This window comes from Euphorbia lathyris, chromosome 7, assembly GCF_963576675.1.
Source record: "Euphorbia lathyris chromosome 7, ddEupLath1.1, whole genome shotgun sequence".
Taxonomy (NCBI): domain Eukaryota; kingdom Viridiplantae; phylum Streptophyta; class Magnoliopsida; order Malpighiales; family Euphorbiaceae; genus Euphorbia; species Euphorbia lathyris.
The window spans coordinates 77,002,202-77,074,290 of NC_088916.1; the positions used below are offsets into that span (position 1 = coordinate 77,002,202).

At 38.5% G+C, this 72,089-nt stretch overlaps 3 protein-coding genes across 5 annotated transcripts; 1 reads left to right on the forward strand and 2 right to left on the reverse strand.

Moving 5' to 3' along the window:
* Positions 1–5,931: 5,931 nt before the first annotated feature.
* LOC136201452 (putative F-box protein PP2-B12) lies at positions 5,932–6,923 on the forward strand. The gene is made up of 3 exons (XM_065992111.1): positions 5,932–6,186; positions 6,264–6,382; positions 6,462–6,923. Exons 1-3 carry the CDS (start codon positions 5,932–5,934, stop codon positions 6,919–6,921), a joined length of 834 nt encoding a protein of 277 aa, XP_065848183.1. The 3' UTR covers positions 6,922–6,923.
* A 23,367-nt stretch (positions 6,924–30,290) lies between these two features.
* Positions 30,291–35,073, reverse strand: LOC136235646 (GDSL esterase/lipase ENOD8-like). Its single transcript, XM_066025478.1, has 4 exons — positions 34,121–35,073; positions 31,620–31,887; positions 30,715–30,879; positions 30,291–30,617 (listed from the first exon to the last, which is right to left on the reverse strand). The coding sequence occupies exons 1-3, from the start codon at positions 34,268–34,270 to the stop codon at positions 30,863–30,865; spliced, it is 435 nt and encodes a 144-aa protein (XP_065881550.1). The 5' UTR covers positions 34,271–35,073; the 3' UTR covers positions 30,291–30,617; positions 30,715–30,862.
* Positions 35,074–40,668: 5,595 nt separating this feature from the next.
* Positions 40,669–48,516, reverse strand: LOC136235643 (uncharacterized). Of its 3 annotated transcripts, XM_066025477.1 has the most exons (5): positions 48,228–48,513; positions 45,449–45,658; positions 41,848–42,172; positions 41,559–41,738; positions 40,669–41,476 (listed from the first exon to the last, which is right to left on the reverse strand). In XM_066025477.1, exons 4-5 carry the CDS (start codon positions 41,586–41,588, stop codon positions 40,787–40,789), a joined length of 720 nt encoding a protein of 239 aa, XP_065881549.1. In that variant the 5' UTR covers positions 41,589–41,738; positions 41,848–42,172; positions 45,449–45,658; positions 48,228–48,513; the 3' UTR covers positions 40,669–40,786. The 3 variants fall into 3 exon arrangements, 2 of the variants coding, with proteins under 2 accessions (XP_065881549.1, XP_065881548.1); XR_010691843.1 differs by lacking the exons at positions 45,449–45,658; positions 48,228–48,513 and having other exon boundaries at positions 41,848–45,439; XM_066025476.1 differs by lacking the exons at positions 40,669–41,476; positions 41,559–41,738; positions 41,848–42,172; positions 45,449–45,658 and adding an exon at positions 45,688–47,053 and having other exon boundaries at positions 48,228–48,516.
* Positions 48,517–72,089: the final 23,573 nt, after the last annotated feature.

Sequence of the window (72,089 nt, forward strand, 5' to 3'; positions counted from 1 at the left end):
TTTCCGGAGCGTCACTTCCGGTAAGGCAACACCTATATGAATCCCTAAAGATAGCCCGAATGGCGTCGGAAATCGCGTTCCCCTACACAATAATCAATTACGAGTATCAAAACAAGCAATAAACATTAACACATTTATAGAAACGGAAATTGCAAATCATATATTATAAATATGGAAAGCGTAAATGTGGAATACAACCAAGCCTAGTACATAGGAAGAGTGCAAGCTAATTAGCAAGTAAAGAGGGAAGAATCGGCCCTCAGAACTAGCTAACCGGACTCAAGGCCGTCTCTTAGGTCTTGGAGGTGGAACTCTTGAGCTGGGTGGATGAGGATGGAATGGAGCTTTGACGGAATGACGGATTAAATGAACAAGCTCTCAAGGTGGTAGAGTTTTATTACATAAAAACTGAATCTAAAACTATATATGAAAATCTGTATCTAAAAAGTATATGAGAAGAAGTATCTCTAAATGAGTGCTAGTCACTCTTATTTATACACATCAAGCTAGGGGTAGAATTGTAATTTCACAAGGTGCAAGCATGGAGAAACATCATTTTCTGCAGAATTCCAATGATACGCCTCGCGTATGGTAGGGAACGCCTTGCGTAGTTGCCCATTCCGTCAAAAATCTCCTGCATGTGGCCCTAAATCGGATCTTGTTGTCTCAACCACGCCCCGCGTATAGTGATATACGCCGCGCGTGTTTGAGCTCCTGGCATTTTATTGCTCGAATTACACCATGTACGCCCTGCGTATCCTGGAACACGCCTCGCGTACCGATAGTTGACTTAGGAGACAATGCAGTCTGACTTTCAGGATTGGGCTTATCATTTCTGACACATGTCACACGCCTCGCGTATGGTGGTATACGCCTCGCGTATGGGTGACTAGATTCCACATGGTGCATGTGGATAAGGCAATTATTTCTGACCAGATGTTTCACGCCTCGCGTATATTGGTGGTATTTCACTCCTTGCTTGTACCTGAAACACAATTCTCGAGAGCCGAGTTAGCTTGGCGTTTTTATTTCTAATTAACTCAAAAATAGGGAAAATTAACTGAGTACGGAATTTATTTTTAGTTCGTTATTTTATTTAAAACACTCTATTTTTTGCAATTAAACTTATTTATTTCATTTAAAACTAAACCGTAAATCACGCTAAAAGATAGGGGTAAAATGCCCCTATCATATATCCTTCCTTGTGAAGGAAAGAAAGCTTGGAAAGTGTACTCCTTGGAAATGAAGTAATCTCTAGGATCTGCCTCCGTATTCATTCAGCATATGCCATCAGGTGCACATGTTCTTCATCTTGCTCACATCTGAAGATGATCCGCCAGAATTCCAGATGGGGTGAGATCCGCTAGACTGGATGTCCGCATCACTTTAACAACTCGATGGATAAAGCTGTCTCGATGGAGAAACTTGTTGGTTGGGTGAGGCCACGTGATGGTTGGGTGGAAATAAACATGGATGGCTCTAGGCTTAAGTCCGAAAAAATTGCAGTAGGTGGGGCTATTCGTGATGTGTCTAAAGGCCGGTTGCTAGCTTTATTCATAACATTGGCTTGTGGTCGTCCTTTGATGCTTATGTGGGGGATTTATATTGGTATTGGTTTTGCTGCTAGCCTTGATATATCGAAGCTTTGGCCCTAGTCGAACAATTAAGAAGTTATTAACTGTCTAACTGCTTTTAGTTATTCTCGTGTTGTCTCTAGTTTTTTGATTTTCTGTATTCAAAGATATTCCTCAACTTTTCAACAAATTCAGTTCTACAATATTTTTTTGGGAACAAAACAGAGTGGCACACAAGCTCGCATCGGAAACCCAAAGCCCCCCCCTCGATGTCACCAAACTTGAAATCCCCTTAGAGACCTATTCATCAGTTGATCTTTGAAGATAACATTAGGGTTGCTTTTTCCTAGGTTTACCTCATGGCTCAGTTTCTATCCTTTTTATATTGGATTGTTTTCTTTGTTCATTGTTTTGCTTTCTTTTTGTTACCAAAAAAACATTACGAGCATTGATAAAAATAATCTAAATAATTGGATTATTCAACAAAAGAAAAAATTCATAAACAATAACTATATATATATATATATATATATATATATATATATATATATATATATATATATAAATAAAAATGTCTTATTATTATTATTAGTATGTAACATAGATTTACAAATAAAAGTTTAACATATTTTTTACTTTAAGCAAACTTGAAGTCATTGTTATCAATGTTATGAGAACCGGACAGTACATCAAACTGAATTGATAACTGGGTTACAGGTCATTTGGTCGGATCAGATGGTTCAGATTAGTCGAACCAGATGATGTAATAACTAAATAAATAATATTTATATATATTAAATATATAATTTATTTAAAATTTATTTTTATAAATTATATATATCCAAAATAAGTTATAAACAACTTTTGGTTTGTTATTTTTTTGTCAACTTAAGTCTTAAAGGATAAATGAAGTTTAGAACAACTTGAAATATGTGAATATATTCTATGCCATGAAATCTTTTTAACAACATATTATAAACTCAAAACGAACAAGCGATGAATGAGAAATTGATGCTCAAAGTGAGCCACTTGAAATGGTTTAGAAGAAGAGAAAATGAAATTAAGCATTCTCATCCCACATAAGAAAGAAATGAGAATCTTAGCTAATTTATAAGTAAATAGCTTTTACAAGCCTTTAACTAATTACTAGGAAAAAATGTTCTCTCATGTATAGGGGGTGCAGTTGATTAACCATCAGGTTAGGAGCAAACCCGCATGACGTGGGCGATATGAATGCCACAACGAAATAAGGTCCCTTAGACCGCACACTTTTGCTATTATTTTTAATTATAATGTGTATTTATTTATTTTAAAATTTGTTACATACCGGAGGTCACACGGTTCCCAATCGTACCACTAGGTCCCGGTTCAATCCCGAGTCTCTCTGGTTTGTTGAGCATTCAACAAATCGGAGAAGTTCGGACTGACTACTTGGCCAGTACACAGGTTGAGCGATCGGTCCAATTCAAGTCTGATAACACTATTTATTATACGTACTCGAGTTTGTGGGAAGGTAATAGAATAAGTTAGATTAGTAACATGGTAAAATTATAATTAAATATTTTAGTCAGGGCCGGTTAGTATATAAATAGTTAGTAGTTGTAGGGTTAAGGTAATTTTTGAAATTTCTTCCTGTGAGTCTCTACTAATTGTAGCTTTTTTTACCACTTTCATTTTGTAAAGAAACCAATAAATTAACTACCGGTATCATAATTTTTTTTCAAAATTCAAATGAAACCGTTAGCTAAATGATTTTCAATCGGTGGATATGCTATGGGCTTTTGAAAATTTTAGGAAATTTTTTAAAAAATGGTTCCTCTGTGTTTTTAAAATTTTAATTTAACTTTAACCTTTAACTATTTATTTTTGGACTCATTAATTAAATCTTACATTGCCAAATTAGTTAATAGTTAACTAATTTTTTACAGTTTAAAATTATATTTTTTTACAGTTTAAATTAGGATTTTTACAGATGCTTTATAATTACATCATAGTTTGAATTATAGTTTTTACAGTTTGAAATTATAAATTTAACCATAAAGTTTCCAAGCAAGATCCTTACGTTTCTGAAAATTAAAAAAACTAGGTTGACTGTTATTTAATGTCACATCAAACATTTCAATCAAGTTTGAAGATAAATTGAAATAGTTTTATATGTTTTTGGTTAATTATTTGTAACTATATTATAAACACAATAAAAAAATTAGACATTTTAACAATATTTATTTTTGTGATCAACTTATACGTGACAAATATTAGTATGTTAATCTGTTTTGTTGTAATTGTATTACTAACATATTAATATATTTTAGACATGATTGAAGTTTAGAATGTCAAAAGTGAACGGTTTAATAAAAGTTAAAAAAGTCTTTTCAAATTTTCGGTGACGTTAGGCTAAAATTGATTTTTCTTAAAAACGTTAAGTTTAAATTTATCCTAACTAAATAACCACTTTCTAAAATTAAATAATAAAATTTAAAGATTAATGTTTGAAGTTAAATCAAAATTATTAAAATTATATGCATATTTTGAAATTTTTCTTTAAATTTTTTGAGAAAGGCCATAGATGAGCTGTTATAGACCACGGATAGATTAAATTTTGTTATATAACTGAAACCGGTAGACAAGTTACCGGTTTTAGTTGAATTTTTTTTTTTAAAAAAACAAAATTATGAAACCGGTATATAAATTAAGACAAATTACCGGTTTCACTCGTAGTGGTAATATATGCTAAATTAGAATAAGGATTAAATTTAATTATATAGCTGAAACCGGTAGCTATCGGGTTTAGTTGAAATTTTTAAAAAAAAAAAATTATGAAACCGGTATCTACTAGTTTCTCTATAAAATAAAACCAATAGAAAAACTACCGGTTTCACTCGTAGCGGTAATATGTTAATTTTTTTTTGAAAGAAAAAATTATAAAACCGATAAAACTACCGGTTTCACTCGTAGCGGTAATATGTTAAATTAAAACCCTAATAAGGATTAAATTTCATTATATAATTGAAACCGGTAGACTAGCTACCAGTTTTAGTTGAATTTCTTTTTAAAAAAAATTATGAAACCACTATCCTAGTTTCTCAATAAAATAAAAACTGGTAGAAAAACTACTGGTTTCACTCGTAGTGGTAATATGCTAATTTCCTAATAAAGATTAATTTCATTATATAACTGAAACCGGTAGACTAGCTACCGGTTTTAGTTGATTTTTTTTAAAAAAAAAATTATAAAAACTGGTAGATACTAGTTTCTCTATAAAATAAAACTGGTAGAAAAACTACCGATTTCACTCGTAGTGGTAATATACTAAATTAGAACCTTAATAAGGATTAAATTTCCTTATATAACTGAAACCGGTAGACTAGCTACCGGTTTTAGTTGATTTTTTTTTATAAATAAAATTATAAAACCGATATCTACCAGTTTCTCTGTAATAAAACCGGTAGAAAAACTACCGGTTTCACTCGTAGTGGTAATATACTAAATTAGAACCTTAATAAGGATTAAATTTCCTTATATAACTGAAACCGGTAGACTAGCTACCGGTTTTAGTTGATTTTTTTTTTGTATAAATAAAATTATAAAACCGGTATCTACCAGTTTCTCTATAATAAAACCGGTAGAAAAACTACCGGTTTCACTTGTAGTGGTAATATGCTAAATTCCTAATAAAGATTGAATTTCATTATATAACTAAAACCGGTAAACTAGCTATCAGTTTTAGTTGAATTTTTAAAAAAAAAAATAAATTATTAAACTATTATCTGCTAGTTTCTCTATAAAATAAAACCAGTAGAAAAACTACCGGTTTCACTCGTAATGGTAATATATTAGATTAGAACCCTAATAAGGATTAAATTTCCTTATATAACTGAAACCAATACACTAGTTATTGGTTTTAGTTGAATTTTTTTAGAAAAAAATTTATGAAACCGATATTTATTGATTTCTCTATAAAATAAAACCGGTAGAAAAAATACCGGTTTCACTTGTAATGATAATATGCTAAATTTCTAATAAAGATTAAATTTTATTATATAATTGAAACCAGTAAACTAGCTACCGATTTTGTTGAATTTTTTTTAAAAAAAATTATAAAACCGGTATCTACCAACTTCTCTATAAAATAAAACCGATAGCTACCGGTTTTAGTTGAATTTTTTTTTTTCAATTATGAAACCGGTATATACTAGTTTCTCTATAAAATAAAACCGGTAGAATCGGGTTTCACTCATTGTGGTAATATGTTAAATTAAAACCCTAATAAGGATTAAATTCTTATAAGGCCCAATAGAGGCAAAATCCTCTGCATTTTCTGTTTGTTCTTCAGATTCATTCCTCTTCTTCAATCAACATGTCTGGGTTGCCTGAAGGTTGCTTAGCAAACATATTATCGTTTACAAATCCTAAAACCGCTTGTGTTCTATCAGCAGTTTCTTCCGCGTTCAAGAATGCCGCCGAATCTGACACCGTTTGGGAGAAATTCTTGCCATCTGATTATCAGATGATTCTCTCCGGTTCCAATTCTCCGGTGCTGTCGTTGTTGCCGAAGAAACAGCTATTTCTCAGTCTCTGTAACAATCCAATTCTCATCGACAATGGAAGAAAGGTATCAATCTCGTAAACTCCTTAATTCACAGATACTGAAATTGAAATTGAAACTGAAATTGAATTTTGAAAAATCAGAGTTTCTCACTGGCGAAATGGAGTGGAAAGAAATGCTTCATGCTTTCTGCAAGAGATCTTCAGATTGTTTGGGGAGATTATTCGCCACACTGGAAATGGACTTCCGATCCTAACTCCAGGTTGGATTTCAATCTGACTGATCCCAATTTTTCTTGTTTGTGATAACTAAAATAATGGCAGTTCCTTCAAATTAACCAGATTTGAAGAGGTGGCGGGGCTTGTAAACGTATCCCGGCTCGAAATCAACGGAAAAATCGATACGAATCGGTTATCGACCTCGACAATGTACACAGCATTTCTCGTGTTCAAGCTCCACGAAAGGGCTTATGGATTAAATTCGCCAGTTGCAGCGATGCTAGGGATTGATGGAGAAGAATTAAGCTGTCGGAATGTTTATTTGGACGGGAGAACAGGATTCAGGCGGCAGCTAAGGCGGACTATGTATGGAGACACGGAGTCGCTGGTATTTGTGGCGCGCAGAGATATTTGCCGCCGGCGATTGCCGAACGAGAGAGAAGACGGGTGGCTGGAGGTTGAATTGGGTCAGTTCTTTAACGCAGAAGGAACAAATGGCGAACTGGGAATTCATGTTAAAAGTGTTGAAAGTCAATGGAAAGGTGGGCTTCTTGTTGAAGGAATAGAGATTAGGCCTTCTTGACGAATAATTTGGGGACATTTTTATTTTCTACAAATAATTTGGGGATCTTTAATAATTAGTTTTGGGAGAACTATGTTGTAATTTTGATTGGTTGTTAAAATCAGACTTATTAAATTTAAGCTATTGATTTAAATCTCCGGTTTAGATCTAAAATGGTAAAGCACCAAAAAAAAAGCTTTAAAGTTTTTGAGCAAGGGTCAATTTAGTCTCAACTTATATCATTTTAGATTTAATGTTTGTGAAATGTAAATGATACCTGATACAGTAATAATTAATTGGGCCTGAACATTCAGGCATCGACTTAAGGCCCGAATCTAGCATTTGAGTCTAGGCTCCTCAAGCCCATGGATGTTCGGATATACGGATACTTTATAATGAAGAAAGTCCCATTGGATGCTGCCTAAGTGAATACGTGGATCAATAATCGTCCTAGATCTCAAAGGCATGCTTCTCAACTCTCATTTAGTATGGAACGAGAAGATAGGGTCTGAAGCCCAATTAGAAGTCGTCACGTGTAAAAATACACAAACTCTGTGTAAGTAACAAAATTGCCTATAAATATTTTGGGAATCACAGTTTCAAGTACGTAATTCCTAACATTTTCTCTCCTATTCAACTGCTTTTAAATTTTCTTCATACTTCCTCAAGTACCATTCTAACTTAGTTATTGGAGAGGGCTTGTCGGAACTCCGACCCCTTTTCTAATAGTTTATTGTCATCTTGGGTCATCGGAAACGGTTAGAAAGTGGATTTCAGTAAGGAAGACATCAATACCAATTTAGCTTCTATTACCCCAGGTTAAATTGTTACCATTTCACATTAAGACTAAAATAACACTATTTTATATTTTAAGATTAAATTGATACTTACTTCTCTTTAAAAAAAATTGAAATTATTTTGGTATTTATGTATTACCCATAATAATAATAATAATATATAATAAAAAAATTAAAATTAAATATTAATTTAGTATATGGAATTGTTTTAAAGGAAAATATAAATCACACCAACAAATGAAAGGGGAGACTAAAATGAAATTGAAAAGTACAAGAGTCAAATTGGAATTATATATATATATATATATATGGGTGAGATCCAGCGTGACAAGGGCTTAAGTTGTGACAATGAACTTATTGTGTGACATAACAAAACTACGTAATTTTGATGATAATTAAAAAGGGAAGGTGGCAAATTGGTAAATAAAATGAAAGAGATGATAGGGAAAATTGTTTTATTTCTTTTCTTTAAAATACATTTTTCCGACATCTCTAACATCGTTTTTCGAAAATTTTTATATTATTAGACTCGTCTAAATTAGACGGTCATTTTAAGATCCCTGAAGTTCAAGTAAAAAAATCTCCGGTGAACGGAATCCGGGTGGGCGTTTTCCGGCAAGAAACAAAGTGTTCAGAAAATTCTCAAAAAATTACAGAAAATGTAAAATATTATTCTAAGAAACTTTAATTCTTTGGTCGAAGCAGGATTTCTTACGGTTTAGTCCCAATAAAATATTTTCCTTAATTTTATCCATTTTACATGCTTCAACAATTTGTTGGGACTATACCGTAAGAAATCCCATTTCGACCCAAGAATTAAAGTTTCTTAGAATAATGTTTTACATTTTCTAAAAGTTTTTAAGAATTTTTTGGGCAATTTTTTTCTCGCCAGAAAACGCCTATCCGGATTCCGTTCACCGGAAATTTTTTTATTTGAGCTTCAGGGATCTTAAAATGACCGTATAATTTAGACGAGTCTAATAGTATAAAATTTTTTGAAAAACAAGGTTAGAAACGTTGGGAAAATGTATTTTAAAGAAAAGAAATAAAACATTTTTCTGTTTGAACAATATAAGTATTATGTTGGGACAAATTGTACACTAATTTGAAACAAATGGTACACTGATTTGGAACAATGTAAGTAGAACAAAAAATATACTAAAAAAATTATCAAAAAATTTCAAAACATGTAAAACATCATTTTAAGAAACTTTAATTCTTGGCTCAAAGCGAGATTCCTTACAGTTTTGACTCAATAAATTGTTGAAACATGTAAAATGGATAAAATTAAGGAAAACGTTTTATTGGGACTAAACCGTAAGAAATCCCGCTTCGACCCAAGAATTAAAGTTTCTTAGAATAATGTTTTACATATTTTGAAATTTTTTGAGAATTTTCTGGGCACTTTTTTTCTCGCCAGAAAACGCCCACCCGGATTCCGTTCATCGGAATTTTTTTTACTTGAGCTTCAGGGATCTTAAAATGGCTACCTAATTTAAACGAGTCTAATAGTATAAAAAATTTCGAAAAACAGGGTAGAAATGTCGGGAAAATATATTTTAAAGAAAAGAAATAAAACAATTTTCTGTTGTAACAATATAAGTATTATGTTGGAACAAATGGTAGACTGATTTGGAACAATGTAAGTAGGATAAAAAACGTACCCATAAAATTATCAAAAAATTCCAAAATATGTAAAACATTATTTTAAGAAACTTTAATTCTTGGCTCAAAGCGAGATTCCTTACAGTTTTGACCCAACAAATTGTTTAAGCATGTAAAATGGATAAAATTAAGGAAAACATTTTATTGGGACTAAACCGTAAGAAATCTCATTTCGACCCAAGAATTAAAGTTTCTTAGAATAGTGTTTTACATTTTCTGGAATTTTTTAAGAATTTTCTGGGCACTTTTTTCTCGCCAGAAAACGCCCACCCGGATTCCGTTCACCGGATTTTTTTTCACTTGAGCTTCGTGGATCTTAAAATGACCGTCTAATTAAGATGAGTCCAATGGTATAAAAATTTTTTGAAAACGAAGTTGGAAAAGTTGGGAAAATGCATTTTAAAGAAAAAAATAAAAAAAATTATCTTTCCTTTTATTTATAAATTTGCCACCTCTTTTTGGTTAATTACAAAATTGGTTCTTGCCACACAATAAGGCTTGTCACACCATAAGAAATGTGTCACATATGATCTCATCCCTATATATATATATATATGTGTGTGAATCGAATCAGTGAAGAGTAACTACTTCTCTTCTTCTTTCATTTTCCATTTTCCATTTTCCAGCAATTTAAATCTACTCCCACATTTAACACGGCTTTCCGTTCTCCCTCGTTCGGACCAAATCGAAGCTCTTGAAACCATCTACAAGTACATGGTGTAACTTTAAGTTTTTGGAAAGAGAAATTTCACCATTTGGGCTGTATATTTCTATTTTCTATTTTCTGTTCACTTTTTCGCAAATCTAACACTCAAAATGGACTCAGGAGGTCGAAAAACCCTTGGGTAGGTTATTAATCGGAGCATACAATGGTTTTCTTTCGGTGAACGGAGCCTCGCCCGAAAATTGTTAATCATTTCAAAATATGGATTTATCCGATCTAAATTGGGAGTCTGGATGTATTTCTAGACCTTGAGATTGTAAGTAGCAAGGTGGTATAATTACTATCTTTATAGGGTCAATCTCAAATTTTCCGGGTGAAAGGATTTCGGTGACCGACCTAATTTTCCGATGAGGTAACAAAACAGTAGTATACAGAAATTTCTCTTACTAATTTTATAGTATTATAAATATTATTTGGGCAAACCTTAATTCTAGAACCTTATAACCTTTTTTTATTTTTTTGGATTCAATGTTAAAATTTCAGAATTTAGAAAGTTAGAAAAATTGGTCAAGAAGAAATAAAAATGATCTAAATTAATTAATTAAACTCATAAGATTGAGGTAATTATTTTGATCTCGATATAAGTTCGAATGCGAATGATACTTATATATTTTCACATATAGTTATTGGAGATGATTAAATTTGGATGAAAGGAATTAAATTACTAATATGGAATTGATTTAAGGATTGTTGTGAGTTGAGTTATTAAATTGTAGTTTGTGGAGTCCCGACTTGGACTGTCGATTTTATTTAGTATAGAAGTGTATTTTTATGCAGGATAGACTTTAGTTATTACTAGGAGGATGTTCGTTTTACAGAGGAGACTCTGCCGAATTTTCGGTAGAAATTCTGTAAAACGTGACGAAATAAATTTCGATATTTCTCTAAACTTATATAAATTCTAAAAATACTCAACCGGTAGGAGGAGGAACAGTACCTGAAAAATAGGACTGCCAGCTAGGAGCAATTTGTGAGTTAATTATATGTTATGTATTTTAATTTAGCATTTGCATTCACAAGAAGCATTTCATAAGCATTCAAGAATTTAACGATGTGTCATTTTATTTAAAGTATGTTTTATATTTTTAATTTCAGTTTATATGTATATATATTAATATGTTCTAAATACATGTTATGGACATGCTACCTGATGGGCGGCATCAGTACCTTATGCGCACGGGTAATATCGGGATATTAATATTGTGAATGTTGTGATATATGTGATGAAGGCATCCTTCCTCTAAGCCCGAGCCTAGAGCGACGAGGCGGAACATGGGAGAATCCACCAAAGGAAGGCGAGAGCCAAGACAACCAACAGAGCACGCAGGGCGTGCCTAGCAAGACGCGGAGCGTGGTGAGCCCCGTCTCCGAAGGAGTGTCAAGGAACTCAGGGACGCGGGGCATCCCGACTAGTACGCGGGGCGCAGGTAGCAGCTTCGAGCGAGAATCATCTCAGGACATCAAGTACGCGGGGCGTACGCCTGGGGTGCCACGCGTGGAGTCCAACCCATAGAGCCACAGAGTTCAGGAGCTCAACTACGCGGGGCGTAGTCCCGTAGACGCTACGCGTAAGGAGCATCATCGAGCGTCCCCAAGTTCAGAGACTCAAGCACGCGGGGCGTAATTCTTGGGCGCGGGGCGTACTCTGCTGGGAGAATACTTCTCTTTCAAGTTCTTGCCAAGAGGGGACCATTACTGTTGGTGTTTATTTACTGTTTTGCCACCAACCCCTTATTACTAAAATACCATGGACTCTTTCCTTGCCTATCCTACCCTTATACACATGCTTTTCCCAAAACCCTATTCATGGGCTTTTGGTCTTTTCACTTGTTATTTTGGAGAGTATTTAAACCCTCTTCTTTGTAATGTTTACCAACTTTTGATGAATTAAAACTAAAAGCCTCCATTGGAGCTTGGATTATCAATCCTTGGGTTTACTCAACCTTCTAGTTTAGCTAGAGAAGTTTGTATTCTTTGTTGGTTTACGATTAAAACCTTCAGTCAATTTCAATCTATATCAGTTGGTATCAGAGCCGAGTCGTTTTCCTTCCCGGAGACTTCTTCTCGGAAATGGTTCAACCACGTATCACAAACGAAGCCACCGGATCCATGGAGCAACGAGTAGATGCACTAGATGTCAAGGTGGAGCATCTAACGGAATCTCTAAGGGCATTGGATGAGAGGTATGCCACGAGTACCTAAGATATCCTTCTCGCCATTGAAGGGCTAAAGCTTGAGGGTCGAAATAATCAAGCTCTCCTCACTGGAGGCCCTCACCGGCGACATGAGGAACAAGTCCGTCCCCAACTTGAACGACACCCAACACCACCTCCTAGGAGGAATCATGCACCATAACCAATAGACCTTCGGGTTCAAGAGGTTAGGCGAACTAATCCCGTGAACATTAGAAATGTTGATAGTGATAGTGATGGTGATTACTTTGACGATTTTGAGATGCCTAGGATTGCTAGGAATATGGGGATTAGAATGGATGATGATGTTTTGAATGATAGGCATAGGGATAATATGCATATAAATGATGTTGTTGGTCCCGCGCATGTGCATGCCGGGAATATAGATATTGTGCATGATAATGTTGTAGGTGGTTATAAGAGGGAGAATGTCAGTTTGAATGACCCGTATGGGGGTCGAGGTAATGATAGATGCAGATATAGAGGCGAGCCGAATGTGAGAAGGGTTTTTGGGGAAAACTATGAGAGGGATGATTCCTTCAAACTAAAAGTGGATTTACCAACGTTTGGGGGAGAACTTGACATTGAATGGTTTCTTGATTGGTTGCTAGAGGTGGAACAGTTCTTTGATTATGCTGGAATACCGGAAGGTCCGATTAGTGGAATATCGGTTGAAAGGATGAGCCTCAGTTTGGTGGGATAACATGAAAGAAGGAAGAGGAGAGGGGGAAGGGGAAGGGAGCCGATTAGATCTTGGCTTAGAATGAAGTCGATGTTAAGGGAGATATTTCTACCACCCGACTACAAGCAATACATTTACAGTCCTTATCAGAATTGCTCACAAGGTGCAAGGAGTGTGCACGAATACACCTCGGAGTTCTTGCGACTTTCGACAAGGGCTAACTTGTCGGAAACCGAAAGCCAAAAGACTTCAAGGTATCTTGAAGGATTGAGGTACAACATCCAAGATCGGATTGGAACGCAAATGGTGATTCGAGTGCAAGACGCCCGTAATTTAGCATTAAAGGCCGAGGCACAGTTGAGTTTGAGGGGACATGAAGGCTATAGAAGAGCCGGGACTGAAGGTACTTATGGAGGGAGAGGAGCTCCCAAGGGGATTGACAAGGGTAAGGGTATTGCAAGTTTAAGCGACCCTAAGGCGCCAAGTGTGGGAAAGGCACCTAGTGGAGATGTGAGGCCTTTTAAGGCGACACAACCCCCTAGAGGCAACAATCCCTATGCTAGACCGGCTCCATTCAAATGTTTCCGATGCAATGAGCCGGGTCACCGTTCTAATGAGTGTCCCAGAGGAGAAGTGCCAACATGGTTGAGCGGTATTGATAGGGGTCAAAAACCCCTATCTTTGGGTACGGTTTTAGGACGGGTTTTAGAGTTATTTGGTTAATAAGCGAGTAATTCTCGCATTTAAATGCTTTTGTGTGAGTTAATTAGGAATTGGAAACGTTCTATTTACTTTTCATCGTTTAGGCTCGTTTTGTGATCAATTTAGGCAAATACGGCCGAAATAGCATGTATGTTAGGATTCCGTTATCTTTTGAAGCTGATTGGTCCGTCAAAAGTCGCACCAAGCGAAGCGTTTGCTCAAAATAAGCGATTGACGGATCGATTTGGCTTTTGGACTAATGTTTTCCGGAGTTTTTGTACGTGTGCAGGTGTAAGTTCGGGCGAAAAATGGACTTAGAGGACACTCGGTGAGATTCGAGCACGCCCCGGGCAAAAACGCTCGGCGAGCAGGGCCCCGTGGGCCATTTCTGCTCGCCGAGCAGGCCTCCGGAGGCCTGCTCGCCGAGCAGGCCCCTGGTGGCCTGCTCACCGAGCAGGCCGGCAGGCGCTTGCTCGGCGAGCAGGGGGCTGCTCGTCGCGAGCAGCCCTGCTCGCCGAGCAGCCCTGCGGGAATTGGTCAAAAAGACCAATTCCGCCCCCACGAAGCCACGTTCGGCCCCACGTCTTCCTACACTAACAAGGACACGAAAATAGGTCAAAACGAGGCCCGAGACGCGACTATAAATAGGATTTCTTCATTGTAATTTAGATATCTTTCGTTTTTGTAAATTATTTTAGCTTTCCCCTTGTAATTCCTCTTCATCTTCTCCATCTTCCTCAACCTCCATTGAAGCTCCTTCAAAGCTTTCTACCGAGGAATTACCAAGGTCCGTCCTTAAGATCAAGTCGCCGGCTGCAGAGTAAACAGGTTCCTTAAAAGGGATTTTTGTATCTCCTTTTATCTTTCCATGTTTGTACTCTTTGATACAGTTGCCGAACTTGACTTATTGTATCTTGTGACAATTATCTTCGCCTTTAATAATAATTTAGCTCTTGTTTTGTTCTATGATTATTTGTCTAATCTCTGTCTTACGCTTTATTCAATTGGTTTAACTCATTCAAAAGCCCCAAAATCTAGTAGGCACATATTGCGAGCTGAATCTGACCTAGTCAGAGCCTAGGAGATTGACAACCTCTTAGTTGATTAAGCGCCAATTTACTGAGCCTTAGACCTAGTTTCGGCCTTAGGGAATCACGCGCTAGGAACCTCGGGAGGGTAAGTAGGGTTAATCGCCTTGAATATAAGTGACTCAGATTAGGTTTTTATTCATTAGACTTGATAATCTATCTTTATTATTATCGTTCATACCATGTTCCTTCGAATAGTTTCATTAATGAAAGATCAATTAGGGGTAGAGTAACTCAGTTAGCTTAGAATAACTTAGCTAGAATTAGATAATTTAGTTAGAATTAGATAACTTAGCTAGGATTAGCATAATTCAACCTAGGAGTAGATTAATTAAACAAACCAAACTCAAAACCCCCTAAGCCTAGGTAACATCCGAGACCGAGTAGCTTGATACTTGCAGAAATAAATCCTGTGGATGATAACCTGGACTTAAACCAGAAATTTATTACTTGATAACGACGGGGTACACTTATCCCTTAGTGAGGTTTCGCAGAAACCGCATCAGGTATGAAGATGATGATGAGTATGATGATGAAGGGGATGTTTGTTGTGACCCAATTGATGATGACTATGAGCAAGAGTATGATGGTGGACAAGCCATACATGTGGTGAGAAGACTCTTGATCTCGAGTAGAGTGGAAACGGACCAACGACATTAGTTGTTCCGAACCCGATCTCTAGTTCAAGGGGTGAAGTGCAATGTGATTTTCGGGTGGAATTAACTCTAGTTTTTATGGTACTGTGTTACCATTGTATGCCCCTTCCACTGCTACAAGACCAGAACGAGAGATCTGCATAGCTCATTTGGGTATTCACTGTCGCCACTATATTCGTTTAAATTTATCTCCTAATTTTCCAGTCCCCTATATACTGGAATGGTGGAAACAACACCATGAACATAGCGTTGAAGGGTGGGATCGCATTTATGCAGCTAGGACAACACAATGGACAAGATTGGTTAAACTTAGATCCAGTTAGCTTTATATATGTTACATGTTGATTCTGATTGAATTCTGATTGATTCTGGATAACAAACATTTACACTTTTGACTTAGTTTTGTTCAGTGGAGTTACAGGTTGTGTCTGTATTGATTCTGTAATGTTCTGGATTGATCCAGTTAGCTTTATATATGTTACAGGTTGATTCTGATTGAATTCTGATTGATTCTAGATAACAATCATTTACACTTTTGACTCAGTTTTGTTCAGTGGAGTTACAGGTTGTGTCTATATTGAGTCTGTATTGATTCTGTAATGTTCTGGATTGATCCAGTTAGCTTTATATATGTTACAGGTTGATTCTGATTGATTCTGGAAAACAAAAAGTTACTATTTTGACTCAGTTTTGTTCAATCGAGTTACAGGTTGTGTCTGTATTGATTCTGTATTGATTCTGTAAAGTTATAGACTGATCCAATTAGCTTTATATATGTTACAGGTTGATTCTGATTGAATTCTGGATAACAAACAGTTACTGTTTTGACTCACTTTTGTTCAGTCCAGTTACAGGTTGTGTCTGTATTGATTCTGTAATGTTCTAGACTGATCCAGTTAGCTTTATATATGATCTCAGTCGATCTCCACTCTTCTCCAACGGTATAGATGGCCACCTGCAAGCCCTCAGAAGCGCCGGATCCAATGTGACTCCCTCCCGTTGAGGCATGAAGCACGGGAAGTACTCATAAATCCATGCCTAAAGCAGTGTCAGACAACCTGTGATTTGCCCACAGTCTCCTCTACTATAAATACCTAGATGACGGTATAGATATGCTAGTGCAGCTGAGCCCCAAGAGAGTCCAATGGCTCCAGCTACCGAGTCCTGTACCTCCAATAGACAGGAAGGTCGAATGCGGTCCCCACTCTTATCCACGAACAATGTGCAACCGAGCATAAGAAACGTCCAAGCCATAGTCTGTGCATCAGGAATCCGATCTCCTTGACAATACTCCAGGACGGAAGCTGCTCGTATACCGCCATTAAAGTAGTGACCCTTCTGCAACTCCTCCCGAGTCATACCAAACAACTCTATCACACAAGACTGAAGCTCCTCAACACTCGCATCAGCAGTCACCATAGCCCCGTCGATGGGGATACGCAAAATCTGCCACACATCATGCAACATAATGCTCATCTCACCAAACGGCATGTGGAATGATGACGTGTCTGGCTGCCACCGCTCCACAAAAGCTGCAATCAAGGGCGCATCGATGTGGCCATACATGATATTGGGTAAATGGTGTTGGTCCCTAGTGATTAGTTCCAAGGGGGGGGTTAGGAACTAATGTAACTTTTTCGTTTTGATTACGCTGACTTAATTCAATTCTTTGAGTTTCGCAACTCAGCTTTTGGTCAGCGCGGCCGAGTGAGGTGTAAGACGGCTTTAGTTAGATACTGATTAGAACTGTTTTACTTGTGAGTTGGGAAATGACACTCTTTATGGTCAGCTTCCAACTCAGCACTCTGATTTACTCAGTGTCAGCTTAAACAATTTATATACTGAGTAAATATAGCAAACAACATATACAGATATATATATATGGAAAGAGAGTTAGAGATTACTCAGCACGACTTATCCTGGTTCGGTCTCTCCGCCTACGTCCAGTCCCCAGAATCCCTCCGGGCTTTTTAAATCCAATACTGAGCTCTTTAAAGGTAGAGCACAAACCGTTTACAAGGCAGTTGAATATGCAAGAGTACCATCCTCTATTCGTCTACTCAACTCCTACTAAGTGCTATAACCCAACACTTAGATTTCTCTACCGCTGAGTACTTAAAACCGAGTACTCAGCACCACTCTCTCAACTATTACAATTGATACAAAATTGTTCCTTTCGAATGAAGAACACTTTAGATGATTACAAAATCAATCTAGCTTTTACACAAGAATAGAAATTTGGTGTAAGATCTCTTTCTTGTTTTTGTGTGCTTTTGTATGTATATTCTTTTCTCCTTTTGTTTTGATGATCGGCAAAGGATCCAAGAATGAGCTTGTCCTTTTATAGTTGAAGTCTGAGGTCTAATGATTTGAATCTAGAACTATCCGTTGGATTCAAACGGCTTCTTTCGATGACAAGTTCTGATCAGCTTTAGATTTGCAGGCCAATCCTGTCGTCTGAATTTCGCAGGTGTCAGACTTGTCTTTTTCTCGTAGGTTTCGTCTTTTTGTGCCAGTTTGTCTTTTAGAAGAAGAACAGTTGACCCATGCATCTCGAAATTGGCTTTTGCGTAATCTCAAGGTTTCTATTAGTGGTGCAGACAGTTGTCGGATCTTGTCTTCTAGCAAACGGATCATCCGCATTGTCCTGAGGATTACTCAGCTTGACTTCGATAGTCGTTGTCCTTGATTGTTGCCAATTCCGATACTGAGTTCTCTTTCATTTAGCTTCCATGGTCAGCTTCGTTCTGTAACATATGATTCTTAGGAAGACTTCTCTACTTTTGATACTGAGTTCCGTTCCACTCAGCTTTGTTGATTAGCTTGATCTTTAAGCTTCTGTTCTGAAGATGACTTATCTTCTGTCACGCTGAGTTATACTTCACTCAGCTTGTGCTGTGTTCTCATGCTGACTTCGTCCTGTCTTACTTTTTATTTCCATTTACATTTATATTTATACTCAACATTGAACAAACATATTAGTACAATTAAATCAAAGCACTTAAATTTAATTGTCCCTTAATCATGGGTTAACTTAAAATAATTTTGTCAAATTAAAATCATGTGGAAAGGTGTTTCAACAAATGGGACAATCCAGATGACTCTATACGCGTCTGGATCTTCTTAGAAGCACCACCGTACCATACACATAACTTCCCACAATATATTGAGCGTGTCTGACACCTGAGGAGGCCCCTATCCTGCCCGCTCCAGATAGCATGGGCAATATGTCCCAAGAAGCTCGGGATCACAAGACCATCAGATGGACCCCCAAGAACCGGGGTCTTCACGATCCAGTCATCCTCTCCATCACTCCTCGAGCGCTTGATGCTACCTGAAATTACAGTAAACTCCTTTTAGAATATTCGTATATTTTCTAATAATCACGAATAAATCACATAATAATAATTAAATTTAAATTTCTCACCCGAAGACGGCCCTGCTGTAGAAGCAAAACGTCCGTCATGACCCCTCGGTATGGTCTTAGTAGGTACTCGCACAGAGGATGTACTCTGAGGAGGCATAGAGTCATCTCCATCCATCTCCACAGCATCCGCCATCTCCTCAGGCTGTTGTTAAGCCCAAAATATACCTAAAATATCATTAATATTTACATCAGTTTTGCTTCAAATTCATACTATTTATACCTGTTTAGAATACTTTTACTTTCGAATATGTTTCTTTCTTGCAAGGTACCTAAATATTTGGTAAAATCCAAATAGGAATGAAAAGAGGTTAAAAACAAAAGAAAAACCCTACAAAAGGAGTCAAAGACGACGAAGATCAAACATGCCAAAATGAGGACGAGGACGAAGTTAAAGAAACGGAAAATACTCTGTGTCGCGACCGAGAATCCTCCATTCTCGGTCGCGACACGCGTCGCCAGCTTCTTCCCTTGACATTTTCGAAGACCAAATATTTGCTCCCCCATTCTCGGCCGAGAATTTGCATTCTCGGCAAGTTCAGAAATTCCTAGAGAGCCATTCATACACATTCGTTTTCGACGAAACGCGTTTATTCGGGTGGATAGAAACGTCCCTTCGCAGAAGATACGACCCTTCACAACGGACACGACACTTCAATCATGACTCCTCAACATCTATAAATAAAGAGTTGATGGAGAGTTAGTGATATATAGAAAAAAGAGAAGATTAGTATAGAATTTATGCAGAAATTCCGAGTCAAGCGATTCAGAGTTAGAAGTTCGATTCTGTAAAAAGCAATATGATGGACACACATTGTTTATTAAATAATTACAAACACAGTAGCATTTAGATTTGTTCATATTAGTTTACATTTTGGTAGTAGCCGACCGCATCTCTATTACGAAGTTACAGCGAGAAGATTTAGTAGAGGATCCGCCCCTGAGCCTGACAAACTCTAACGAAATCCAAGGAAAGGATTGACAACCCGTTCACTTGCAAGTCGTCGAAAGTTTCCATGCTTCTTATTCTCTGTAAACTTGTAGCAAGTTCATATTTCATCTAATAAAGTTCATTCTATTCGATAGATTTTTATGTAGCACTTTGGTAAATGATCCGAAGTGAGTTCTGGTGTTTTCATTAAAACGTAGTTGAATTCAAAATCTTTACAAGGAAACTTTGTTAACACTTAGGCAAATTGATATCATCAGTAGAGTATCAATTTGGTTAAGGTAGCGATCTAACCCGACCATAGGAGGATTGACTGCAGTTCAAAGCCTTAAAATTAGAGGAATCAATGTTTATTTCATTGTTATAATTTATACAAAGTTTAAAGTTGTTTTCTTTGCTTAATGCAAACGAATACATTTGTTTACTTTTCTAAAGAACTAAACGTTTCTGTTTTGTAAATTTATCCTTAAATCAGAAGTGATTTCTAACATTTGTTATAATCTAATCTAATTCTTATTCTAGCAATTTCAAAACCAAATCCGATTAAACGATTTTCCATATTATAAACCTTAAAAGTAAATTTAACCAATTCAAAATAAGTTTTTGTTAAAAAACGTTCCCTGTGGGATCGATATCTTTTATTACTACAAGCGTATACCGTGCACTTGCGGAATTCGCTCAACAGCTGTGCCCTCTGGGCATCCCCCATCAATATCTGCTCCATCTGTTGCCTCCGGGCAGAGGCAGTCACAACACGTGACCTTGTATGTCTCTGTCCAGAACGGGCCTCAGCAATATCAGCCTGTAAAATGATTTTTTTTACATATATAAGCAAATAACGCATGTTTTTTTAAATATACTCAATTTCTCGTTTTTTCGGTTTTTTAATAATTTGGGCTTGCCAACGGCCAGGCCGAATGAATTTATATATAAAAAAAATTCGGGACCCATTTTGCCTACCCAGGTCATAGTGTCAGTCAATATGCCATAGGCTTGATGAAACATTTTGAGCAAAGCCGAATCATAGAACTGACGTTGAGCATTCGTGTGGCGCACATGCTTGAAGGTGGCTTGAGAGTATTGCAACAGTTCATTCGTCTTGAATTGGTCAGTTTCCATTTCTTCCTTACTCAAGTTGAGTAGGCGGACTGCCTCACTTATTTGCTCAATGGAACACTGGGATGTAGAGGAGATTAACTCACGAGTTCTAGTCTGCTCAGTGTTTAGCTAGGTGAAAAGTTGATGAACCTCAGTGGAGGTTGCATACATTGAGTTCACAGCTGACAAGTTGTTGAGTTGACCCTGGAGAGAGTTCATATGGTTTACCATTGTCAGATGGAGTTCAGCCAGCTTTACGATAGATTCCTGCTTGGGCTGTTGAGATTGGAGAGATGTCATGACACTCAGAAGATCCTTAAGACCTTTAATTTCAGTCAAAAGCTGAGTGACAGAGGAAAGTTGAGTTGGCTCAACATGATCAGACCCAACGGCATCGGCAGTAGAGTAATGAAGATCCTGAAGTAAGGCTTGAGCTGAGTCAATGATTCTTCGACCAGACTCAGTGGTGTGCAAATAAGTGTAGGATCCATCATTGTTTGGCCCAGATGCCGGAATATGAGTAGCACCTTGTGTTTGGTGCGGTCCAGAAGCAGATGTGCCAGCGTGGTCAGCGGCTGGACTTTTATTCAGATTAGGAGCTGACTGGTTTGCGTTCTGCGTTAACGGAGCTGGAAGAGGTTGATCTGCATAATTATTTACTTGCTCAGTGTCAGCTGGAATTGGAGTTGGAGATTGAGGAATTTCAAAGCTGACTCGAGCAGATTTTTCCGGTGCTGACCCAGTTGTTTGAGTAGCAGGAACTTCAAGCACTTGCTTGGCAGAGATTGGATTTTCTGGAGTTTGAGGATCGGCTTGTTCCTCAGCTTGAGAAATAGAGGCTTGATTTTTCTGCATTTTCTGTGAAGGAGACTCAATGGGATTGGAGAAGAATTTGAATTGCATGTCAGAGAGATCAGTGATGGGATCTCGTAGAGGGGAATCATCCAGAAGATCAATCACTGGAGATTTATGAGCCTTTTTCCCGAGCCGTTTGAATCTCTTAGCCTTTGGAGGAGAGGGGTCAGCAGGAATAGAGTCAAGAGATTCAGAAGGTGAGTTTACCCCTAGGTCAGTGTGATCCTTCGCTGTTGGCTCAGTTTGTTCTTCAACCTGCTCAGTGTTAACTGTCTCATGTTGCTCAACTTCTATTGTCTCCTCAGCATTAAATTGACCTTCGAGATTATCCAACTCTTCTTCATCTTGGTCAGTGAGTGGTTTTTCGAGATCAATACCTTGACTCCTCTTAAAGTGTGAGTCTTCAGAGATCATTGTGGCAAGAGAAGGTGCTTCGATGGGGTTCAACCCAGAGGAAATTTTCTTCTTCTTTCGCAGAGGCTGCTCGGGTGTGTCTCTTTCTCTTCTTCCTCAGGCTCAACTTGCCTTTTGAGGTTTTCTGCTGACTTGGGTCCAACCTGACCTTGCTCAGCTTCAGTTTTCTTGCCTTTGGACATAATCCTGAGCTTTTTCGGCGCTGAGTTAATGTCCTTAGTGTCCAGGTCAGCTTTTCTCTTTTTATCCTGTCGAGTACGGTCAGCGGGTTTCTTTCCCTTTTTAACTAGCCCATCCTGACCTTCTTCAACTGCAGCCCCCTTTCCTTTCTTGGGCACTATCGGTTGGTCATAGGCTAGACCGAACAGTATACCAACTGAAATCTCCGTTCCCCAGACGTTGATTTCCTCTACCAGACTCACTTGGTAGACTTTAAGAATTTTCGTGATTAGTGAGCCTAACCTAAGAGTGCCAGTGCTCCGTTGGAAAGCCCCAATTAGAAAGACCGGCATGTTGAGTGGTTTGTAGGTCAGCATATGCCAGATAAAGCATTGCTCAAAATTTGACGCTGAGGATGTGGAGTTGACCTTTGGGAAGAGGAAGTTAGTCAGGATGTAATGGGTCATCTTCTGATTCTGACCTATGGAGGTGCTAGCAATTTCCCCAACATGTCCGGTGGGTTTGCAAAACTCAGTGGGATATTCGATTTTGGTGTGGTCATTGGTGGTTCTGAGTTTGGCTCCTTTGTTGGTCAGCTTGAGCAGGGTAGCAAGATAGGGAGGATTGACAAAGATTTCTTTCCCTTTTACCTTGGTGACCATGTAATCCCTGTCATCGTCAGCGGCTCTCAAGTTTGCGTAGAATTCCTTTACTAGTTCTGGGTAGGTGGCTTCTCGAATGGAAAAGAGTTCGGCCCAGCCGTTTTTAGAGATCCATTCGCAGAATGGTTTCTCAGCATCCACAAATCCCTTCGAAAACCAGCGTGAATGGTCAACCTTGTATCCCCCGACGCTGTTGTAGACTAGAGAGTAGGTACGCTCCATCGGTTTCTTCCCCTTATCCTTTTTCTGTTTCTTTTTCGAGGAAGTTGCTAGGTCAGCGTGAGGTTTCTAGATCGGAGTTTGGTCATGCTGACCATGCTCTTGAGACTTGGTGGGAGTCTCGCTATATTCCTGCTGAGCAGGAGATTTAGGGTTTTCATCAGAGCGGTTATCGTCGTAACCAGTACCGGAGATATTCTGAGAATCCGACATGATCTTCAGAGATTTTTGAGAGGTTTGGGATGATTTAGAGAGATAGAGTTTGATTGTCAGAAATTCTATGTGTAAAGAGGTAGAAGTGGGAATTCATCCACTATTTATAGGGGTGTCGAATTGATCTGAGTCGTTGAGATGGCGGTTTTGACCTCGAGATAATCAACCAATAATGATTCTGGCATTTATGACATAATCGGTGCGTGTGTTTTCTAATTATTGCGCTTACGTCATCCTAGGTGGCTATTAATACGCGTGCCAGCATTTATTATACAACAGATATTTACTCACAATTAATAATGTTAAACGTTTGGTATTCTGAGTAGTCAGTTTTACGTAGAAGATTTATTCATGTGCTTAGTAACTCAGCTTAACATAATCACTCAGTGTATAAGTCTAGTCAGCATAAAGTGATTTTATGATATTCATTTTAGCTTAGTTTGAGTAAGTTACTTAGCATGCAATATCTACTCGGCATATAGTATAATCAGTCAATATTGATCAAGAATTTATTGAACGGGATTACACATACCAATAGCTTCCCTGAGTATGCTGAATTGCTCACGAGCCAGAGGCTTAGTAAAGATATCTGCAAGTTGTTCATCTGTTGGAACATAGGTCAGCTTGATCTCACCCTTGAGTACGTGATCTCTGATGAAGTGATGCCTTATGCTGACATGCTTCATCCTGCTGTGTTGGATTGGATTTTTGGATAGGTCAATGGCACTCTTGTTGTCACACTTGACCTCTATTGTTTCTATTTTTACACCATAATCCTCAAGCTGTTGCTTAATCCATAGGACTTGGGCCACACAGCTTCCAGCAGCAATGTACTCAGCTTCAGTTGTGGACAGGGCAACTGATGACTACTTCTTACTGAACCAAGACACTAGACAGCTTCCAAGGAAGTGACATCCTACAGAAGTGCTCTTACGCTCTAGCTTGTCCCGTCCATAGTCAGCATCAGTGTATCCAATGAGTGTGAAGTCATTTGTGTTTGGATACCATAAACCTGCATTAACTGAGCTCTGCAAATATCTGAAAATTCTTTTACAGCTATAAGATGAGATTCTCTAGGGTCAGCTTGATATCTAGCGCAATAGCATACTGAGTACTGAATGTCATGCCTACTAGCAGTAAGATAGAGTAGAGAGCCAATCATACCTCGATATAACTTGCTATCTACCGACTTACCTTTCTCGTCAGCACAAAGGATAGTGTCAGTACCCATTGGGGTTGATATGGGCTTGCATTCTTCCATATCAAATTTCTTCAACATTTCTTTGGCGTACTTGGACTGACTGATGAAGATGCCATTTTTTCCTTGCTTGATTTGTAAACCAAGGAAGAAGTTGAGTTCGCCCATCATAGACATTTCGAACTCAGTTTGCATCTGTTTGCTAAATTCTTTGCACATAGATTCGTCAGTAGCACCAAAGATTATATCATCTACGTAAATTTGTGCTAGCAAGGTATTTTTACCCTTTTTCTTAATGAACAAGGTTGTGTCAGCTTTGCCTCTGACATAATTCCTGGTCAGCAGGAAGTTGGTCAACCTCTCATACCAAGCTCTTGGAGCTTGCTTCAGGCCATATAAGGCCTTCTTGAGTTTATAAACATGGTTTGGAAGTTTTGGATCTTTAAACCCTGGAGGCTGACTAACATATACCTCTTCGTTTATAAAGCCATTAAGAAAAGCACTTTTGACATCCATTTGATATAGTGTAAAGTTCATATAGCTTGCATATGCACACAATATTCGTATAGCCTCTAACCTAGCAACAGGAGCGAAGGTCTCACCGTAGTCAATGCCCTCTTGCTGACTATAGCCTTGGGCTACAAGTCGGGCCTTGTTTCTGACTACATTGCCATGCTCATTTAGTTTGTTTCTAAAGACCCACTTAGTTCCTATGGTATTTTGATTCCTAGGTTTAGGTACTAAATCCCATACCTCATTTCTTTTGAATTGATCAAGCTCCTCTTGCATAGCATTGATCCAATGTTCGTCGTGCTCAGCTTCTGAGAAGTTCTTTGGCTCCTGTACTGAGACGAATGCAACATTTCCAAGATACTTTCTAAGCTGATCTCTTGTCATCAGCTTGTTGTCAGCGGCATCAAGAATGGACTTCTCCGAATGTCCTATTGGAATTTTTATTTCTTTGGGTAATGTCGAGTTGTCTAGAATAGGTGTTTCTACAATGTCTACAGGAGTAGATTGATCATCAAAGGTAATTTTGGTTTCCTTTTTACCTTTGGTCAGCCCTTGTACTGATGACTCAGCGACTCTTGTTTGGTTAGCGGAAGCTGAGCTTGGTTCATCTTCGATGGACTGAGTTGTCTTTCCTGTAGGGTCAGTTTCATCGAACTCTATATAGACAGACTCTTCTACAACCTGAGTTCGTTTATTATACACCCTATATGTTTTACTGTTAGTTGAGTACCCTAAAAAGATCGCTTCGTCAGCTTTAGCATCAAATTTTGCAAGATTATCTTTTGTATTGAGTATAAAACATTTACACCCAAAAGCACGAAAGTAGCCAATGTTGGGCTTTCGTCCATTCCACAGTTCATATGGGGTTTTCTTGAGAATAGGTCTAACTAAAGCCCTATTGAGTATATAGCACGCTGTGTGAACAACTTCACCCCAGAAATACTTTGGAAGCCTATTTTCGCTCAGCATTGTCCTAGCAATTTCAACTATTGTTCTGTTCTTCCTTTCAACAACCCCATTTTGTTGAGGTGTCCTAGGAGCAGAAAAGTTATGGTCAATGCCACTGACTTCATTGAATTCGTCAAACTGTTGGTTTTTGAATTCTCCGTCGTTGTCACTTCTAATATGAGCTACTCTTAGGTCTTTGTCATTTTCAAGCTTTTTAATCAATGTAGTGAACATCTCAAATGTTTCATCCTTGCTACTCAGCAAGATGATCCAAGTATACCGAGAGAAATCGTCTACAATGACTAAGGAGAATTTCTTACTGCCCAAGCTGAGTGGCTGGATAGGTCCGAAAAGGTCCAAATGTAGTAATTCCAATGGTCTCTTGGTTGAGACAATATTTTTACTTTGAAAAGACTTTTTTTGTTTGTTTACCCTGCTGACAAGCATTACATAATTGATTTTTTCAGATTTTAATTTGGGCAATCCCTCAACTAATTGCTTTCTAGCTAGTTTGGCAAGAAGGTCCATGCTTACATGACCAAGTCTTCTATGCCATAGCCAGGAGGTATCCTCTTTAGACACTAAGCATATTTTTTTGGAAAACTGTTTTTCTAAACTCAACATATATAGATTGTCAACACGAGGGGCAGTTAAAATCAAATTGTTTATTTTACTCTCGAGTATCCGACACTGGGTAGCATCAAATACAACCTGTCTGCCGCTGTCACACAGCTGAGCTACGCTCAATAGATTGTATTTGAGACCCTTAACTAAGGAGACTGACTCAATAGTGGGATTACCTCCGATAGTACTTGACCCTACTATCTTACCCTTCTTATTGTCTCTAAAGCTTACGTTACCACCCCGTTTAAGCTCAAGTGTGATGAAATGAGTTTCATCACCAGTCATATGCCTTGAGCATGCGCTGTCAATATACCAAAGCTTTGACTTCTCCATGCATTTCAAGCTCACCTGCGTTTTAAATTATTCATCTTTAGGTACCCAATTCTTTTTGGGTCCTCGTGGGTTAGCATAAACAGGTGCAAAGTCATGTTTTAATTTGTGACGGCATACTTTTATGGCGTGGCCTTGTTTACCATAGAAGTCACAATGAGTTACCCTTTTAGGGTGACTTAGTTTTTGTTCAGCACCATTGTGCTGAGCATGCCAACATACTTTAGTGGTATGTCCTTTCTTTTCGCAGAAGTCACATTGGACACTCCGCTTGTTATACCAACACACATCTGTTGTGTGTCCCCTTTTCCCACAACAGTCACATTGAGTGAACTGTCTACGCTGACCAGTACCTGAGTACTTAGCATGGGATTTTTTTGTTGAACCTTTTATTTGGTTCTGTAGGTTTGTCACATCCTTTCTCAAATTCTTTGAATCTGATTGGACTTCTGAGACAAACTTGTGCATGATTTCCATGTTGTCATGCAAAGTTGAGTTATCTTGGAGGAGATATCAAAGGTCACTGAGTTTGACCTCTTCAATCTCGTCACACCGCCTGCTGAGTGCTTTTATTTTCTTGTTACACTTTTTAGTCAATGTATATAGATCACTCAGGGCGTTAACCATTTCATTTCTAAGCAAGAGCAAAGATGTTACCTCATTTGAGTGGTCCTCTTGGTCAGTGTCATCTGAGAGGTCAGCATGCTCAGATTGGCAGCGGTCCGCAGTGTCATCAGCCATGAAGCATATATTTGCTGTTTCACTTGCATCAGCTTCTGATGAGGTTGACTCATCACTGTCACTCCATGTGGCTACCATTCCCTTTTTGCTTCCCTTCTTTTCTTTCTTCAGATTAGGGCAGCTTGACTTAATGTGCCCAGTTTGATGGCATTCAAAGCAAATGACGGACTTGGAGCTGTCCCTTTTGTATTTGTCACTGGACTCAGCTTTGTACCTATCGCCTCTTCTGAATGGCCTCTTGCTGTTCTTTTCATTCTTTCTGAATAGCTTCTTCATCTTTCTTGTGAACATGGCCATTTCCTCATCATTTGATGAGTCAGCTTTCATGACAAGTGATTTTTGTTTCTTGTCCTCTGACTTCTCTTTTTCTTCAAAGTTTTTCATCGAAATCTCATGAGTCAGCAGAGATCCGATCAGCTCGTCATACTTATATGTGGTCAAGTCTTGGGCTTCCTCCACAGCCGTTTTCTTAGCTTGCCAGCTCTTGGGCAGACTTCTCAAGATTTTCTTCACCTGTTCTTCTTCAGTGAAGTTCTTGCCGAGTCTTTTCAGCTCATTTATGATGTTGGTGAATCTAGCGTTCATTCCAGAGATGTCCTCATTGTCGTTCATCTCGAACAGCTCATATAATCTCATATGTTAGTTCACATTTGATTCCTTGACCTTGCTTGTACCTTCATAGGTTACTTCAAGCTTTTTCCAAATCTCCTGTGCTGACTCACACCCTGAAATTTTATTGTACTCTGCATCATCTAGAGCACAGTGAAGCATATTGATAACCGAAGCATTATTTTGTAATTTTCTTAGGTCATCTTCTGACCACTCAGTTTCACTCTTAACAACTTTCTCATTGTTAACAGTTTTATAAGGCACGTATGGGCCTTGAACTATTGCAAGCCATGCACTCATGTTTGTGGCTTGAATAAAGTTCTTCATCCTATTCTTTCAGAATGTATAATTTGAACTAAAGAATAGGGGAGGCCGACTAATTGATAATCCCTCTGGGAGTATCTGTGTTGTTTGGTTCCCAGGAAGGAAACGAGTGCTGTTCTCAGCCATTTATCAGGATCAGCTCAAGATTGTTAAATCTTTGAGTAGTGAGCTATATAGCTCTGATACCACTTGTTGGTCCCTAGTGATTAGTTCCAGGGGGGGGTTAGGAACTAATATAACTTTTTCGTTTTGATTACGCTGACTTAATTCAATTCTTTGAGTTTCGCAACTCAGCTTTTGGTCAGCGCGGCCGAGTGAGGTGTAAGACGGCTTTAGTCAGATACTGACTAGAACTGTTTTACTTGTGAGTTGGGAAATGACACTCTTTATGGTCAGCTTCGAACTCAGCACTCTGATTTACTCAGTGTCAGCTTAAAAAATTTATATACTGAGTAAATATAACAAGAAACACATACAGATATATATGGAAAGAGAGTTAGAGATTACTCAGCACGACTTATCATGGTTCGGCCTCTCCGCCTACGTCCAGTCCCCAGAATCCCTCCGGACTTTTTAAATCTAATACTGAGCTCTTTAAAGGTAGAGCACAAACCGTTTACAAGGCAGTTGAATATGCAAGAGTATCGTCCTCTATTCGTCTACTCAACTCCTACTAAGTGCTATAACCCAACACTTAGATTTCTCTACCGCTGAGTACTTAAAACCGAGTACTCAGCACCACTCTCTCAACTATTACAATTGATACAAAATTGTTCCTTTCGAATGAAGAACACTTTAGATGATTACAAAATCAATATAGCTTTTACACAGGAATAGAAATTTGGTGTGAGATCTCTTTCTTGTTTTTGTATGCTTTTGTATGTATATTCTTTTCTCCTTTTGTTTTGATGATCGACAAAGGATCCAAGAATGAGCTTGTCCTTTTATAGTTGAAGTCTGAGGTCTAATGATTTGAATCTGAAACTATCCGTTGGATTCAAACGACTTCTTCCGATGATAAGTTCTGGTCAGCTTCAGATTTGCAGGCCAATCCTGTCGTCTGAATTTCGCAGGCGTCAGACTTGTCTTCTTCTCGCAGGTTTCGTCTTTTTATGCCAGTTTGTCTTTTAGCAGAAGAACAGTTGACCCATGCATCTCGAAATTGGCTTTTGCGTAATCTCAAGGTTTCTATTATTGGTGCAGACAGTTGTCGGATCTTGTCTTCTAGCAAACGGATCATCCGCGCTGTCCTAAGGATTACTCAGCTTGACTTCGATAGTCGTTGTCCTTGATTGTTGCCAATTCCGATACTGAGTTCTCTTTCACTCAACTTTCATGGTCAGCTTCGTTCTGTAACATATGATTCTTAGGAAGACTTCTCTACTTTTGATACTGAGTTCCGTTCCACTCAGCTTTGTTGATTAGCTTGATCTTTAAGCTTCTGTTCTGAAGATGACTTATCTTCTGTCACGCTGAGTTGTACTTCACTCAGCTTGTGCTGTGTTCTCATGCTGACTTCGTCCTGTCTTACTTTTTATTTCCATTTACATTTATATTTATACTCAACATTGAACAAACATATTAGTACAATTAAATCAAAGCACTTAAATTTAATTGTCCCTTAATCATGAGTTAACTTAAATAATTTTGTCAAATCAAAATCATATGGAAATGTGTTTCAACAAATGGGACAATCCAGATGACTCTATACGCGTCTGGATCTGCTTAGAAGCACCACCGTACCATACACACAACTTCCACAATATATTGAGCATGTCTGACACCTGAGGAGGCCCCTATCCTGCCCGCTCCAGATAGCATGGGCAATATGTCCCAAGAAGCTCGGGATCACAAGACCATCAGATGGACCCCCAGGAACCGGGGTCTTCACGATCCAGTCATCCTCTCCATCACTCCTCGAGCGCTTGCTGCTACTTGAAATTACAGTAAACTCATTTCAGAATATTCATATATTTTCTAATAATCACGAATAAATCACATAATAATAATTAAATTTAAATTTCTCACCCGAAGACGACCCTGCTGTAGAAGCAAAACGTCCGTCATGACCCCTCGGTATGGTCTTAGTAGGTACTCGCACAGAGGATGTACTCTGAGGAGGCATAGAGTCATCTCCATCCATCTCCACAGCATTCGCCATCTCCTCAGGCTGTTGTTAAGCCCAAAATATACCTAAAATATCATTAATATTTACATCAGTTTTGCTTCAAATTCATACTATTTATACCTGTTTAGAATACTTTTACTTTCGAATATGTTTCTTTCTTGCAAGGAACCTAAATATTTGGTAAAATCCAAATAGGAACGAAAAGAGGTTAAAAACAGAAGAAAAACCCTACAAAAGGAGTCAAAGACGACGAAGATCAAACACGCCAAAACGATGACGAGGACGAAGTCAAAGAAACGGAAAATACTCCGTGTCGCTAGCTTCTTCCCTTGACATTTTCGAAGACCAAATATTTGCTCCCCCATTCTCGGCAAGTTCAAAAATTCCTGGAGAGCCATTCATACACATTCTTTTTCGACGAAACGCGTTCGTTCGGGTGGATAGAAACGTCCCTTCGCAGAAGATACGACCCTTCACAACGGACACGACACTTCAATTTGACTTTTTAGTCTTGATCAATTATAATCGCACGTATTAAGAATTTTCAAACTCGATTAAAACTACACGATCTATATCCATATCAAATAGTGTCATTATCCATCTCTTATATCCATATCAAACATATAAAAAACTCATTTCTATCCGAAAAAAGTGTCATATGTCATAAGGAGATGAAACAAGCTATGCATTTTCAATCGAATTTGATATTCCTTCTTCTTAATCGCCAAAAACTCAATGTGCGTAATCATAATTAATCGAGAGCTAAATATATTAAATCGAATATACGAAAATATAAGTTACTTACCGTATTGTTGTGGTGAAGTGAAGAGAGAATACTTGATTGAGTAGATGTCAACATAGACAAATGTATCTAAAGGGTAATTGATCCTGAGTTGAACAATTGACTCATACTCATTCAACTTGAAATTGAAGTATTCAGCTATTTGGTTGTAAATTAGAGCACAGCCAGCTTCATCTTTTTCAGAAGGAAATTTGACCAATACATATGGCAGACAACCAAGTGGTGCTATATTAAATATCCAGAATGATCTACCTCCAGATTTGTATACATTCTGCAAATAAACACATAATTTAGGCTTAATACGGTTGGATTAACTATCGGTTCGAGTTTTTAGTTCAATCGGTTCCATGACATTTTAGTTCAATCGATTGCATGACATGGTATTAGAGCCTCTAGGACCAAACAGTCGAGGGTTCGAGTCCTGGCAACCTCATTAATGTGTGGAATTAAAAACACATAGCTGGATGAGCCTGTATTATGCATGCTACAAGCCCAATGGGCATTTGCGTGTGGGGATGTGTTATGATTGGACCTTAACTATCAGCTTGAGCTTTTAGTTAAAACAGTTCCATGACAAATACATCATTTTGCTTTCTGAACTTGTCCAAAAAGACTGAACTTTTAAAGTGTTCCAATAGCTCTCTCAACTTGCATAAGATATTCAGTTAGTCTTCTGAACTTGTGTAAAATGTAATCAATTACTCACTCAGTTGCAAAGAAGTAAACTACATGCGGAAGATGTGTTGCACGCGCCTTATAACGTTATTACACAATTCACAGAATAGATTAAAAGGAAAGTTCTTACTTGTCTTCTCTAATATTAAAACTGCATACTTGGGTTTGGTCGTTTTACCATTTTTAACACGCCGTTAATATATCTTCCATATTTAACTTTTTTTTTCAACCGAGTGATTAATTGATTATATTTTTACACAAATTTAGAGGGCTAACTGAACATTTTATACAAGTTGAGGGGCTATCAATATACTTTCAAAATTCAGAGAGCCAATCAAACTTTTTGGACAAGTTCCAAACAAATGATGTATTAAACTAATATTTTATTATCATGCACAAAAATAAATAAAATTATAGGAAAAAGAAAGGATTTTGACACTTCCAATCTATCCAATTTTAGCTATGATTATAAGACTCGTTTAGCTCAGTTTGTTGTTTACTATTTAATGTGTTACTGATAGCTAGTAGATATTAGCTGATTTTTCTTTGAAATTAGTTATTAACAGTTGTTTCTAAATCATAAATCAACAGTCTATATCCACAACAGATCAATCATAATCGCAAACATTGAACTATTAGCTAAACATTAAAATAGGTAGATAATTCTCTCCCTTTAATGTATCTTTTGGAGTGGGTTAACATTTATTTACACGGTATCAGAGTTAGAGATAGCAAGGGGTACTATACTTGTAGGTACCCGGTACTACTGAATCCTAATGGGACTATCTGTATCCTATATAAAAGAATATAAAACGAGTATGAGATCAAAACTATTACCCGTGACATGTATGAGACGAGTATGTGAATACCCTCAAGGTACCCGGTACCCATCATAAATCTTTTATATATTAAAAAATATTATTTTTTTAGATGTAAGATGTGAGATGAACTCTAACTTTTTGGTCTTCAACTACTGAGTGATATCATTAAGCTAAGGTTCAATTTGTACTATTTTTTGTTTTATGTATTGATTCTTAACGTGTAAGGGTGCCCGCGAATTAAATGGGATGTGTATGAGATGCAAAAAGTATACTTGTTAGAGTAATGAGACAAGTACGGTTAATTAAAAAATCAATGGGTAAGAGTTTGAGATTGACACTACCCGCAGGTACCGTACCTATCATCCCTAATCAGAACCATAGTATTAAATATTGGGGCTTCCGCTGGTATTAGCGTCACACACCTAATGAATTAGGCATGAAGGGGACGTGTTAAACATCTTACATTGTTTAATTAGAGAGCTATATGCTTCCTTATACGTGTGAGACAACTCTATCTCTTTAAGATATTTATTAGGCTGAGTTAGGTCTTTGTTTACAAGGTTTTAGTTCAAATGGCCTGTTGGTATGATACCAGAGATTTTTAGACCAAGTCGCTTCAACTATAGGAAGCATTGACGTGTAGAAGTGTGTCAGAGATCATAATAAAACTATCATCTAACTATTAGTTAAACTTTTGGTTCAAATGATTTCTTGAGACATAACAAATAAGTCGAATTTGATATTTATTTTTTCAAACAACTTTTTGCATTTTAATTCTAAACAGTAGATAAATAAGTGTAAATTTCGAAACAATTGTTTTTAGCAGAAAAATCAACTAACATACCTATCAACAAACATGAACATGTGAACGAAACGAATCATATGTGTTATATTATTATAATTGATGAAGAAATTAATGTGATAAATTAAAAATTGGAATGCATACAAATTATAACATAAAAACCTTATGTTATATGAAAACTTGAAAATAGAGAGATATATACTTACTTGAACAGTTGCTGAAAACCGATTGATGATATCTGGGATAGAGGCATTGACTTCTTGAATTGACTTTCCAGTTAAAAGTCCAACCCCAATATCATTTTGGCCAATGTCAAACATATATAATGCTTTGGAAAAATATTCCTCCTTTGGCATTAGTTCTGCAAATACGGATGGTAACGGGTACTCTACCCGCGGGTACCCGACACTACCCGATCCTAATAGGACTATCCGTACCCTGTATAAAAGGGTATGGGACAGGTATGGAAAGACCCCCCAGGGTACCCGGTACCCGTTACCCGTCTTAAATTTTTTATATATTAAAAAATATTATTGTGTTTTGGATGTAAGATGTGAGATTTGAATAATATACTTTTGTTCTTTAACCATTAAGTGATACCACTAAACTATTTTATTTTTATTGATTAAGGTTCAATTTGTTCAATTTTTAAATCAATGATTTATTAAATTTTGATGATTCACGAAGCCAACTCGGCCGAATCCAAAACACGGGCCCAACCCACTATAAATTAAGCCCATGGTTCAAGTTGAACGGGCTCCTAATAAAGGAAAGGGCTAACCGCCCGAAATCCTAATAAGACACTAAAACCACCCACTCAGAGAAACGGTTATAAAGGACCACGTACATGACTACGTGGGGGACGTGGCACAGGAGGAGTAACCGCCGAAGGCGGTTACCTAGAGGTGCTTATAAAAGAAATAAGGAAGCTAGGAGACAGGTAGTTTCGCATTTTTAATCCTCTATACAATTACCGACCTGCTAAATTCCATATAAAACTGACTTGATCGTCGGAGAGTTTTCCCGGAGATTGTCTCCGGTTTTGTTTTGCAGGTTATTACTACGAGGATTATCCACTCAAATTCGGCAAGTTATCAATTGGTGCGGTGAGCGTGGACCTTTTTTACCAACATCTGGTTAAAGGTACACCAAGAACATGTCAGAACCATCACGAACAACCGGAGTTACAAGAAGATCAGCTAGCATGAACTCAAGAGGTCCACGGACTGTGAATTCGCAGCCTGTGATACCCAGCTCGTCGAATCCTTCAGGACAGTTGAGTCCATTATTAGAGGTCCAAGTGCAAACTGAGATGGAGATGTCTAATAGTGATTTCGTACAGATGGCAGGACAGGTCTTGGCTGCGAATATGAGCCAAGCGGCTGGAGATCGAATGATTAGTTTATTAACTGCAATCGCTGATCACAATACCGCCGTAGCGGCTGCCCTTCAAGAACCCGTTGTCACCTCGACACAACCATCAACTATTTCTGCCGTATCTACGCTTCCGCAGTCATCTCGAGAGACAAATCGGGTGGGTCAGAGTAGTCGCATGACACCACATAACAATCCAGGCAACTACTTGCACCAAGATCCTAATATGACGATCCATCCGACCTGGCAAGCATCCCAACCGATGTCACGAATGCAAGGAATTTTTTCGCTACAACAAACGGAGCCCTTTGTTCACAGACATTCAGAGTTGATGACATCTGGAGCAAATATGTCTGGGCGGGAGCACACTTGGAATTTTGATCCTATAACTAGACAGCGGTTAGACCCACAACGAGAACAAGTGTCAACGCAGTATGGCAGGTGGATATCACCCAGAATTCACCAGCAGCGGATGGAAGAAGTTCGGCGGGAACCCAATACTGAATTGGAAGATCAACTGCGAAACATGATGGAGCGAACGGGGTACACCCCTAGGGCGAGAGCAGTGGTGCAGAGTGATTCGCCTTTTGCCCCATCGTTGCGGGAATTTATTCCAGATCACAGAATAAAAGCACCGGCGATACCTAAATACTACGGGGATCCAAATTCTGACCCTGAGGCGCATGTCAGGAACTATAGAGAGTTAATGGATGTTGCAGGAGCAAGCGAAAGCATAATTTGTCGATTGTTCTCGACCACTTTGGGTGGAGCAGCATCCGATTGGTTCCGATCTCTACCCACCGAATCCATTCACAACTGGACTCAGTACAGTCGTGATTTCTGTGCAAAGTTTGTAGGTTGTAAAGCAGCGGACGTGACGGACAGACAGCTAAAAGAGATCAAACAGAGAAATTACACTTCGCTGAGGGAATTTGTCGTGGCATTTAATGATATCCTGGTGCGGTTACAGAATCCAGATATCGTGAGCATTCGCAACATAATGGCAGACGGAACCACAGACTGGAGCATGCGGGAGGAAATCATTTGCAATAAACCACGTACGGTGGCCGAACTAATGAAAATAGCAAAGGAATTCATGGAGGTGGATGATGTTAACAGGGAGCATAGAGCTCAAACCAGGCGAGAGAGAGATGCGGCTAGATCCACTTCAGACAATCGGCGCCATCAAAATCAAACCCATTCCAAGGGTAATTTTGTCCGAAAAAGTGATCGCTCCTTTCAAGGAGGGGGACATCAAACACCATTGAACACGACTCGCCATGAGGTGTTACTTTGGATTGAAAAGAACCCCTTAAAGAAAGATGTGCAGTTTCCCGAGGCGAAAGTTCGAACCAGTTTGGGGCGGTATCCTAATAAATACTGCAGGTTCCACAGATTGAATGGCCATGATACGAATGATTGCTATGAATTGAAAAGGGAGATCGAAAAGGTGATCGAGAGAGGCAAGCTAAGTCAATTTGTTAGACAAGAAGCAACTGATGACAAAACAATAGTCCCACATGAAACAGAAGCAAGACCAGAAAAGAAGCAGAAAAAGGGAGTGATTAACGTAATAGCTGGCGGAATCTATGAGCCCCCAACAAAAAGATCTCGCCGTGAACAGTGAAAAAGCAACACAAGTAGGGGGGATGCCCTCAATTATCCATTTGCGCGAATCGCGGAGCCGCATGCGGATGCGTTGTTACTCGAACTGCATTCAACCAGTTGGGGATTCATGATGAGGAGAAACAGAGTTATTCGCCATTTCAGATGACAAGAAAGTACAGATAGCAGCAGAACTATCAGAAGAAATGGAGAAGGCCATTACCGACGTGTTGATCCAATGCGAGTCGGCATTCGCCGCACCAGATGAAGTGCTGAAGGGGATAAGCCCAGAAATAGCAACACATCGACTGAATGTGGATAAAAGTGCAACCCCGGTGCGGCAGAAAAAGAGGGGGCATGCGCCAGAACGACAGAAGGCGATTGAAAAAGCCGTAGCAGATTTGCTAAAATCAAATGCAATCCGAGAAGTCACCTATCCAGAATGGCTAGCCAATGTGGTATTGGTTAAGAAGCCAAATGGAACGTACAGAATGTGTGTAGACTTCAAAGATTTGGTAGATGGGACTGCGGGATTTGAAGCTTTGTCATTCACCGATGTGAAATCCAGTTACCACCAGATACCAATGGAGAAAGCGGATGAGATTCATAACTCATCAGGCGACTTATTGCTTCAAGGTGATGCCCTTTGGACTGAAAAATGCGGGAGCAACATATCAGCGGATGATGAACAAGATATTTTCAGACAAATCAGGTGAGAACTTCTCGATTTATGTAGATGACATGATCATTAAAAGCAAAAAAATGCAAGATCATCCGCAGGATATTAAAGAAATTCTGGAAGTATTGATCAAATATGGCCTCAAATTAAACCCAGAGAAATGCACGTTTGGAGCGAGAGCAGGAAAATTCCTGGGTTTTATTGTTAGTGGCAAGGGAGTTGAGGCGAATCCTGAGAAGGTTAAGGCGGTGATGGAGATGAAGACTCCAAGGAGCATAAGAGAAGTACAACGACTCAATGGGCGGTTGGTGGCATTAGGGCGATTCATATCATGCTCTGCTAGAAGATGTCTACCTTTCTACAATGCCATCAAAAAATCTAAGTCCTTCGAGTGGACGCCGGATTGTCAAGAAGCATTCGAGGGGATAAAACGATTACTATGTTATCCGCCCTTGATGAGCAGGCCAGTGGATGGAGAAGATTTATTTCTTTATGTATCCGTCACCAGCACGGCGATATGCACCGTAATGGTGCGAGAAGAAGAAGGGCAACAATATCCGGTGTACTATGTGAGTAAAGTCTTAAAGGATGCAGAACTTCGATATTCGAGGTTAGATAAAATGGCTCTCGCGGTGATAACCACGGCGGCTAGGTTGAAGCCATACTTCCAGGTGCATACTATTATTGTGAGAACTGGAATCCCAATGCGAAAGGTATTGCAGAAACCTGACGCATCCGAACGATTAATGAAATGGTCAATTCGCTTGGGAGAATTCGACATTCGTTATGAAGGAAGACCAGCTTTAAAAATTCAAGTACTTGCCGATTTCGTGAATGAGTTCACGTGGGATGAAAACGAATGTCCAAAAATACAAAAAGAAGAGTGGAGTATGTTCACAGATGGAGCATTATCCGTAGATGGGGCTGGACTGGGAGTCGTTATCAAAGGTCCGGACGTTATTCGCCTGTACTATGCAGCAAAGTTAACATTCAAAACTACTAACAATGCTGCAGAATATGAGGCAATGATATGCGGATTGAAATTGATTAACGAGCTTATGCCAGAAAGAGTGGTAATCTACAGCGACTCTAAGCTTATGATAAATCAGATCATAAAGAATTATCTGGTGAAACAGGAAGATCTGGTCAAATATCATCAGGTTGTTAGTAGATTGACACAGGAATTAACACATAAAGGAATCATCTGGGAGATGGTGCATGTTCCAAGGGGCCAGAATACGAAGGCTGACGAGTTGGCAAAAGCAGCGGCAAGTAGGGACCCATGGAGTCAAAAAGCATATAATTTGGAAATAAGGTCGTCACCAGCATTCGAAGCCGATCAGATTATGGTCATCGAAGAGCTAGAAGATGATGAAGATTGGCGAATGCCCATCCGCCAATATCTGGAAAATGGAGATTTGTCGGTTGATAAAAATTTGGCCAGAAAGCTAATTGGGCAGTCATCGAGATACTCAATTCGAGATGGGACTTTGTACCGAAAATCATATACATGTCCATGGCTGAAATGTATTAGCCGCAACGAAGGAGATTACGTGCTGAGAGAACTCCATGAAGGAATTTGCGGTGCACATGAGGCATCCGCAACGTTGGCAAGAAAAGTCAAGTTGATGGGATATTATTGGCCAAAAGTGGTGGAGGATTCCCAGAAAATGGTAGCGGAATGTCACAGCTGTCAAGTCCATGCGAATGAAAAGCATGTCCCTGGAGCCGAACAAGTCACTATAATGACGGCGTGGCCATTCGCAACGTGGGGGATCGATATAGTGGGCCAATTCCCAGAAGCAACAAGGAAAAGGAAGTACTTGGTAGTCGCGGTGGACCACTTCAGCAAATGGGTAGAAGCAGAGGCAGTAACCGCTCAAACACCTGAGCGAATGATCGAGTTCTTACGAGAGAACATTATCATGCGGTTTGGAATCCCGCAAATGCTCATAACCGATAATGGTACCCAGTTCAACTGTGTCAAATTCAAAGCATATTGCGAAAGCATGGGGATCAAGAATCATTTTTCCTCCGTGAATCATCCCCAATCGAATGGTATGACAGAGGTTACCAACAGAGCCATGATTCAGGGCATCAAGAAGCGACTCGGTGATAAGAAAACGGATTGGGTGGATGAGATACCGCATATGTTATGGGCATACAGAACTTCGGTGAAGGCAGCGACAGGCGAAACACCCTTCTCGCTGGTTTATGGGGCCGAAGCAGTTCTTCCTGTTGAAGTCAAGTCACCTACAGACAGGGTAATTTATTACTGCGCCACCCAAAATCCTATCAATGTTAAGGATGCATTGGATTCTGTTGAGGAGCGAAGAGAAAAAGCTTACATGCGAATGGCAGTATATCGCAATAGAATCAAAAAGTATCATGACAGAAGGGTGCGAAAGGTGATAATCAACGAGAAAGACTTGGTCTTGAAAAAGGCGGACAAAATACAATCCAGAGAAGGCAAAGGAAAATTAGGTGTCAATTGGGTTGGGCCTTACAGGGTGTCCAAGAAGTTGGGACCCGCAACTTTTGAAATAGAAGAAATGAGCGGCAAAAAGCTTCCGTGCACCTGGAATCTAGAGAACTTGCGCCTATACAAACAGGCTGAGTAGTTAAGGGAAATGACGAGTACTCTTTTTCCTTTTATGAGTTTTTTCCCACTGGGTTTTCTGATAAAAGGTTTTAATGAGGCTTTGATCCCACACAGTTTATGTATCCATGTAACGTGAAGTTTTTTATTTTTAGCAAAATAAAGATATTTCAACGGTTACAACTATTCACTATGCAACAGCTGAATGCATGTCCTTCTTAAGCTGATAAAACACATAAATGTGTTGCCTACAACAAGAAAGGCGGATGCATGATTACGCATCATTCGTAAAACCTTATGATTAAACCTTATGATTGTTTAAGAATTACAAGGCAGGCATAAAATTAAGCGAATAAACGAGTACTCAAAAATTGCGAAAAGGGTCTGGCCACCCTAACGAAAACAAAACTAACTACGAAAAATTACAAGTATTACAAGTATGAAGTCGGCAAAAGGCAAGGGTCGCATACGAAAGTAACCGGCATTAAGGCAACAAGGAATAGAAACCCCACAAAAATTGCACATATAAGTAAAACGGCAAGCGAAGAAAGTAAAGTCATTCGGTTAATATATGCTTAAAGTTTGTTACATACAAAAGTTCAGATATGAATAAAACTATACTACAGTTTCTTCCTCTTCGCCTCTGTTGCCCCCTTCGCCTCCAGCGGCTCCCCCATCTTCTTCAATAGGGTGATCGGCTTCAAGCGAATCCCCAATAATAAGATCAGTAATCGCATTAGAGCGAGATACCTCGGGCTCGACGTGAGAAACATTTTGCGGTGCGCCTTCTTCTACATCCTGGTTTGGGATCTCGCGGCTGGTTGGAAAGTCATTGGAACTCTGCCAGTCAAGGAGAAGTACCTCATCCATGTCAGCATCTTCCGCCTCCAACTTGTCCCATTTTTCAGCTAAATCCTTTTCAGGGATGGAAACTTTGGGGCGGTTGAGTACGCGCTCTGGATTCCCATGTTCATAAGCCGCATGGATTCGCTCTCCATACCAGTAGATGCGGGAGCTATCTTCAGATACGATCTCCTCCGTCTTCTTCTTTTGCATCTCCAAAGCTTCCTTGGACGAATTCAGGTCATCGATTGCTTTCTGAAGCTCATTGGATTTAGCCTGAAGTAATTTAAAAGCTTCCTCCCTCTCGCCGACGGCCTTTTGACAGGCATCCTCGAGAGTCTTTACTCGGCTTTGAGCGTCATCAAGAAGTGACTTCTGAGTCGCCAATTCGGTACCAAGGTTTTCCAGCTCTCTCGTCCTTTCAGCATCCCTACAGAGGGCACCCTCAGCAAAATTGATAATCTGCACATTAGGCGATACATGAATGAAAGAGCAAAAAGAGGCGTATATTTGAAAGATAAAACATGAGTGAAAAGCAGTATACCTCTATGGCCCGCTTCTCAATTCCCTCCATGGCAGTTGGAAGCGGCACCTTTTCACGGATGCGAGAGGCAGATGGGAGTCATCCAAGGACATTGCCTATAGAAGAAACAATGTCCTTACAGGAAAAGCTCACAGCCTTACCGAAGGTTCTAGTCCACCATCCGCTCATATCGGGGATCGGCTGCGAATGCGTAAGGAAAAGGGTCAGGAGAATACGATGTGGCGAAAAATAAAGAAACCGAGAAACGTGAAAATAAAGAAAACGAGAAAAGAAGGCAAATTATAAATACCTCGTAGATGGGAGCACCGTACTTTTCCTTTGATGGGGAGGATACGGGCGTACCACCAACATGCAAGATCACAGAAGTGTTTTTCTTCTTAGGGCGGGAAGACTCCACATCCGCATTGTTCTTCCATTTCCGATTTAATGAAAGGTCCTCAGAAACGGGGTCCGGTGACACGGAAACAACTGCAGTACAAGTTGCCTCGACAGAAAAAGACGCCCCCACGGATGGATTCGCCCCTGCGGAAGAGGTTGCTTCCGTCAACCGTTTCTTCCTCCTTGCCAAAGCTTTCGCCTCTCGATCTGCTGCGAGTTGGGATAAAGGGTCACCCCTGCAAAGGGTTAAAAGAATTCATCAAAAGGGAAATAAACTAGCAATACCTTGTACGAAAACACGATAAGGGATATAGACAACATGATCTCCCTCGCGATAAGCAATCGCCACTCGGCTCCTTAACATATGGAATGTCTGATCATACGTCCATATGAAAGGGGGAGTGTTCTTCAAGAATTTTATAATGGCGGATTCTTCCTTGCTCGGATAACCAAAGTTCAAACTCTTTACATTAGGTCGACCCCAGCGGCGAAGAAAATTTGGATTCTCTTCATTAAACTTGATGAAGAAATAAGACCTGTCCCACTCGCAGATTTTGTTCGACTTCTCATCAAAGCCGTAGTAACCGCTCTGTCGGATAAAGGTAAAATACTCCCCCGAACTTTTGAAGTGGTGAAGCTTGGAGAAGATCTTGAGCGAGAAGGGGACCTCCAGACAATCCGCCAAAAACTTATCCAGAGTCAAGTCGGCCCATCCATTGGGATGCAGTTGTCCAGGTGCGATTCCATAACCATCAAGGATGGAAGCAATCTCATCCGCCAACGGATACGTAAAACCGCAGATAATTTGGGCGACAAATATGGTAAAATACCCCTTTGGGAAGTTGCCAGGACCTCTATTTTCCCCGGGAATGCTTGTTTTCAGGCCTTGAAGCCAGGGGTACTGCTCCCGCAAGTCGTCAATCGTCTCGCGGCAAACTAAGCTTCCTGACCTATCCTTCTTCGGTAACAAGCGGGGAGTTGGGATAGGTGGTGGAATCAACTTCCTAGGGTCGAAACCTAGGCCCTCATCGGTCGTATTCGCTAGATGGAGAAACTCGACGGGATGAGAATCAGACCTAGGAGAGCTAGTTGAGACTTCATCAATCATCTCATCAACCTCGTGGGACACCTCGCGATTGTAATTTTCGTCGAAGGGTGTGAAATCAAGTTCAGGGTTCGACATATCGGTGAAGGAAACGGACAGAAATAAAAAATGGTTGAAGAAGTTACAGAAAGAGAAACTTACATGTGGGAAAGAACGCAGGGAAGAACGAAGACAAGAGGGTCGATGCTGAAGAGGAAATGACAGAAGACGAAAGAGCTACTGGTTAAAATCTCCAAATTTCAAATACCCAGACGAATGTGAAGAGTTGCCTAAACGTATGAAAAGACCCTAAAAGGGCTCTTACCAAACCAGGGGGGAGGCATGTGATGATTCACGAAGCCAACTGGGCCGAATCCAAAACACGGGCCCAACCCACGATAACTTAAGCCCATGGTTCAAGTTGAACGGGCTCCTAATAAAGGAAAGGGCTAACCGCCCGAAATCCTAATAAGACACTAAAACCACCCACTCAGAGAAACGGTTATAAAGGACCACGTACATGACTACGTGGGGGACGTGGCACAGGAGGAGTAACCGCTGAAGGCGGTTACCTAGAGGTGCTTATAAAAGAAATAAGGAAGCTAGGAGACAGGTAGTTTCGCATTTTTAATCCTCTATACAATTACCGACCTGCTAAATTCCATATAAAACTGACTTGATCGTCGGAGAGTTTTTCCGGAGATTCTGTCTCCGGTTTTGTTTTGCAGGTTATTACTACGAGGATTATCCACTCAAATTCGGCAAGTTATCAAATTTATACTTTATTAAATTTGTAATATTTGTTATTTTATTTATTGATTCTTAACGGGTAAGGGTACCCGCGGGTACCCGTGAATTAAATGGGAAGGGTATGGGATGCAAAACATATACCCGTTAGGGTAATGGGAAAGGTACGAGTAATTAAAAAATAAAAGGGTAAGGGTTTGGAATTGGAATTGGGATTGGCACTACCCGCGGGTACCCTACCCGTTGTCATCCCTATCTGCAAATACACCCCCTAACATATGCATTCACAAAATCAATCATGCCCTCTTTTTCATTTTATAGTTTGAAAATATAGGTAAGTTTTGTTTGGTTAGTGCAGAGAAAATATGATTATCTAAACAAAATATGATTATCTAAACAGATAAAACTTCAAAAACAATGACATGGAAAATGAGATTAGTGAATTTATAAAAAATATAAAGAATTTTATTTTTAATCGTCATTCATCATTTTAACTAGACCGATTATAAGAGTTATTATATTAGTAAAGTGTAAAGTTCATGAGCTAATTTGAGGTTAAAATTGAGAGACTGTAAATATAATTTACAAAAAAATATACACTTATGGTCCTTAAATTATAACATTATTAATAGAATGATCCTTAAACTTTATTTCTTGACATTTCTTCAACTTTACATTATTGAGTAAATTACATTCATGGTCCCTAATTTTTATCTTTACTTTTATTATGGTTCTTGAACTTTAAAACCAGAAATTATGACATCTAAATTTTGTACTTTACTAACATAATTAATAACCATTTTACTATTGACCATGTCAAAATAGCAAATGACAGTTTCAAAATAAAAAAATTTGAAGATTAAAGTTGTTTAGAACCATATTTATCACGAAACAATGTTTTCAATTTTTCGAATCATTTTTATCAAAAACTAAATGACATACCAAAATGTTAAAAAATTAAAGTTGCTTAAATATTATTTACCAACCATACAATAAAGGGTTATCTGCTATTACAATGGTCATCTTAATGAACATTAAAAGGGGTTATGTTACTAAATTGTAATATTCAGGGCCATAATATACAAGTCTGTAAATGAGTTGATCCGCTCATAAGCAGTTCAACGTTCAGCTCGATATAAAGCTCAATCGTGTTTAGCTCGATTTATAAACTAGCCAAGCTTGAGCATGATGAATTCAGTTCGAAAGCTCGCAAGCAGACTCAGTTATAATTAATGAACAACCTCGATTATAATGTTAATACACACACTCGTGAGCAAACTTGATTTGCTTATTTTTTTAATAATAGAATTTCTATCAATGTGGGAAATGGAAAAATAGCGTAATTTTATGTAAACTTTAGTTTTGTAGGCTTCAAAACAATGTAATTTTGTGTTAAAAAAATTCAAAATGAAGATAATCAATGAATTGTTTCGCAAGGGAAATTCATGAATAGAATTAACGAGCTGCTCGCAAGTAAAGCTCGTGAACAATCTCACGAGCAGCTCAAAACAAAGCTGTCAATTTTCTAACAAGTCGAGCATTAGCAAGCCAAAGCTTGCTTGACTCGGGATTACAGCCCCCAAAGATATAGTTGAAGACCATAAGTGTAATTTACCCTTATATTACTCTTAACATTAAAAAAACACACAAATCATGATATTTTGAAATGTTATGAATGTACCTTGTTTGGATAGGAATTGTGAATTGAGTTTGAATTGTTGGAATTGAAGAAATTGAAGATGAAGATAAAATGGACTTGAAACACCATATGGAAGAATGCTAGAATGTAGTCCAATAGTTGCACCTCCACTTGCAAAATTTGCACCATTTGTAAAGTTTGTTCCCATCGAATTTAAATACGCATTTACATGTCCTATTTTCAATTCCTCCGCTGATAACAATAATATATAATCATCATCATAATATTCAAATCCGGTACTCGGTATTCTTTAATACGGTAAAATTATAAGGGTATTAGTTTATTCTATTTCCTCCTGCTGTTTGTATTTTTATATTAAAAATTAAAATTTTAGGCGTTTGGTTAGAAAACTATAATTACCGTTTTATATATGAAAAACAACTTTTCTAACAATAAAGAATCTCTGCTTTTTGTAAACAGTAAACATGAAACCGCAATAGTAAAAAGCAGGTAAACCAAATGGGCCATAAAGCAGACAATTCTAGTTATCAAGAGGACAAAAAAAATCAAGAGCTTAACGTGTTAACATAAAAAAGGCACAATACCATTTGGCTCCCCAAACTAAGACTTCAAAATCAATTAGTACCTTAAACTATCAAAATTATCAATCAGGTCCTTGAACTAACAAAATATCATCCATTGAGTCCACATTGTAAACAAAAATCATCAATTGAGGCCTCGTCGAAAATCATTCAGTTGAACAGTTTCAGACCTTCTTTCTAAGCCCATTTTGAACAACACAACAACAACAACAACAAAGCCTTAGTGCCGAAATGATTCGGGGTCAGCTAACATGAACCATCATATAAAACCGTGAAAATCAAGTCGTGTCAGCGACACAGATTCGCTCCCTCCACTCCGTCCTATCCACTACCATATTTTCCTCAATTCCCAATAAACTCATATCACTCTCGATCACCCTCCTCCAAGTTTGCTTAGGTCTTCCCCTACCCCTCACCACTACATCCCTTTGCCACTCTTCGGTTCTCCTAACCGGCGCATCAAGCCCTCTACGTCTCACATGGCCAAACCACCTTAGTCGGTTTTCTCTCATTTTATTCTCAATAGATGTGACCCCTACTTTTGTCCTAATTATTTCATTACGCACCCGGTCCTTTCTCGTGTGACCACACATCCATCTCAACATACGCATCTCCGCCACCGACATCTTATGGATGTGGCAGTGTTTCACTGCCCAACACTCCGTACCATATAACAATGCTGGTCTAATTGCCGTCCGGTAGAATTTTCCCTTCAATCTATTAGGCATCCCGGGATCACAAAGGAAACCCGTAGCACTCTTCCACTTCGACCAACCAGCTTTAATCCTATGAGCAACATCTCCATCTACTTCTCCATCCGTTTGGATAATAGATCCTAAATACCGGAAGCAATCCGAGGCCTGAACAACTCTCCCATCTAGGATGATTGTCCCTGCCTCCCTACTCCTACGGCCGCTAAACTTACACTCCAAATATTCTGTCTTACTTCGACTCAACTTAAAGCCTCTAGATTCTAGAGTTTGCCTCCATAGTTCCAACTTCATCTCCACTCCTTCTTTCGTCTCCTCAACCAACACAATATCATCTGCAAACAGCATGCACCATGGTATACCATCTTGAAGTGAACAAACACAAAAATTATTACAGTCTATATTAAATACTCACAGTTTCTGATTTTAGGATAGGATGAGGATTCAATTGATGATTTTACTTAGTTCAGGTACCTGATTGATGATTTTGATAGTTTATGGTCCTAATTAACTTTGAAGCTTTAGTTTGAGGACCCAAATGAGTGTAATGCCAATAAAAATGCATAATACCCATTTGGCTCTCCAAACCAAGTCTTCAAAGTTAATTGGGATCTTAAACTATCAAAATCATTGACCAGCACTCTAAAATAAGAAAAAACCATCAATTGGTTCCCGTTTTAAACAAAACTCATCAATTGCAGTCTCATTGAAAATCATTCAGTCGAACAGTTTCAGACTCTCTTTTTAAACTCATTTTGAACCAACACAAAAATTATTATATTCTATATCAAATAGTCATCGTTTCTAATTTTAGTATAAGATATATTTTTTTCTTAGTTCAGACATGATTGATAATTTTAATAATTCAAGATCTTAATTAACTTTAAAGTTTTAGTTTTAGTTTGAGAGAGACAAATATATATAATACCAATAAAAAATTAGAAACTCAATCCAGATGATGTAAATTCTTATTACTTTTTATTCTTTATCTATCTTAATCAATAAATTCTTATTTTTATTTGTCCACATCAATAAGTTGAATCGTTTTAACGATGCGTGCCATTCAAACTCCACAGAAAAATTAAATAAAAGTCAAATCTATAACAAAATCAATGATCAAAAGCGTGGAAAAATAATTGATCAGAAATTTGATCTTTAAAACAGATAAATTGAGTTTAATTATGCTTTTTGCCTTGAAAAAACAAAGAGTCTTGATATCATTTCCCTATAATCACATACACAAAAATTTACTTCCAATTTCATATCACACTCATATAAAACGCGCTATAGACTTACATTGAAGTTCAACGACCGATTCAAGAGTGAAAGGGGGTTGAGCACTCATTAAATAGCTAAAAATGCGAAAAACTCTATAAAAACAATGTACTAATCTTTAAAACTTTTATTGTAAAAAGAAACAACCCGATCAATCGAGCACTAATAATAACCCCAGTGAATCATAGATACGCCACTGACAAAATTTAAGAACGTAATTAAAACTTTACTTACCAATACAATCTATAATTAGCCTTCCGTCACAGTATCTTCCGGCCGGCTTGTGAAAATAAGTATCTCCATAAGGAGGATTCAGGCGAGCAAAGGCTGCTTGCATTGAACCGGTGTCGGAATTCGAGTCCCCGAAGCTGAATATCGCCGGAAACTCATAGCTTCTCGGACTCAGGCCAAATGTTGGTATCAAAATGGAAGCAAAACTTAAAAATAGAAGAATATGAAAAGAAGAAGATGAAGTGATTCCAGAGGTTTTAGTATCCATTAGAAGAAGCTAAATTGCAATTTAATAGATGAACTTTCAATATATAAATTTGAATTATTAATAATAATTACTTAATCAGTTAATATAAAAGGATTTAATAATATATGGTCCAGCTATCATATATTATCTATAATTATAATAAAAAATTGTTATGAAAAATAAAAACAATTATATTAATAATGTAATGTTGTCTATTTTTGACTGGAAGTTCTGTTGTTATTTGCTTGTCGTATTAATATAATAATAGAGTAAATTATATAAATGGTACTTGAACTATACCCTGGTTCACACTTTATTTTATCCAAAAAAAATACGCCTTAAATAATGGTAACCGGACAATTAAATGCGTTTAGTCAGTTATTAACCGGTCAATCTGAGTTTTGACCATTTTTTATTAAAATTTCGACTAATTTCTCTCTCTTCAATTCTCATGGATAGTTGTTCTTCTTCTTGAACCAACTTCACCCAATTAAATGGAACACGAAGATAGATAGAGTGAGAATGAAAGAGAGGGTGATATTCAAGGAGAGAGAAATAAAAGAGAGGATGAAATTGAACATTTTTGGAGAGAGAGGGTGAAATTGAACTTTTTTGATGTCGCACCCTGGCTTCCGGTTTTTTCGCAGGTCGGGGTGCGTGGCCGGCTCGATCCGCCTTTCTCGTGTTTTAGGTTTCGAGTCGCCACCAATCATCATTTGGAAATATGTGTGCGGGCGTGATTGGTCGCCCTATCTGTTTGGATTGACTCTGTATCGTTTGGCTTTGATAAGGACGGTCGTCAGAGAGATTTAAGGTTCGTTTTTCCGGTTACGTGTAGGGAAGAGATGTGATCTCACCCTACCCCGCCCGACGTATCGGTACTATTGTGATATTATGCGTTTGCTATTTGCTTTGCTTTGAATTGTCGGTATGAACTAGGTACTCGCGCGTGTTTTGGGGTTGTAGGGTTTAGTATCGAATTCTAATGACGTTTTCACATCGATTAGAATTAATTTGGTTATGAATCCGAATGACGTTTTCACATCAATCCGAATTAATTTAGTTATGAATTCGGATGACGTTTTCACATCGATCCGAATTAATTTAGTTATGAATTCGGATGACGTTTTCACATCGATCCGAATTCATTTGGTTTACAATTTTCGAACGACGTTTTCACATCGATCCGAATTAATTTGATTAATTTTAATCCGAAATAACATTTCGAATCGGTTTATTTTGATTTGAAAATACGTGTATGACATACACGTAATTGTATTTTATCGAATTAAAATAATACATGCCCAATAAAATGTGAATAATAAGGAGTATTTTATGAATGATTGAATTACGTTAATTAAATTTAATAATGTATCAAAATAATTGAAATAATCAATATGAAACTCGGTTAAACTAATTAGGATTAAACTTAGGTAATGAAAGAGATAATTACAAATAACAAATACTAACAATTAGGCTAATCAACATCAAAAGGGCTAATTAGTGTACGAAATTAATTAGTAACTAAATTGCAGTTTAAGATAATAAAAATTAAGCTAATAAAATTGAAATTTTAACTAGTGAAAAATCTAACTAATTAATTAAATATTACAAACAATACTCGACTTTAGCAAGAGTCTCTCTCGACTGAAACCTTTTGGGCAACCGCCGCCGCCTGCGCTACCCTGGCCGCGTCGTCGCCGATCGGTGGTCGCCGGTGAGAGTGGTCCTTCCGATTCAGTGAAGGTTAGTCTCTGAAGTGAGAGAGTCGTGTTGTTTTGTGATTTCTGTGTTGCGATTTAGGTTTTCGTTTTGGGCGTTTAGGAGATTTCGTGGTTCTTGATCTTGTTTCAGCATTGAAGTTTAGTTTTGGCGTGAGAGAGATGTGTCGGTCTGTGATTTATACGTCTGTAATGTAGTTACGGTTTGGGCTTTGAGGCGTTTTCTTTCTTCTGACCTTGATTCTGATTTTGTGTTGGGTGGGGAAGGAGCTGTTGTGGTGAGGGCGGAGGAGAAGGAGGGCAGACCGTTGTGGCTGTGGTGTATTGAGCGGAATCTTGTGTTGTCGGATTCGGGTTCAGTCGGGTTTGAAGGAGTGGCTGTGATTGGAGGATTCTGGCTGTATCTGAGTGTCTGGAATTACACAAGGGGTGCAGGGATTCAATTTTGTGTCTAATGGATAGGGAAATGGAGAGGCTTCAGATTGCAGGAGAGGAAGGGGGGCATCTTGAGTTAATTGCTCCGCCTACAGCAGAGGTGGTTGTGGATGAGGGACTCCGATTCTTGGGACGATTTGTTGCGGACAGACCACTAAATTTCTTGAGTATGAAAAACAGAATGGCAGTCCTGTGGAGACCGGTTAAAGGAGTCGACATTCAAGAGGTAAGTCCTAACCTTTACTCCTTTGAATTCTTTCACCCAATTGACAAGGATAGGGTGTTAGCTGGAGGTCCCTGGTCTTTTGACAATTATGTGTTGATTATGAATGTCTGGAATTTTGGTGTCCATGTGGATGATGTGAATTTACTGAATTACTCTATCTGGGTGCAAATCTATGGGTTACCTTTGGGGACTATGTCTGAGCTAGTAGGCAAACAGTTAGGCAACTTCCTTGGGTCTTTTGAGGAATATGATATGAATAATAATACTGGTATTCATAGACAATTTATGCGTATCAGAGTCAGCCTAGACAGTGAGCGTCCGTTGAAAAGATTTAAGAAAATAAAGAGCACAGGAAATGTTTGGTCTCTAGCAACCTTTAAGTATGAACGGCTTGAGATTTTTTGCTACGTGTGTGGCTGCCTGGGCCATACAGAACGCTTTTGTGAAAAAGTTTTCAACGTGCAGGGGGGGGGGGGAATTCAGAGAGAATGGGGGGAATGGCTAAAGGCCCCAATAAGAAGAGGGGGGGACCAAAGTGGGGCGAAATGGTTAAGAGAGAGCATTGGGGGTAGTGTAGTAGGAGGGAGCCAGAGGGGGTTTGGAGGGAGTAGGGGAGGAGGAATGAGGATCATGAGGGACATAACTAATACAGGGAGAGAGGTGAGGGGACCGACCAGACAGGTTGGGGAAGGGGAGAGAGAGGTTCTGATTTGCCCAATTTTAGGGCCATTTTTTAAGACCCTACCAAAGGAGGGTAGTGAGAAAAGGGGAGAGGAAGAGAGGGATAAGGGCGAGGATACTGAGATGGAACTAAATGATATTAGGAAGAGAAGAAGGGAGGGTCAGGAGGAGGGGATTGTGAGGGAAGGGGAGAGTAGACAGGAGGGGGAAATTTCTGTTCCAGGAAAGGATAAAGGAATTTTTACAGAAAATGTTTCGGCGAGCCCTAAAGATCAGGGCCGCCGGGGAGAATGAGTTGCCTAAGCTGGAACTGTCGTGGCCTGGGAAACCACCGGGCAGTTCGCTCCCTAAAGGAGCTTGTTTCTTCCCAAAGACCCAGTATTGTATTTTTAATAGAAACATTGGTGGAGGATCAGAAGGTAAATTTAATAAAACAACAGTTGAAGTTTGAGGGAGCATTCCCTGTGTGTAGAAGAGGTCGTAGTGGTGGTTTAGCATTGTTATGGAAGGCAGGAACACAGGTGGAGCTCAAAAGTTTTTCGGACCACCATATTGAGGCGATTATTACTGACTCGACTCAAGGAGACTGGAGATTAGTAGGCTTCTATGGTTTCGCTGACCGTAGTAGACATGGAGAGTCGTGGGAGTTACTGAGGAGATTGGCTAGAGATGATTCCATGCCATGGATAGTGATGGGAGATTTCAATTGCATCTTAAACAATACGGAAAAGGATGGGGGCGCTAGCTACCCCTATCTTTTAATGCAGGAATTTGTCAGAGTAATTGAGGATTGTGGTTTGTGTGAGCTGGAACTGAATGGTGATCCGTTTACCTGGGAAAGAGGTAGGGGTACTGAGATGTGGGTGAGAGAAAAGCTTGATAGATGTTTTGCGTCACCAAATTGGCTGAATAGGTTTGCTGATTACAATCTCAAATCTTGCATGACAGGGTATTCAGATCATCTTCCCCTTTCTCTTCAATTGAAGAGGGAGAGGAGAGAAGGAAGAGGAAACAAATTCTTTTTTGAGGAATCCTGGCTTAAAGAGCAGGAATTTCAGAATTTGGTCAGAAGGCACTGGAGGGGGCAGGGAGGTAGACAAATTCAAGATAAATTGGAGTCGTGTGTTCAAAAAATGGCAGAATGGGGGAAAGATTTTAACACACGTTTTAAAAGCCAGATCAGAAAGTGGAGGACCCAAATGGAAAGATTACATGGAAGCAGTGATAGGGAAGCTATTGCCTCCTATTTCCTTGCCAAGAGAAAACTTAATGATACCCTGGAAGCGAAGGAAAGTTACTGGAAACAAAGGGCTAAGGTTTATTGGTTGACTGAGGGGGACAGAAATACACAGTTCTTCCATGCAAGTGTCAAAGCAAGAAGACAACAGAACCAGATTGCCACACTAGTTGATGAGAATGGGGTTGTGATTGAAAGTCAGGCTGAATTGAAGGAACTTGCGCAAAGATATTTCCAGAATGTCTTCTCTGCTTCGAATCTGCCAAGGGTAAATACGGTCCAGGTGGTTGACACACTTATCGATTCCCCTACAAATGAGCTTCTTATTGCCCCTTTTGAACAGGAGGAGTTTAAACAGGCCCTGTTTTCAATGAGTCCCAACAAGTCCCCTGGCCCTGACGGACTTAACCCTGGTTTTTATCAAGCCTTTTGGGATACATTGGGAGCTGATGTAGGAGAAGCCTGTGCAAAATGGCTTCAAGAGGGTGAATTTCCTATTGGGGTTAATAATACTAATATTGCCCTTATACCCAAGATTGATAACCCTCAAATGCTAAAGGATTTTCGCCCTATCTCCTTATGCAATGTCATATATAAAATAATTGCCAAGGCCTTGGCCAATCGATTAAAAAAGATCCTCCCTCAAATCATTGGCGAAACACAATCTGCTTTTGTTCCAGGCAGGTCTATCACTGACAATGTGCAGGTGGCTTTTGACAGCATACACTTTATGAAGAGACTGAACAGAGGAAGGAACGGACAGGTTGCTTTAAAAATTGACATCAGCAAGGCCTATGACAGAGTTGACTGGGACTTTCTGAAAGCAGTTATGATTCGGATGGGTTTTCACGAGACCTGGATCGGTTGGATGATGTTATGTATCACAACGGTAAAGTATAGAGTGGCAGTGAATGGAGAATGCTCTGATCAAGTAACACCTGGAAGAGGTCTGACACAGGGTGACCCTCTTTCTCCCTATCTTTTTATCCTTTGTGCTGAAGTCCTATCTAAACTAATAAGGAAAGCTGAAGATGACGGGCTTATCTCTGGTTGTAGGATTTGCAGTAGGGCACCGGCTGTTACACATCTTTTTTTTTTGCAGACGACAGTTTCCTGTTTTTTGGGGCAAATACGGATGAGGCTAGGAAGGTAATGGAGATATTGTCTGATTATGAAGTTGCTTCAGGGCAAGCAGTGAACTTAACTAAATCGGGGATCTTCTTCAGTTCAAATGTATCAGAGGAAATGAGAACTGAGATAAAAACAATACTGGGGGTGAGCTCACCGCTTGATACTGGGCAGTATCTGGGATTACCTTCCCTTATTGGTCGCTCGAAACGTCGAATTTTCACTTTCTTGGTTGACAGATTGCGCAAGAAATTTGGTGCGTGGGGTCTAAAATTCCTCTCCCAGGCTGGGAAAGAAGTGCTTCTCAAGTCAGTGGCCCAGGCTTTACCAACCTTTTGTATGAGTACGTTTCTTTTACCCTTATCTATCTGTGATGATCTGCAAAAATTAATGAATTCCTTTTGGTGGGGCTGGAAACCTGAGGGGAGGAAAAACATTCACTGGTTTGATTGGGGTAAACTATGCATGCCAAAAGATTCAGGGGGGTTGGGTTTTAAGGATTTACATGTGTTTAATTTGGCAATGCTAGGTAAATAGGGATGGAAATTGCTAAAATTCCCAAATACCATAGTAAGTAGAATGTTCAAAGCTAAATATTTTCCTAGGGATGACTTACTTTCCTCTAAATTAGGCAATAACCCTAGTATGGTTTGAAGGAGTATATGGGAGGGTCTTAGCATATTGAAAAAAGGGATTAGATGGAGGGTGGAGAATGGTAGATCAATTAGGGCTTGGGAGGATGCTTGGGTACCTAATTTAGAGAACTTTTGCATAAATTCCTTTTTAGTCCCTGGATTGGAAAACTTGATAGTTGCTGACCTGTTACGGGAGGATAGGAGAGGGTGGGATATGGAGAGATTGAATGGGTGCTTCAGTGAAATTGAAGTGCAAGCCATTAGTGATATCATTTTGCCATACAATGTTGGGGAAGATGTGAGAATCTGGCATTGGTCAAAGGATGGACATTATAATGTGCACTCAGGCTACCTTGTCGGCATGTGTAGGGGTGATGGTAATAGGGATCGGGAGGGTTGGAAGAAGCTGTGGAGGTTGAAGATTCCACCTAAGCTGAAACAGTTTATCTGGCGCATTTGTTCAAAATGTATTCCAACTAGAGCTCGGTTGGCTCAGAGAAGAGTTCCTATTACAACAGAATGCCCTGTCTGTGTGGAACAAGAGGAGACGGATAACCATTTATTTACTGAGTGTTGTTTTGCAGGTGACATTTGGCGTATCGCAGGAGTCCCTTCTCCGACTTTGGGCAATTTGAATCTATCTGAGTGGCTCCTGCAAGAAGTATGCGGCTCAAACCAGGCGAAAATTCTCAGAATATGCTGTGCTCTGAAAGCAATTTGGGATCATAGAAACAGAGTCCTTTGGCACATGAGGTGGTGGCCAGCGGATACCAGTTGGCAGACCAGCTTGGAGGCGGTTCAAGACTGGACAGCATACCAACAACGAGTGGCTCCCAGACAACCACAAGCGGCATCGCCACATTCCAGAGAGGGGCAGATTCACCACGGTATCAACAACGCACAAGTGTCGACTAACAGGGCCATGAGACAACCGGTCCCGATTCAGAAATGGAGGCCACCCAAAGCAGGCGCTGTCAAATGCAACATTGATGGGGCAATATTCAAAGAATTGAAAAGCAGCGGCATGGGCGCGGTAATCAGAGACGAAAAGGGATCCTTCTTACTCTACAGCAGCAGCTTTATCCCAGGTACCAAAGAACCTAGCATCATTGAAGCTCTTGCTATTCGTACGAGCTTGATATGGCTTGTTAATTTGGGTTATACATGTGTTGAGTTCGAGTCTGATGTCAAACTTGTCGTCGATGCTATCCTAGATGGGAAACATGATATATCTGAGTTCGAATGATTATACAGGACTGTCGATTGTTGTTAGGATCCAACCCACAATTTAAATTAGCTTTTATTCCTCGTTTAGCGAACAGTGCAGCTCATTTGGTAGCTAGGCTTGCCTGTTCCAATGCTAGCGATTTCGTTTCAACTGATGTGTCAGAATGGCTCATGAACACTATTGTTATGGACGGGAGTCCTTCATCTATTTAATTGCTTCTTTTCTTGTTCAAAAAAAAAACTAATTAATTAAATTATGATACATATACATACTCCACAAATTGATTTAGACAAATTAGTGTTAAACTAACTATGAATTAACAAAGTACATATATATGTGTAAATGAATGAAAAAAGGTGGGCTTGGGGATACTTACCTGGTCTGGTCCATGACGAAATGGGCTTCAAAATCCCATGGGTCCATTTAAGTGATAATACAAGGTTTGGGATTTATGGTTTCTCATTTGTTCAGCCGCCTAACTCTTTTCTCTCCCCATTGCAATTTCTGTCGATCTCCTCCTTGAACTCCATGGATTCTGGGCTCCTTACTTCGATTTCGTTCATGCTTGTTCTTTCTTTGGCTCACCTAGTCGTTTTCTATAGCTTCTCGTTCTTATTCGGACCTTTGGGAGATCCCGTCGGACTGATTCCGGCGACAGCGGCGGCGATCTCCGCCTCCGATGAAGAAATTTAGTAGCCTGAGGAGGTCCGGTCCACTCCTAACTCGACATGCAAGGTAAGTTCATAGTTTGTAGCCATCTATCTCTCCGTTTCACTGATATCGGCTTCTCTTCAGTTCTTTTTGCAATTTTTATCCCGTATGGCTTGGTTTGAAATGCTTGTTTCGTTTGCTGGGATGGAGATGGGTATTTTACCGGGATTATTTGGCTTTACTGTGTTTATTCGGTTTCGTGGTTTCTCAATCCCGTTCTGATCTATGTTTCTTATTGGTCTCTTGGTTTTGTGTGGGAGGAGAGTCCTTTGAGACTCTCAAACGGGTTTTGTGAACGCAACCAGAGCCATTATAGGCTCTGGAGGGTGTTCCGAACCTCAATCGATTCGTTCGGTAATGAATTTGGGTTTCGGTTCTTGCTCGGTGTGTTTGTGCGATAAAATATGAAAAGAGAAGAAGCAGTAATATAATAGTAATGTATGTATATGTATACGAATAAATTGAAAACGTATTAACCTTGCACTTTTGATTGATGATATGGTATTACAATGTGGAGGAAAGAAGAACTTCTTCCTCTTTCTTTTGCATTCTTCTGTGTTACAGTGAAACTATCCCATTACAGTGATCATAATTTCAATCTTTTCCCCCATTACAGTCATGAACCTCTCCTATTTATACCGTGAATTATTGAGTTTCATCATTTTTTCCTATTTACTACTATACCCTTGAGGGTTGTTTTGTCAATCTGCTTGCCCTTTTTTCACTGGTCTCGATACCTGCTGAATGAGATCATCTTTGTTGAATTATTGATCTTTTTGGCAAAAATGCCATTTGGTCCCTGTAATTGTGATTTTTTACAGACTGAGGCTATATTTGACCCGAATTTGATGTGGACCGGGCTGAATTTGAATTATTTCTTACCCGAGCAGACTCCGTTGGACTTGTACGGACAAAATCCCGAGCTTTGGAATTTATTAGACTTGAACTGATAGTTAACCCGTGCTTTGGAATCGGACTTGAATTGACAATTACCCGTGCTTTGGATTTTGTTGGTCTCGTACGAATAATTCTCCGAACTTCCGATTTGTTGGACTTGTACCGCAACGAGACAACCCAGTCATTTGAATATGATTTGATCACTTTTTTAGAATATTCTTGAATCGAGTGTGCATTTTGATCTTGCTTTTCGGGGATAGCGGGAATTTTTGGGTATCTCAGACATTGGCGAGCGGGTCTTTGGATCCGTCAAAATTACTGTAAAAAACAAAAATAATAAGAGAAATATTTATATTAATAATTCAATATTTATTTATTACCGAAAATTCCATTTTTTAAGCGTTCAATTGTCGTTAATTTGTTAACTTCTCAATTTTTGAATCCATTTGTCATAATTCGTTATTTAGAAATCAACCATATTCTAAACGTTTAATTATAATATAAATCGTAACCAAAGTCAATATTAACTTTAACTTTAATATACGATGTTACATCATAATTCGCAATTCAGACTATAGGCACTTCTAAATATAGTTTACGACAAATAAATAAGCATTGAAATGTTAATTCGATTGATTGACATCCGAACTTTAATTAATAAATTATAACTCGAATTCAAGCAAATTCAATTTTATTCACAATACGAGGAACGTATCTCGAATAAAATTCATAATAGGTTAAAATTATACCTTAATTCTATTAAGTCGCATTTTGAATATAATTCGATTTTACCGATTTATACCGAAATATGACAAATTAGCCTTAATAGCACAAATTTTACCCAATAAATTATTTTCGAGATAATACCATATATTCTGGATAATTCATGAATTGTTCAAATTTTGAGTGAAATTTATTTAAAACTTTAAAAATTGGTCCGGACAAAAATTGGTATCTACATTTGAAATTATTAAAGGTTAGAGTAGTCTAAAAATTTGGTGGATCTCAATTATTTGTATAAAAATGGTCGTTGAGCGGTCACTTACTGGTAAAAAATACTTGATTGTATGGTTGCCATTATTTGAGATATATTTTTGGGACAAAATGTAATCCAGATACCAAAATATGAACTATGATATAGTTAAGGTATTATTGGTATAATTTACTTTATAATAAAATAATATGTCAATTATAGCTGAAAGGTATATTAATACTACAACAACAACAACAAAGCCTTAGTCCCGAAATGATTCGGGGTCGGCTAACATGAACCATCATATAAAACCGTGAAAATCAAGTCGTGTCAGCGACACAGATTCGCTCCCTCCACTCCGTCCTATCCACTACCATATTTTCCTCAATTCCCAATAAACTCATATCACTCTCGATCACCCTCCTCCAAGTTTGCTTAGGTCTTCCCCTACCCCTCACCACTACATCCCTTTGCCACTCTTCGGTTCTCCTAACCGGCGCATCAAGCGCTCTACGTCTCACATGGCCAAACCACCTTAGTCGGTTTTCTCTCATTTTATTCTCAATAGATGTGACCTCTACTTTTGTCCTAATTATTTCATTACGCACCCGGTCCTTTCTCGTGTGACCACACATCCATCTCAACATACGCATCTCCGCCACCGACATCTTATGGATGTGGCAGTGTTTCACTGCCCAACACTCCGTACCATATAACAATGCTGGTCTAATTGCCGTCCGGTAGAATTTTCCCTTCAATCTATTAGGCATGCCGGGATCACAAAGGAAACCCGTAGCACTCTTCCACTTCGACCAACCAGCTTTAATCCTATGAGCAACATCTCCATCTACTTCTCCATCCGTTTGGATAATAGATCCTAAATACCGGAAGCAATCCGAGGCCTGAACAACTCTCCCATCTAGGATGATTGTCCCTGCCTCCCTACTCCTACGGCCGCTAAACTTACACTCCAAATATTTTGTCTTACTTCGACTCAACTTAAAGCCTCTAGATTCTAGAGTTTGCCTCCATAGTTCCAACTTCATCTCCACTCCTTCTTTCGTCTCCTCAACCAACACAATATCATCTGCAAACAGCATGCACCATGGTATACCATCTTGAAGTGAACTTGTTAGTTCATCCATAACGATGGCAAAAAGAAATGGGCTTAGTGCGGAACCTTGATGCACTCCAATCGTAATAGGAAACTCTTCAGTCTTCCCAACACTAGTACGTACACTCGTGCATACTCCCTCATACATGTCCTTTATGATGTCAATATATTTCCGCGAAATGCCTTTCCTTATCAAGGCCCACCAAAGTACTTCCCTTGGTACCTTATCATATGCTTTCTCCAAGTCAATGAAAACCATATGCAAGTCTTTCTTCTTATTTCGATAGTGCTCCATTAATTGTCTCATTAGATGGATGGCTTCCATAGTTGATCTTCCCGGCATAAAGCCAAACTGGTTTTCCGAGATCTTCACCGTCCTCCTTAGCCTTTGTTCAATCACTCGCTCCCAAAGTTTCATAGTGTGACTCATTAATTTGATTCCCCGATAGTTGGCACAATCTTGGACATCGCCTTTGTTCTTATACAAAGGGATTAAGGTACTTTTCCTCCATTCTGATGGCATCTTATTGTTCCTCCAAATTTTGTTGAAGAACGTCGTCAACCATTCGATTCCTCTTTCTCCCAAACATCTCCAAATCTCAATAGGGATGCCATCAGGTCCTACTGCTTTCTTCAACTTCATCTTACTTAATGCCATTTTGACTTCACCCTTTTGAATTCTCCGCAGGCATTCATGATTTATCATATCGTGATGGATACTTATATCTCCAACATCTTGTTGGCGATCTCCATTAAATAAGTCATCAAAATAGGACCTCCATCGTTCCTTGATATCCTTATCTCCAACTAGGACTTTCTGGTCCACATCCTTCACACATTTAACTTTTTCGAGATCTCGCGTCTTCCTATCTCTCATCCGAGCAATTCTATATATGTCTCTTTCCCCTTCTTTCGTATCCAATCTTGTATACAGATCCCGATTCACCTTTGCTCTAGCATCTCGTATGACCTTCTTTACTTCCCTTTTAGCCTCTTTGTATTTTTCGTAGTTCTCGTCACTCCTACATTTCCCCAATAGTTTATAGGACTGAAAGGTATATTAATAAATAATAATAATTTTTTTGGAAAGCAAATTGCATGAATGAGCCTCCTCGGGCAAGAAGTTAAGAAGTTAATAATAAAGGCAAAATAAAACTCGGTAAAAAATTAAAAAAACATGGGACAAGGAGAAGAGTAGGAACACCGAGCCAACGCATGAGCAAACCCGTTCTCTTGCCGCCTAACATTATGGACTGAGAATAAGTCTATACGGAGAAGGAGAGAATGACAACGACTAATAATATCCTCAAATTCCGATTGATCCTCTACCGTTGAATTGATGCCACCGACAACAAGCTAGGCATCTGATTCGCAAATCACCAGAGTGTAGCCAAGATGTGAGAACCTACCCATTGGATGGTAGCAAGCAAGGCAAGCACTTCACCCATATGATACATTGGACAACGTACAGATAGGAGGACAAGATCAATCCACTTATCATCAAAACCCAACTTGCAAATCATTGGTCTAAGGAAGTCTCACTCAATCGTGTCATAAGCTTTATCCATATCCAATTTAAGTGAAGTAAAATTAATTTTACCTTAAGTCTTTCTATTGATATAATGATTGACCTCAAAATCCAAAATCACATTATCAAACATAAGTCGGCCTGGAATAAAAACACTAAGATGGATAAATAATTAGCTTAGGAACCTATTTCAATCGGTTAGCTATCGATCGATTTGGATATATTTTGTAAATAACACTACACAAAGCAATAGAGTGAAGATCATTAAGTAATTGATGTTTTGGTTTTTTAGGATAAGAATCAAATTGGTGTCATGTATAGCATCAGCCAAACTGCCTGAATTCAACCACTCCAGATAAGCTAAAGTTACCTCAGTTTCCACGACATCCTATGTCACGTCCGTGTCTAAATTTCTAGAATTTATACATTGATAGTAATATATATTATAATTATTAGGTGTGTGATTTTTATTTGGTGTTACGGGAAAAATTTGGAGTTTATTTGATGATTTTAGGTATAAATTAAAAGTTTAGAATAATTTTTAAAAGATTATAAAAAGATGGAGGATCAAACGTGATATTTGCCAAACTTTTCTCAAATATTCCAGATGATATGCGATCATCATCATCATCATCATCGATATCTATTATCTTTTCTTTTTCTTTTCAATTCCTTTTTAAAATTTATCAATTTTCTCTGAACCATTTCTCCACCGTTTCTTTGATTTACGGAGAATCGACCGTCCGAATCATTTGAAATTGGAACCATAGCATCCTTATGCATAGATCTAAGTCCTAACCGAAGAGTTTTTGAGTTTCGGCAGTGTTTGGAGGGAAATGTCTTAGACAGAGTTTAGAGACGAATTGAACGGTGTTGTGGTCTTTAATTAGTAGCCAAGGTAAGTAACTATCAACTATATTTTGAGTTTTATGTATATGGATATATATATAATCAAAGAATTTTCAGAAAGTGATATTTTAAGGTTATGCAGGAATTTTAGTAAATCGGGGTTTTTCACGATTTTGCTTTTTATTGTGAAATTATGGTTCAAATGAAGCTATTGATTATGCTTCTATGTGAATTTCAGATTTTACTTGATTATGTTGATTTAAGGCTTAATTTGGTTGATTTACATATATACATATATGTTTTTGGTTTCAATGTATATATATATTGAACAAAATGAATTTGATGGTTTCTTACGAATTGCTTTTGGATTGAGAAATCTGTTGTAGTTATTATTGTTATTATTTTGGATTGAAGTCCAAATATGATTTTTATGATACAAAAGGGCTAATTGAAGCCAAATGATTTTTGGTTATCAAATAGTTTGGAATTTGATTGTGAAAGGATATTTGAGCACGTTATGATTTTATGATTTTATATCCATCGAGAGTTATCCGGATCGGTGGTTCCATATTTGAAGACCATGTTCAGTGAGGGACATGGCATGTGTACACAGTCTGAAAGACCTATTGGGTATGACAAAGAAGTGTTGGGTAAGACCATATGGGATAGGCAATGTTAAGAGACGTCTCGATTATATATGTGGTTATGGATTGATACTTAAGGGGAGAAACTCGAGGATGGATATAATGTTTTAAGTTCATTTGGATTACGTTTTCGGTTATAATTGATTTTGATATAAGGTTTTACGTCTGTTTAAATACGAGTTGGTTTGATAAAACACTTATTTGATTACAATATTTTATAAGGTTTTGAACTCAAGAATGGATACAAGAGTATATATTTTTATGGTTTTGGTTTACTACTTTGACTATATTATATGAACTTTGGTTTTGAGTATCGTTTATAAGGTTTTGATTAAATCCCTTCCTAAATGTATATATGTAGCTATGTTAAGTAAAGTTGGTTTTTATGGCTGATAGTTTCTTACTGAGATTTTTGTCTCACGTTTTTAAATGTTTTAATGTTTTTAGGTGATAAAGTACAGGATATAGAGAAGGTTACCGATCGATTAGGCGAGGTTTGGAAGTTGGCTGCTTATTATTAGAATTATGGTTAGAACTTTGGTATTTCAAGTGTATGATATTATGGTATTTGGATAAATTGGACACTCCTAAGTATTGATTATTATCTTTCTATTTCACGCCCGATGCCGATTGAGGTCATTTAGGGTCGGGTGTGACAGTTTGGTATCAGAGCGCTAGGTTAAATTCTTCGGACCTAAGGTTGATAGTAATTGAGGAATATCGATATTTGGTGATAGCTAAGAAATAATCGATAGTAATTGAGGAATATGAATATTTGGTGATAGCTAAGAAATAATCGATAGTAATTGAGAAATATGGATATTTGGTGAAAGCTAAGTAATAATTTGAAATTTTTCGAGGATTGAGTAACTATCTAATGAGGGTAGAAATGTGATTTGATGGTTAGTAAAATATTGGGTGTATGAAAATTTGCAAATTATTTGATATTTGGTGATATGGGTTATATACTTGATATTAAGTATGATTTGGAGTTGATATTTGAGAGTTTAATAGTTAGTTTACAACCATATATATGAGATATGAGTAAATTATACCTTTGAGCTAAATATAATAGAGAATTGTCTATATAGGTGCTGCGGGAGAATCGGATTCGTATCCGAATCTTATGATGTATTTTTCGACCAGATAGAGGCCGAATCTGTCATAGAGTCCTACATGAAAGTTCTTTATTATTATCTTACGTTTCCAAGGGTTTCTGAATCGCCTTAATTGGACTCCATATGAAAAAGTTATGCTGAAAACGGCATATGTTGGTCATTTTAGCGGTAAACCATAATTTGGTTTTTGCTTTGATTTTTCTCCTTATTTGAGAGACATTGATACTGGTTTACATGATAAGTTGGTCTTCTTAGGAATATAGGAAATTGAGGAGATGATAAAGTGATAAATTGAAGATAATAGATATGGGATTGAGAAATAGAAATATGAAGGTTTCAATGAGTTTGGAAATTGATTAATGATTGAGAGATTATAACATGAATTTAGTGTGTAAGAGAATCTTAAGTTGAATAAATGAGATCTGAAATTTAAATTCCTGTTTCATTGAGTTGAGGTTTAGAATTATTGAGAGTTATATAAATAATGTTTAGAGTGATACCGATATTAGTGATCAATGGGAAGTAAAGTGGGAGAATATATTAGAGTTCATGATTTGATGATTAAATGTGAAAATTTGGTAAGCTTAAATATTTGAGGAAATAATTAAGATATGAATTTTGAGGACATATTTTGCTGATCTTAAGCACAGTTTGAGGTATGAAATTAAGAGATAAATATGAAAGAAGTTATTTTTATTTGAAGTTTGTGTGATTATGGTTTAAGTTTATATAAGGATCAAATTGAGTGTTTATAGGTCAAATAAGAAAACCGAATGATATTATAGATTTATTGACTTTTATGGGTGTAAAGATATTATTTGTGTTTGGAAAAAAAAAAGCATATCAGCTTGATTGATTTTGATGAGTTAAATGGAGAATTATAAGAGTGATGTTAATATTAAGATTTTATGGAAATGAGTCTTATTGATAGGAAATTGTATCATCATAATGAGGTTTATATTGGTAATGTTGATGTTAAGGTTTATGAAATGACTCCTATAAGAGTGATGATAATGTTGATGCTAATGATTGAAGATTATAATATAAATATGGATTGGAGTGAAAAATTATAGATACAAGTATTGTTATTATGATGAAATATGATAATAGGTGTATGCTGTTTCTTGATTCGGATTATTTGAAGTTTAAGAAAAATATAATATCGTATATACGATATTAGCGGTTCAAAAGTGATATTTTTGAAGTCTATAGAAATTGGAGATAGGTTAAATATATATTTGATATATATATGCAGTTGATGGAATCAATTGTGATTTCAATTTATTAAAGTGAGATTTGGTGTAGATTAGAAAAATACGAATATAAAGTGTATCATAAATTGAATATATGATATTTGAAGTTTTATTGTAGATTTATTGGTGATGGAATTGAGGTTGAAATTTAGAGTTACTAAGAGTTATACTTAAATGAGTGTTATAAAGATGTCGATATGGATAAATGATGAAGTTAATGGAAGGAAACATCAGAATTTATGGTCTTATGATGATTATGAGGAATCTTGATAATGTGAAATAATTTTGTGATATTGGAGATTATTTGAGGAAGAGAATTTAGATTAGAGAATGTGAATTTCGAGGACGAAATTTTCTTAAGGTGAGGAGAATTGTCACGTCCGTGTCTAAATTTCTAGAATTTATACCTTGATAGTAATATATATTATAATTATTAGGTGTGTGATTTTTATTTGGTGTTACGGGAAAAATTTGGAGTTCATTTGATGATTTTAGATATAAATTAAAAGTTTAGAATAATTTTTAAAAGATTATAGAAAGATAGAGGATCAAATGTGATATTTGCCAAACTTTTCTCAAATTTTCCAGATGATATGCGATCATCATCATCTATATCTATTATCTTTTCTTTTTCGTTTTCAATTCCTTTTTAAAATTTATCAATTTTCTCTGAACCATTTCTCCACCGTTTCTTTGATTTATGGAGAATCGACCGTCCGAATCATTTGAAATTAGAACCATAGCATCCTTATGCATAGATCTAAGTCCTAGCCGAAGAGTTTTTGAGTTTCGTCAGTGTTTGGAGGGAAATGTCTTAGACAGAGTTTAGAGACGAATTGAACGGGGTTGTGGTCTTTAATTAGTAGCCAAGATAAGTAACTATCAACTATATTTTGAGTTTTATGTATATGAATATATATATAATCAAAGAATTTTCAGAAAGTGATATTTTAAGGTTATGCAGGAATTTTAGTAAATCGGGGTTTTTCACGATTTTGCTTTTTATTGTGAAATTATGGTTCAAATGAAGCTATTGATTATGCTTCTATGTGAATTTCAGATTTTACTTGATTATGTTGAGTTAAGGCTTAATTTGGTTGATTTACATATATACATATATGTTTTTGGTTTCAATGTATATATATATTGAACAAAATGAATTTGATGGTTTCTTACGAATTGTTTTTGGATTGAGAAATCTGTTGTGGTTATTATTGTTATTATTTTGGATTGAAGTCCAAATATGATTTTTATGATACAAAAGGGCTAATTGAAGCCAAATGATTTTTGGTTATCAAATAGTTTGGAATTTTATTGTGAAAGGATATTTGAGCACGTTATGATTTTATGATTTTATATCCATCGAGAGTTATCCGGATCGGTGGTTCCATATTTGAAGACCATGTTCAGTGAGGGACATGGCCTGTGTACACAGTCTGAAAGACCTATTGGGTATGGCAAATAAGTATTGGGTAAGACCATATGGGATATGCAATGTTAAGAGACGTCTCGATTATATATGTGGTTATGGATTGATACTTAAGGGGAGAAACTCGAGGATGGATACAATGTTTTAAGTTCATTTAGATTATGTTTTCGGTTATAATTGATTTTGATATAAGGTTTTACGTCTGTTTAAATACGAGTTGGTTTGATAAAACACTTATTTGATTACAATATTTTATAAGGTTTTGAACTCAAGAATGGATACAAGAGTATATATTTTTATGGTTTTGGTTTACTACTTTGACTATATTATATGAACTTTGGTTTTGAGTATCGTTTATAAGGTTTTGATTAAATCTCTTCCTAAATGTATATATGTAGCTATGTTAAGTAAAGTTGGTTTTTATGGCTGATAGTTTCTTACTGAGATTTTTGTCTCACGTTTTTAAATGTTTTAATGTTTTTAGGTGATAAAGTACATGATATAGAGAAGGTTACCGATCGATTAGGCGAGGTTTGGAAGTTGGCTGCTTATTATTAGAATTATGGTTAGAACTTTGGTATTTCAAGTGTATGATATTATGGTATTTGGATAAATTGGACACTCCTAAGTATTGATTATTATCTTTCTATTTCACGCCCGATGCCGATTGAGGTCATTTAGGGTCGGGTGTGACATCCTAATATTTTTGGTAAAAACACGGATTGAAGCCATCAGAACTCGGGCTCTTATCAGGGTGCATACTAAAGACAAACTGTTTAATCTCTTCCTCCATAAAAGAACACATTAACTCACCATTTATATTATGTGAGATTTTTGGTTGCACCACATCAATTATACTAGCTGCATCAGAACCATTAGTCGTGAATAATGAAGTAAAGTATTGAGAAAGATGAGTATCTAGACCAGTAAACTAGCCATACCAATGACCATCTCCATCTTGTAGCTTGTGAACGAGGTTTTTCTTGCTCCTATTTATTGCTGAGGTGTGAAATAATTTGGAATTAAGGTCTCCCTCGCGCAACCAGAGTTGTTTTAATCACTGCTGCCAAAACACTTCTTGCTGAAGTAGGATTGAATCCAATTCCTCACGCGCTTGTAAAAACTCCTCATGTTAATTAGAATCAGTCATGGGCTTTAACAACATCACTGTTGCTCTACAGTCGGAAGTTTGAAACGTGAACCGATTTTGAACTTCCTCACCCCAACGAAATAGTTCTTCTCTACAAAGCGTGATTTCAAAGCTGAAATCACGCTGTCGCGACATCCCTCCTCGCAAAGCCATGAATTTTCAAAGCGAAAATGTTCATGCCAAGTTGGACATCTCTATTTGATAGATAAGAACAGCGTCGCATGGTCAAACACGTGCGCATCTTCAAGATTTGCACTGAACTAAAACCGTCCAACTAATTTGATGTAGCGAAAGCCCAATCCAAATTTTCTTTGATAAATCGAGACATGCCTCTACTCTTCTCCCACGTGAATCTATGCCCCAGTTTAATTTCAAATAAGTTGCATTTCTCAATAGTATCACGGAAGCCATGGATTAATGAGGGCAGATGACGTTGGCTCCCATGTTTGTCTACATTAGATAACATGTCATTAAAGTCTCAATAATAGTCCAAGACATAGTATTCACTGTAGCAAGATCACAAATAAGTTTCCACGAATCTTGACGTCTAGCTCTTTTTTAGAAACCATAAAAGCCAGTTAATTTGATACTCTGAAAAACGTGGGATGGCAACTCTAGTATTAATGAAATTTGAGGTAAAACTACAAAGTTGCACATAATTTCTATGTTTCCAAAGAAGGGCCAAGCCCCCATCAATATTAACATGATCAACATAAAAAAAGAACATCGTAGCAAAGCTTTCAGTTTATTACTTTAATTATACTTCGATTACATTTAACTTCCATAAAAAAATTCATGCTTAAACTTGGATACAAAACCCATCATCATTCGAACTGTTCGAGGCTTGACCATTTCTCGACAGTTCCAACTTAGGGTACTCATTATAATGGGCGAGTCTGATAATAGAGCCCACCTGACACAAAGTTTGTTGATCCTCTCTTGATGCAACATTAGCTGAGGTAACCCCTACTTCCATAAAAACACAACTCAAAGGCCCATCTGTTGTAGAGCCATGGGTTGTTCTACTTCATCCTGACGTTTTCTTTTTTATTCTACAAAAACAATCTCCTCAGTAGCTGCCTTGGGTCCACCGAATCTGCCTTCCGAGCGTTGATTTCTGCGATTTGTGGAATGGCACAACTTTCACATTTTGGTTGACTTTTCCCTAAACAACTTTGAGTGTCAGAGTAACCACCACCACTGGCAGCATAACCAGTAGAAATTTTGATTGTGGCGGAGCAGTGTTCCGATGCGATTGAGCCCTCATCCATACCCTATATGCCATTATTGCACTCTTAGGATCAGTCGGTTCAAGGAGTTCTATGCAGTATTTATCCGCATGTCCAATTCAACCGCAGTAGAACACAAAATGTCGGTAGGCGTTCGTATTTGAAGTTGATCTAGAACAATTATTCCCTTATCTTGTTGATATTCTCATTGTATTATACTGTATCTTTGAACCTGTATTTTTTATGTATTAGTATAATGACTGGTGCTAAACTCTTGATCGGAATCCTTCCCTGCGGGGGGCGTCGTTGGGTTCGATAGGGGGAAGCTCCGATGCCAAAGTCAGTATATAGTAGGAGAATAAATTGTAATGACAAAGTAGGGTTTAAGGAGAGCGTAAAGTGTGTACCTCAATAGCTTGGGATGCAAGCTATTTATAGTCATGTAATCGTAACTCCCAGTAACTAGAAAGTCTCCATTAATGCCTCATTAATGGCGGTTACTGATCTCATTCAAGTATGACCGTTAGCTTATTAATGGGTTATTAGTTGCCTTTATTGGGAATCGGCTCAACTGTTCGACGGGCGGATCCAGGTATGATGGCGAGTCTCCCGTAGGTTTGATTATGGATAGCGTGTGGAGGAATCTATGGGATCCGCCACTTTGATGGCTTGCTCGATTCGCCGTAGCTTTCTAGGTCGTCCGGATACGGGGTCGTTTGGTTAATTACCTTTTTGGTCCCGTAAATAATATCTGGATGTTATCAGAAGCCCCCCTTAAAGTGTTGTTAAAGTCCTTTAGGGCTTTTAGTCTCCCTGGCGTGCCGTCAATATGCGGCACATTGATAGCTGCTCTATCCCAGGCCATTCGTCGATTGACAGGTGTCGGGGACACTCCGCTCGAGGTAAGTGACAGTGCCTTTTCAAACTCTTCCTTTCCATTTCTTTCTCATTTACTAAATCTCCTTCGATTTTTGCTTGCGGTTTTCCAGAGCTTTTCATGTGCCAAGATTTTTCTGAAGCTTTCGATTTTCCATGTAAGTTTCCCTCATTGTTCTGTTTTTACTGTCTTCTGGGTTTTTATGAGTTCTTCCTCTGGTTCTACCTCTGAACTCTTTGATTTGACTACCCCCTCTGAGCCCTCATTTAGTTGGTCTTCTTCCGAAGACTCGAGTTCATCCGAGAGTACCCCTAGTTGTGATTTTTCGGAGTTACGTAATACGGTGAGGGAGCATAGAAATTGTCATCGGCGTTTAATTGAAATTCAGGACACTTCCGTCGCTGTAACTCATATTGCTCCGGCGATAGACCCTAAGAGTTTTTCCGGAATGGAGGCTTCCCCTTCAACTCCGATTAGAAAAAAGAAGCCTCGTGCGGAGATCACTCTGTCTCGCATGAGTGCCACGGATCTTGCTGACTTGGCGGATCACTATCCGTGGATAAAAAATTACGAGACCGAGTTGGCAGCTACTCATTAGCGACCCACCTGTCCCCCTTGGGGATATCTTTCTGTATATAGGAGTCATGTGGGGAGAGGATTCCGTCTTCCTCTTCCTCAGATGATGGGGAATATTTTGGAGTTCTTCGGGATCACTGTCTGCCAGCTGCATCCGAATGGCTGGTTGGACATAGCTCTAGATTACTTTTTAGCTTCAAATCTGGGGGTAATCTGTAGTCCATGTGTGTTCCGATCTCTTCATAAGCCCTCGAAGCATCAAACCGAGTCTTTCGTTACCTTTGTCAAATTCAATAGTTATTCGCCCTTTAGTGATAAAATGTCGAACGTCCATCTCTGGGACGAAAAGTTTTTCTTTGTCAAAATCGAAAAGAGCGAATCCTTGGGATTCCCGTTGAATTGGAATGCTAAACCTCAACATATGGCTGGGGACCTGCGTATACTGACGGATAGCAACGAAAAAGTGTTGAACCTCATGAAGAGCATAAAAACAGATTTTTGGACATACGTCGATGCTCTGGAATTTATGATGAATGACATTCCCTTAGTACACCGAGTGGGGACCGAGATCACTTACACGAAGTTTACTCAACTTGATGAAGGTAACTTTATTCCTTCCTTGAACTTTGATTATTTTGTTGTTCCCTTGTCAGGGGTTTGTCTGAGGCCAGTCGCGCCCTTGTAGAGAAGCGTAAAAAACAGAAGGAGCTGGAGGCCCAGAAAGATGCGCAGGTGGCGAATCCCGGTAAGAGGGACAAGAAGCGCCCTTTGGAGGGTGCCGCAGATCCCCCTAGTAAGAAAAGGAGATCAGTTGCTGCTGGTGGAGAGAAATTGTTGGTGGATGCCTTGAAAGTTGGGAAGCCTAGGATGGACTGGCTGAGTCCAAACCAAGAGCAGGTACGACCATCTTACCTTTCTTGTCTTTCTGGACTTTATAAATCCTGATCTTTTACTTGGACAGGTGATCAAACCTGACTTAGGGAAATACTGGCTCTCCAAGTATGGCGCCAAGGGGTCCCTGAGGAACGAGGCGGTTGTGAATGACTTGGATGAAGCCATCGACCAGCTTGGAGAGGTTCACGAGAACTAGACTAAGTTCTCAGGGTCTGATCATGCCAAGATGTGGAAAAGGGATCTCCTTTCAGTAAGCTTTTCTCTCATTGTTTTACATTTTTGGATGAAAGAGTGATCTCCATGAAGGAGACTTTGTTTCTTAAACGGTCTCTTTATCTTGCCAGGCGTATGCTCACATGCGTGCAATGGAGGCGGATCTTCTTCAGGGAGTTGTGGATAAAGCTACTATCCGGAGGCTGGAAAATGAGGTAGCGATGGCCAATGCTAATGCAGCTACTGACATTGCACTTAATCAGAAGAAGGATGATGAGATCCGTGACCTGAAAGAAAAGATGGAGAAGGACGCGGAGGATCACAAAGCCGATCTGATGAATATGGAGCTTATGGTGGGTAGCCGAGCGTACTATTATGGTGAGCTAATCATGGCCTATGTCAGAGTCGCCTACCCGGAGATTGACTTTGTGGATCTGGAGTACGTGGTCCCCGAGGTTGAGGATGCCCTTAGATATGAAAAAGTGCCGAATCCCCGTGACTTCATCCGTGACCAGGTTCGGAAAGCGATGAAAGGATTAGATGAGGAAGTCAAGCCCATCGTTAACCTTGATGCGGATGACCTTGATGAGACGGGGATAAGGCGGATGCTGTAGAGGTCAATGGCGTGGTTCCTTAAGCGGGGATCGTTGATATGGAGAAGGAGGTCCCTTTGCAGGACGTGTCTCTTGAGAAAGAATCCCAAGTGGATAATGCTGTGAACATTTGATTTTGTTGTAACTAAGTACAATTTTTGCAAGCCTTTTGGCTTTTTAATTTCAACCTTATATGCTTTATATCGTTTAGCAAGTAAATTTTTTATATTTAGGACTTCATTTTGCTGGTTCAAGGTAGGTGGCCAACCATACCTTGGA

Bases quoted from the DNA above. Each gene is read 5' to 3' on its own strand.
- LOC136201452 (XM_065992111.1), top strand. From the start codon at position 5,932: ATGTCTGGGTTGCCTGAAGGTTGCTTAGCAAACATATTATCGTTTACA. The intron at 6,187-6,263 runs GTATCAATCTCG...TTGAAAAATCAG, and splicing joins TCATCGACAATGGAAGAAAG to AGTTTCTCACTGGCGAAATG. The intron at 6,383-6,461 runs GTTGGATTTCAA...CAAATTAACCAG, and splicing joins ACTTCCGATCCTAACTCCAG to ATTTGAAGAGGTGGCGGGGC.
- LOC136235646 (XM_066025478.1), bottom strand. From the start codon at position 34,270: ATGCCAAAGGAGGAATATTTTTCCAAAGCATTATATATGTTTGACATT. The intron at 31,888-34,120 runs GTAAGTATATAT...GTTTATTTGCAG, and splicing joins GGTTTTCAGCAACTGTTCAA to AATGTATACAAATCTGGAGG.
- LOC136235643 (XM_066025476.1), bottom strand. From the start codon at position 48,492: ATGGATACTAAAACCTCTGGAATCACTTCATCTTCTTCTTTTCATATT. The intron at 47,054-48,227 runs GTAAGTAAAGTT...TGCTGTTTGCAG, and splicing joins GCTAATTATAGATTGTATTG to ATGATATTGTGTTGGTTGAG.